This window comes from Pinus tabuliformis, chromosome X (assembly GCF_031772625.1).
Source record: "Pinus tabuliformis cultivar Carrire ecotype Pingquan chromosome X, CPIR1, whole genome shotgun sequence".
Classification (NCBI taxonomy): domain Eukaryota; kingdom Viridiplantae; phylum Streptophyta; class Pinopsida; order Pinales; family Pinaceae; genus Pinus; species Pinus tabuliformis.
This window is the reverse complement of record NC_142308.1, coordinates 1,330,304,806-1,330,376,894: the sequence shown is the minus strand read 5'-3', so window position 1 is coordinate 1,330,376,894 and position 72,089 is coordinate 1,330,304,806.

Here is a 72,089-nt window from a genome sequence, read left to right as displayed (position 1 = left end):
GCTTGGCCCTCATAATGTATAAATATTGAGGCTGTAGCCTTCGATGGGGACTTTTGAAACTTTGTTGTTTATCCTAGACTACGAGCTGATAGCTCTGTTTTGCTTTTTGTAAGCCATTTTTGGCATGTTATCAGACTTTTGACTATTATCTCTTAATGAATAAGCAGACAGATTTGAGGCAGCTCTGAGTTCTTAAAGGAGCTTAAGCTCTCAGGGTTGGGCCCAACCTGAGAGCCTAAGGCTTCCTTCGTTGTATTGTTACTTTCCTTTCAGCATTTCATTTCTTTTCCTTTACATGCACTTGGAACACAGTTTGCTGAGTTGGATTTCTTGATGTGATTAAGTAGGTTAGTTTTATGGATAAAGTGCTTTCAGTAGTTTAAATTAGAGTAAGGGGATTAGAATTCATCAGAGCTCCAAAAAGGTTGATTGCACACTCACTTCCACCTCTGTTTAGAGATTGGGAGTGCAGACCGTGCCAACCACCAAAAACACAGTTTTACATGTTCATGCAAGCTTTAACGTAATATTTCCGTTTGTAGGAGTGTCCATGCATTTAGATCTTGAGAAATAACTCTTTGTTTCAGCACCATGCACGATTTTCCCTTAAAAACGACATTGTTGTTCTATGGTTTTATAAAAACAGTTAGAATAGGTTGATGAATTCTCGGTTTTGTGCAACACACGGGTGATTTGTTTCATTTACACTGCGCAGCACCACTCTATCATTTCCTTATCCTTCTAAGTCATGCCTAAGCCATCTACTTATCTCCCAGTTAGATCATTTACCTCCCAACTCTTCTGTCATCCACGTTGTTTTATCTTTTCGGCCTTCCATTGCCTCTACCCTCCTCTAGATCAACCAGCTTTACACACCCCCTCTCCATCTCATCTCTCTGTCCATAAGCCATCACAAGCTCCCCTCCTACCTCTCTATCCACGCGTATAGCTCATTCACTCATCCATCACCCAAAAATCCTATTGCAGAACATCCTGTAGAAGTTAGCAGACTTCCTGTAGAAATCCTGAACTTCCTGTAGAATCCCCTGCAGACATCCTGTAGAAGCTTGCAAACACGGTTGCCAGGCATCTGAACTTTGTGAACTTCTGTGGAATGATGTTAGGGATCCCTTAGACCCTCTCTGAGCCTTCCTGACCTCTTCCAAGCATTTCCCTCCTTGATCTATCCCTGCACAGTCAAGACCCAGTAAGAAGCACAGTCATAATAACTCCAACAACTTGAGCAAAAATACAAAAACATGTTCTCTTCAGATGAAAGTGGTTTAGACACATGCATCTCATCTCAATAGAAGTAATGGCATCACTTTTAGAAGTTGCATTCCCACCATTGCATCATAAGGATTAAGCTGGTAGAGTTAGGGTTTACTAGGGTTTCCATGTTTTGTTGGCTTTCAGTTCATTCTTGCAAAGTAGGTTAATTTCCTTTGGGATAGCTTTCGTTCATCACTTAAAAAGCTTCTTCTGAGAACATATAGAAGTTGGCTTGAGCCCTAGTGGACTTGTGCCAGCTGACCAAGTGACAGCTGCGACAAGAGCTAGTACTTGTGCATACAGCACCGTCGCTTCCAAGTTTGTTACGAACTACCGGGTTGATAAAATTAAAGAAGGAAGCTCTAGGAGTTGTAGCATTATTGCTACAATACTGGAGCCCACCATCTTTTTGGCGCCGTTGCCGGGGAAGCGTCAGAGTATTAGTAATTGTTGCTTTTCTTCTATTTTCCTACTCTTGCCTTCTGCCAAGTAGTTTATTTCATTTCCATTCTGCAAAAGTAGCATAGACATTTCCTGCTTTCATAGATTAACATTTCAATTCCGCAATTTCATTTTTGCAAGCATAGATTAGCATTTCAATTCTGCAAGCGTAGACTAGCATTTCCATTCCTGCAATTTCATTTGAGCAAAGTAGATTAGTTCTTTCCTGCTTTCATTTCAATTCTGCATTTTCATTTCAGCAAGATAGTTAGTTGTAGATCAATCTGTTTCAGTTTTTACAGGTACCAGAGAAAAAAACAAAAGCAATCAAAAGTCTTTCCATTTCATGCCTCATAGGAATCGAGATAAAACAGGCAAATTCTTACCCAACACCCCCACCACATCACTGAGTCACCCTTCTCTCTTCTTTGGTGACAGTGATCCAGAAGAACCTATAGGTGAACCTCCTGAGATATACGAAGATCCTATAGCAGAAGAAGAATTAGAGACCATCCCATCTGAAGCTATGGCTGACAATAGAGGAGAAGATGAGAGAATAGAAGGTGCCTTCCCCATCCGAGAGACCAATGGAGACATGAAAATGAAGAACATTAGCCCCTCCGCTTTACCTCACTTCCATGGACTGACTACTGAAGATCCTGATACCTTCCTGTTTGAGTTTGCTGTCCTTTGTCGAACCTATGACTATACTGAAGATGAGCAGAAGCTGAAACTCTTCCCTTCAACTCTTAAGGATGCAGCATTACGCTGGTTCATGGGCTTACCTGGGAATAGTATCACCACTTGGGCTCAGATGCAGCAAGCTTTCAATACCAAGTACCGGGACTACTGTAGGTCCAAGGAAACCAAGGGAGAAATCTTTCGGATGACCATGGGAAATGATGAGTCCTTAGAGGATTATGAGGAAAGGTTCCAACTTAGCTATAAACGGGCCAGGTGCACACTTGACCCTGAATCCCTCAAGTTGGTCCTGCTCCGAGGAGTCCCTGAAGACCTCTTAGATACCCTCCACATGTTAGCTGGAGGAGATATTTACCAACTACCTTATGAGGACATAAAGACTGTGTTTAGAAACCACTCTAGGGCAGCCCGAAAACGAGGTAGAGGAAACCTCCTCTTAGCTGGTATTCCTTTCTCCAAACATGAGTTTGCAAATCAATTAGAGGATCTCAAAAGTGAGGTGAGACAGACCATTGCCATGCAACTTGATACATTCAGGATCCAGCAGAAGAAGGAAGAAGCTGAGAGGGCCTTGGCTATCTTCTGCCCTAGGTGTACAAGGAGACACCCTAAGAACGAATGCCCATTGCATTCGGTTGAAGTATGTTTCGTTTGTGAGGAGGACCATCCCACAAATCAATGTCCAACCTTACCTGGGCTTAAAGCCATGTATCAAGGGACAGAAGCCCCCACCGAACCTCTCTATTTCCTCAACCAAAGGAGGCCACAAGGACCTAGACCTTACTAGCAGGGGATGCAAGGGGCACCTCAAGCTTATTACAGCCCCAACCAATCTACTCCTATGCCTTCCTGGGGTCCCCCTGCTCATCCTTCCTGTTCTGTGCCTCCTCCATGGTCTTATCCACCTCAGTACCATACTCAACCCACTACTCATTCATATCACTCACATGCCCAGCCACAGCCTCAGTGGAATGTACCTCAGTCGGGGTGGAGGCCCCAGTACAACACTCCTCCTGCCATTTTGCCTCCACCACCAGTTCAACCTCAACCATTACCTCCTGCTCCTCCAAGGCAACCTCAAATGCCTGCTCAACCGAACCCGAACCCCAACAACAGACAGGCCTAGTAGGTATACATTGGGGAAACATCATGCCCTACCTATGCTGTGGAGATCCAGGAGATCAATCTGCGATCTGGGAAGACTCTTCCGGATCGCCAACCTCCTTCCCTAGAAGACGAGGAAGACAAACAGGAAAATGAACCAAAGGCTATTCCACCCTTTCCTGAGAGACTAACAGCCACCACACAACCCAACCCAGAGGAGGATGAGCTTCTGGGAGAGCTCAAGCAGTTGTGTGTGAAAATACCACTTCTCCAAGCCATCAAAGATGTACCGATATACAACAAACTGGTTAAGGAAAAGTGTTTCAGACCCCCAGGCAGGCGAAAGAGGGATGCTTCAACCATCAATGTCATAGGACAATTGTCTAACCTTATGTTGGGACAAGTCATCTGCCCAAAGTACCTAGATCCTGGGAGTCCTGTAGTAGATGTCCACATCAATGGCACCATCATACCTCACACCTTGATTGATCTGGGGGCTGCCATTAATGTGATGACCAGGGATACCATGCTCAAACTCAACCTTCAGGGTTCCTTGAGGAAGACCTCGACAGTCCTACAACTAGCAGATCGCTCCACCGTGACTCCCGAAGGGATTGTGGAGGATGTCTTGGTCTCTGTTGACTCTTGGGAATATCCTGCAGATTTCTTGGTGCTGCAACCAAAGGCAAGGCTCACTGGATATCCTCTTATTTTGGGAAGGCCTTGGTTAGCCACTGCAGATGCTGACATAAGTTGCCGTGCAGGAAACATGACCATCAAAAATGGTCCTATGTCCAAGCAGCTAGTCCTATACCCTCCTGCCCAACCCTCATTAGAGCATGACTTACCACTTTGTTTGGAGGAAGGAGAAGAGGATGAGGTGTACTCAGCACCTTTGTGCACCCTAGACACCATTAGGGGAGACCCCCCAACCGAGGATGATTTGATTGAGACCTTGATCCAGAATCCACCTCCCAGCGCACTGAACTTAGAGGAATTGGTGGAGGATGCCCAAGCCAGCACCTTAGTGGACCTTTGTGCAACCAACCCTGTCACTCCCAGAGTCAAGAATGTGGAGTTCGTCCCTGAGAGAACGTTAAAGATCAGCTCCTCCCTATCTCCTTCCCAGGAAAAGGAGCTGTGTAGTCTGTTGGCCAGTCATCTAGATGCTTTTGCTTGGAGCTATAAGGAGATGAAAGGAGTCCATCCTTCGGTCTGTACCCATCACATTTACATCAAGGAGGATTGTAAACTGGTTAGGCAACCCCAGAGGAGGATGAATCCAGCCCTTAAGGACATTGTCAAGGAAGAATTGCAAAAACTGTTGGATGCCGGATTCATTTACCCCATCTCAGATAGCGAATGGGTGTCCCCTCTGGTGTTGGTTCCCAAGAAAAATGGAAAGTGGAGAATCTGTGTGGACTACCAAGAACTGAACAAAGCTACCAAGAAAGACCATTTCCCTCTACCTTTCATAGATCAAGTGTTGGATGGACTGGCAGGAAAGAAGTTTTTCTCTTTCCTAGATGGGTTTAGCGGGTACAACCAAATCCAAATCAGCCCGGAAGACCAAGATAAGACCACCTTCACTTGTCCTTGGGGTACCTTTGCCTACCGAGTTCTTCCCTTTGGTCTGTGTAATGCTCCTGCTACCTTTCAGAGAGCCGTTTTGAGCATCTTTTCTGAGCTGGTCCATGATGCGGTAGAAATCTATATGGATGACTTCACTCCTTATGGGTCCAACTTCAAGGAAGCATTGTCCAATCTGGGAAAAGTCCTAACCAAATGCATTGAGATGAACCTGTCCCTTAGTCCTGAAAAATGTGAATTCTTGATGACTGAAGGGACCGTGCTAGGCCATACCATTTCTTGCCAAGGGTTACAAGTGGATCCTAACAAAATTGCTCTCATCAAGAAGGTTCCACCTCCCCAAAAGGTAAGGGATGTTCGGAGTTTCTTAGGATTAGCAGGGTATTACAGAAGATTCATTAAAGACTTCAGCAAGCTAGCCTCACCATTGTTTGGCTTGTTGGCAAAAGATGTGGAGTTTAAATGGACTGACGATTGTCAGAGGGCCTTGAATGAATTAAAGGACAAGTTGGTGTCTGCCCCAATCTTGAGAGGTCCAAACTGGGCCCTACCTTTCCACATCCACACTGATGCCTCGAACAAAGCCATAGGGGCAGCCTTAGGACAAGTTGAGCAAAAACTTCCGTATGCCATTTACTTTGTCAGCAAAAACTTGTCCAAAGCAGAACTGAATTACACTGTAACCGAGAAAGAATTCTTGGCTGTGGTCCATGCACTGAACAAGTTCCGACATTATATCACTGGCTATCAAACATTTGTACATACTGATCATGCTGCAATTAGATATTTAATGAATAAACCAGATGTGAATGCTCGTATTATTAGATGGTTACTTTTGTTACAGCAGTTTGATTTGACTATCGTTGACAAACCAGGTAAAGAAAATGTTGTTGCTGACTTTTTATCTAGATTGGATCTATCTACAAATGAGGATGGAACAGTGGATGACCAGATGCCTGATGAACATCTGTTTGCTATCTCAGTACTCTCTCCATGGTTTGCTGATATAGCAAACTACCTTGTTTCAGCACAGTTCCCTCCGCACCTATCTTCAAGAGAGAAGAGCAGAATCATCAGAAAAAGTGCCTCATTCACTTGGATCGGGGGCAACCTATTCAAGCTGGGCCCTGATCAGATCTTAAGGCGTTGTGTAAGGGAGGAGGAAGTCTTTGATATCCTCCTCACCTGTCATGATGGGCCTTGTGGAGGACATTTTGCAGCAAAGAGGACTGCCTTCAAAATCCTACAGGCAGGCTACTATTGGCCCACACTTCATCAAGATGTCAGAAGGTATATCAGCCAATGTGACCGATGCCAAAGAATGGGGAAACCGACTCAAAGGGATGAGATGCCTCTCCAACCTCAAGTGACTCTTGAGCCATTTGAGAAGTGGGGTATGGACTTTGTGGGTCCAATCAACCCTCCTTCGAGGCAAAGGTCTTACATCATTGTGTGCACTGACTACCTGACAAAGTGGGCAGAAACTAAGGCAATCAAAGCAGCAACAGAAGAAAAGGTGGCTGAGTTCTTAAGAGAAAACATCTTCTACAAATTTGGCTACCCAAGAGAGCTAGTCACCAATCAAGGAAGCCAGTTCACATCCAACTTAATTGAAGACCTACTAGCTCATCACAAAATCAAGCATAGGACTTCCACCCCCTATCATCCACAGGAAAATGGGCAAGTGGAAGTCACCAACAGAGCATTGGAAGGGATTTTGACTAAGGTGGTGAGCAGCAGTAGGAAAGATTGGGCAGATCGCCTGGTTGAGGCCACATGGGCTTACAACACCACCTGGAAGACCACAACCGGCTTCACACCTTATGAGATGGTCTATGGGAAGAAAGCTTTGCTGTCCATTGAATTTGAATACAACACTTTGAGGATGGCAGCTCAGCTGGACCTAGATCTTAGCCATGCACAACAAGAAAGGTTATTGCAGCTGAATGGACTGGATGAGCACCGAATGCAGGCCCTCCTTCACTCAGAAGTGGTTCAACTTCAGAGAAAGGTGTGGCATGACCAACACCTCAATGACAAGCAATTCCAGCCAGGAGATTGGGCACTGTTGTATGACTCCAGGAACAAAGATTTCAAGGGGAAGCTGAGAACCAGATGGTTGGGACCATATGCAGTGGAAAAATGTCATGACAATGGATCTGTTCTTATTCGGACCATTGATGAGGAGTCCATCCCCATGCTTGTCAATGGGCATCGACTGAAGATCTACAGGAAACCTCTCTCAAGACAGGAGTTCATCAAAACTGTGGAGAAATCAGTATTGGTCATAGAGAAGGGTTCTGCCTCTGCTTTGGGCATACCCTGAAAGATCTAAAAAAAAAAAAAAAAAAAAAAAAAAAAAAAAAAGGAAAAAAAAAGAAATAAAGATCCTTGGGTGAAAACCTTTCTGAGGCTCCCAAGGCAGGTGGTAGGGGTGAAAACCTCATTGAGGCGCCCCTATTGTCTTTCAAAAAAAAAAAGGGGATTTGAAAAAGATCCTTAAGTGAAAACCTCTCTGAGGCACTTAAGGCAGATGGCAAGGGTGAAAACCTCATTGAGGCGCCCCTGCTATCTTTCAAAAAAAAAAAAGAGAAAAGAGGAAAAAAACAATAAGCAAAAAAGACAGGGACAACAAGTTTATAATGTGGAAATGCATGCAGGTTGCAGGTGTTCTATGAAGGAGAGGAGGCCTCTCAACTCAAAGTCAAGGATCCTTATCATGCTGCTAGGAGACCTCACCAGCACCTCCTCCAAGAATACTCATCTTCTCCAAGGTATGGGCACGATTTCATCACAGCTTAATCTTCTATAGGAAGTTACAGACTTTCTACAGGAAGTTACAGACTTTCTACAGGAAGTTCTGTATTTCTACAGGAAACTTCCTGTAGAAGTTCGGGACGGCCCAGAATTCATTATGTGAGGAGATCTAACGACCAAGGTCCGGTATGGACGCATGCAAGCTACCATCTTCTCCCTCACACACTGTTGTCACCTCCTTCTACCACCCCTGTCGACATGCAATAAAGATACCTGCACAATCAAAGCAGATCATTGAGTTATCAAGAGAAAGCAATTTTTAAATGAAAAAAACGCTGAGATGCCATGCCATACCCATCCCAGCTATCCAAGAGCCCTGTGAGCGTGATCGTGAGGCCACTGTCTTCGTCGTGCAGCATGCACCCGAGGAGGAAAAACTGCTACAGGACATCCTGCAGGAGTCCCGTAGCAGTTAAGCCAACTAGAGTGTACACCATTCCATCGCCTGCAACATGCAAGGATAACGCAGGCACATGCAGCCGAATCATAAAATTCATCGTCAGCGGCCTGTGAAAAGGAACCTCCGGGCCTGTGCAATCAAGCAGCAGCAAACAAATCTACTCATCATCGTCCAAAAGCCCGAAGCATCATGTCGCGGCCGCACAGGTAAGTGCCTCGCCCTTTCTTCCGTCGAATTGCATGAATTTTACTTTGAAATGTTTGCAAGTGTGAAGTGAATGGGTTGAGCGGTCGTATGGCCATTCGACTGGCCACGTCGACCAGTCAGTGGTCTAGTCGGATGTGTGAACGGTGGTCGTGGCAAAAGGAACGGGCAGTGCACACGTGAGAGCCATCCAGTCGGGGAGAAACGAGTTTTAACAGAAATGACGGCGGCGGATCTTCGGGGAATGATGCGGCAGTAAGGGAACTTGCAGAAGAATGATGGAGTGACGTCGTCCAATGGTCCGGCAGGGACAGCTCATCCCCGCGCCACGGATTCCGCCGGATTCAAATCTAATCGGCTAGATTGCCACCCCACGCATTTATCATTCATCGTTTGAAAGTTGAGTGAGCATCCGGATCCCTCTGAAGCTCGAGACTCCAAGTCTTCGGCCGTTCGAACGCCTGTTAAGCAGCACAGAGAGCGCAGACCCACTGCAGTATCCTCCAGAATTCGTGCGCTGCTTCTACAATAAAGCTGCTTCTACAGGAAATTGGGTTCCTCACGTCAAAAGGTGGCGGATTAAAAAGGTAAGCCTGAACCTTCCATGCAATTGGTTTCGAGGGTGGCAGAGTCGACGTTCTACAGTCTGGTCGTAAAAAAAAAAATTTGCAAGTATTGTCTGCCATTGCATGAATTGTCGTCCTACAGGATGTGAGTTATAATTAAGCCGTGATTAAGGTCATCGGGAGATAAGTTTTCGTGAATTGTATGCGTGGTAGAGGTGTAATTCTACGCTCTGTCCCAGTAGGCCAATTTTCTTCTGCGCCCGCCACCTCCAGCTAACGCAACAGTTTTTCACCATGCCGGGTGGGTTCATCAGAAGGGAACCAACCGACTCAACAAAGCTAAGAGAAAATCCTGAGGTGGTGGAGCTGTTCACGCAAGCGCAATGGATGTCGTTCTGCGACAAATTGCAGGGCTATGACGATGAGGTGGTAGAGGAGTTCTTGCAAGCTCTGAAGCCGAAATCCAAAACATTGGCCACTGTCAACTTCAGGGGTTTGAGTCTCAGACTCACTCCACAATTTATCAGCCGAGTTACTGAGCTCCCAATGGGATTACCATGGGATAAAGAAGAGAGGAAATTGGGCCAGAAGGCTAAGAAAGAATTCTTTCCACCAGAGGAGGAATTCTCAGAAGATAAAAACGGGGTTCGTAGAACCAGCTTACTGCCACTGTGGAGTGAAGTTAGCCTTCAGATTATGAAGTACATCACCTACGAAGGTCGGTTTAGCATTGTATATGGGTACCATTTTCGGTTACTCACGGAATTAAGGCATCAGATGGACCTACCTGTAGAAAACAAACTAAGTATCCCCTACTTTCTACTACAGTCTATGATTGAATGTGCCACCAAGTTGAAAGAAGGCACACGAGACCAGGTAGCCCACCATGGACTCATTAAACTCCTCGTGGAGGATGCGCTCCACACATACAAGGTTCCTCTCTCATGGGAAGCCTTCAGAAATTTGACCAAGGATGGTGATATAAAGATGCTGACCGAAGAGCTCGGTTCATCTAGCAGTGAGGAGAAGGAGTCAGTGCCCACAGGGAAGAAAGAAAAAGGCCAGAAGACCACGACCACGGAGCAGAAGAAAGAGCAAAAGAAGAAACAAGAGAAAAAGGGTGCCAAAGCGAAGGATGACACACCCATGTTGACGGCCAGAGAGAAAAGATTACAAAGCAGAGTGGACAAGGCTGAGCAGGTCCACATCAGCAAAGGCACCTCGACAGCAGCCGCAACCAAGTCAAAAAGTAAAACACATGCAGCAAAACAAACTAAAGCGGTGCCACCTGTTTCTACAGGAAAACCGAAACCGGCTTCTACAGGAAGCCCGAAATCAGCTGGAAAAGGGTCTTCTACAGGAAGCCCTGAGAAAGCGAAACCCAAGGAGAAGAAAGCTGACATTCTTGCAAGGGAGGCAGCAGCTGTGCTGGCCACCCTCAGTACACCTCCTAAGCCAAAGGAGAAGAGAAAGAGGGAGACCCCTCTATATTTTAAAGCTAGAAGAAGTGTGAGAATAAAGACGGGCAAGCCACAGCCTCCGTCCAGCAACCCAATCATTATCGAAGATGCCCCTACTTCGCCCAAGGAGAGGTCCCCCTCAAAGATATCAGTCACCTATGAGAGGGGGAGCCCGAAGAAAACTACTTGGAAGGATAGGTTGGACCAATTGGCCTCGAAAGCCCGGCTACAGGATGCTGAGGATGCTCTACAGGAAACCTTAGCCCGACTTAAGGAAACAGAGAGAATGGAAGGAGAAGCACCCTCATCACCACCGAGGGAGGGCGAAGTAGAGCCACCAAAAGAAGTAGAGAAAGAGCATATTCCAGAGCCTAGCCCTCAGCCAAGTCTGAGTTCATATTACAACTTCTTAGAGGCTGGCAAAATTATACCTCAAAAATTCACTGTGCCACTGTTTTTTGCATTGGAGGAAGAGAGAGTACGTACACACACGTGGATGAAAATAGCCAAGTCAAAGGGTGTGGCGGACATAGGTCCCTTGCAGGAGCAGCTCAAGGAGGCCAGAAGTGAATTGGCCATGGCTAAACACGTGGCAAATTGCCAACGAGTGTTCCTACAGGAAGAAAACGAAAAGCTTAGATTGCAGCTACAGGAGCTGAGGACAGGAACAGGTACATCCTCCGGGGACACCACAGCAGAACAGCAAGGCAAAAAGGAACTGCACACTAGTCTTGGGGAGCCAACCTTGCATCTACAGAAAGCAGAACAACAAGCACAAATTGAGGTGCAAGCTCTCAGACAATAGCTGCAGCAGAAAGAGGCACAATTGGCCTGCATGGCCAGTTGGGCCATGGATGCTATACAATGCAGACAGCCGACCAAATCCTATGGCCTGTACCTGAAAGACCAATGGCTGCAATTTCAAATCAATACCTTGGCGCAAAGGGGTATCTCTCAGCTCCAAGACCCACAGCAATTCACTGAACTATGCAGTACCAGCTCATCAGAGGATAAGGCCAAATTAGCGGAGTTCTACCTCCATAATTTGGCCCTGCCTAATGTAATTTCATGGGATCCCAATACGGCCTTGGGAGATATGCAATTAATGGCATTGGCCTCATGGTTGAACCATGAGGACAAAAGAGCAGTAGAAGCCAAAGCGGTCATGAACCGAGAGCTGAATGAGCCATTGCTAATTAGACCAGAACTAGGGGATCCAGTTGCACTAATCTCAGCACACCAACACTTGTCCACTGACCCTCAAGCTTCATTGAGATATATGGATCAGCAGGCCCAAGCCATAGCACATTTTGAGGACATGGAGAGACTGTTAGGAGACAACGCTGTCCAAGCTTGCACCCGCAGATGGAATACATTGGCCCACAGTCTGAAAATCAGAGAGTATCATACCCCAACTCGGATGAGGGAAGCTCTAGTACGGGTGGCCCTCTATAAGAAATCCATGCAAAACCTCCAGGCCAGCTGGATTGGCCTCAAGCTAAGCCCACCACTGCTGCTAGGATTGATGGAAGCTAGCACAGAGAAAGATGATAATGAATAGTGGGAAGAGGTGAACAGAAAGGCTGGGTTCCATATCAGCAAGGAGGACACTACTACAGAGGCTTGGGATGTAAGGGTGGCAGTAAAGGCAATGAAGGATGAGGAGCTGGACTAGTTGCTCAAGGATGAGCAAATATTTTAGCTGGGGGGTGATGATGAGCCCCAAATTTGGTAACATTTTGGGCTCATTTGGCCTACTTACCCTTGCTCAACCCTTCATTTTTTATCACTTATGCATCATTTCTTAGTATATTCATGTTATTTGTAGGAAGGAGGGCAGTCACTATTCCTAGGTGGCTAATACATGTTTATTTCAGGTTTTTTTGACATTAAATGGAGCAAAACCACGCAGATGGAGGCAAGGAGACAGCCAAGGTGGCATTGCAGTTTTGTAGGAAGGTTGTCCACAGCCTTGAATGGCCTTCCTCGTGATCTCCACCCCAACTCCGAGCTCCAACAGCTATCACCATCGAGCTAGAAGGCAGCCAACGGATTCTAAGGGAACAGCAGTTTACTTTTAGTTGGTCAGCCAAGCCCCACTAATTTAGGAGGCCAGCTTAGCCCTCATAATGTATAAATATTGAGGCTGTAGCCTTTGATGGGGACTTTTGAAACTTTGTTGTTTATCCTAGACTACAAGCTGATAGCTCTGTTTTGCTTTTTGTAAGCCATTTTTGGCATGTTATCAGACTTTTGACTATTATCTCTTAATGAATAAGTAGGCAGATTTGAGGCAGCTCTGAGTTCTTAAAGGAGCTTAAGCTCTCAGGGTTGGGCCCAACCTGAGAGCCTAAGGCTTCCTTCGTTGTATTGTTACTTTCCTTTCAGCATTTCATTTCTTTTCCTTTACATGCACTTGGAACACAGTTTGCTGAGTTGGATTTCTTGATGTGATTAAGTAGGTTAGTTTTATGTATAAAGTGCTTTCAGTAGTTTAAATTAGAGTAAGGGGATTAGAATTCATCAGAGCTCCAAAAAGGTTGATTGCACACTCACTTCCACCTCTGTTTAGAGATTGGGAGTGCAGACCATGCCAACCACCAAAAACACAGTTTTACATGTTCATGCAAGCTTTAACGTAATATTTCCATTTGTAGGAGTGTCCATGCATTTAGATCTTGAGCAATAACTCTTTGTTTCAGCACCATGCACGATTTTCCCTTAAAAACGACATTGTTGTTCTATGGTTTTATAAAAACAGTTAGAATAGGTTGATGAATTCTCGGTTTTGTGCAAGACACGGGTGATTTGTTTCATTTACACTGCGCAGCACCACTCTATCATTTCCTTATCCTTCTAAGCCATGCCTAAGCCATCTACTTATCTCCCAGTTAGATCATTTACCTCCCAACTCTTCTGTCATCCACGTTGTTTTATCTTTTCAGCCTTCCATTGCCTCTACCCTCCTCTAGATCAACCAGCTTTACACACCCCCTCTCCATCTCATCTCTCTGTCCATAAGCCATCACAAGCTCCCCTCCTACCTCTCTATCCACCCATACAGCTCATTCACTCATCCATCACCCAAAAATCCTATTGCAGAACATCCTGTAGAAGTTAGCAGACTTCTTGTAGAAATCCTGAACTTCCTGTAGAATCCCCTGCAGACATCCTGTAGAAGCTTGCAAACACGGTTGCCAGGCATCTGAACTTTGTGAACTTCTGTGGAGTGATGTTAGGGATCCCTTAGACCCTCTCTGAGCCTTCCTAACCTCTTCCAAGAATTTCCCTCCTTGATCTATCCCTACACAGTCAAGACCCAGTAAGAAGCACAGTCATAATAACTGCAACAACTTGAGCAAAAATACAAAAACATGTTCTCTTCAGATGAAAGTGGTTTAGACACATGCATCTCATCTCAATAGAAGTAATGGAATCACTTTTAGAAGTTGCATTCCCACCATTGCATCATAAGGATTAAGCTGGTAGAGTTAGGGTTTACTAGGGTTTCCATGTTTTGTTGGCTTTCAGTTCATTCTTGCAAAGTAGGTTAATTTCCTTTGGGATAGCTTTCGTTCATCACTTAAAAAGCTTCTTTTGAGAACATATAGAATTTGGCTTGAGCCCTAGTGGACTTGTGCCAGCTGACGAAGTGACAGCTGCGACAAGAGCTAGTACTTGTGCATACAGCACCGTCGCTTCCAAGTTTGTTACGAACTACCGGGTTGATAAAATTAAAGAAGGAAGCTCCAGGAGTTGTAGCATTATTGCTACAATACTGGAGCCCACCAGATGCAATCTCACCTCAAATGATGAATCAACAGTAGTACATCAACCAACCTACAGATCCATGATTGGCAGTCTGCTTTATCTAACAGGTACCCTACCAGACATCATGCATGCAGTGGGAATAATTGGAAGATTCCAGGCAAATCCAAATGAATCACACCTTCAGGCAGTCAAAAGGATTTTCAAATATCTTCAAGGAACACAGAATTTTGGTTTATGGTATCCTAGAGATACAAATCTTACACTTCATGCATATACAGATGCAGATTGGGCAGGAAGTGTTGTTGACAGAAAAAGCACTAGTGGCGGTGCATTCTATATGGGTTCTAGATTAGTGTCTTGGTTCAACAAGAAACGAAGTTCAATTGCATTATCTACAGTTGAAGCAGAATATGTGGTTGTTGCATCTTGTTGCACACAACTCCTTTGGATGATGCAAACATTGCAAGACATTCAGATCACATGTACTCCACCCATCTCCATTCTGTGTGATAATACAAGTGCCATAAGTATTTCAAAGAATCTAGTCATGCATTCCAATACCAAGCACATACCCATCAAATATTATTTTCTACATGAACAAGTGCTTGAACAAAAGGTCAAATTGGAGTATGTTCCCTCCAAAGAACGGGTTGCTGATATATTCACCAAACCACTGCCCAGAGAGACATTTGAATATCTCAGACGGAAGTTGGGAGTAGTTGACGCATCATCCTGCTGTTAAAACTTATTTGTTTAAGAGAAAAGTGGTTATACGCGAGTTTCATGAAGCGTAGCCACGTACATATGCTGATTTTTGTGGATACAATCGCGTATATGTTGGTTTGAAGAAAAGTAGTGGGCCAAACTCAAGATGAAAGGAGTCTGATATGGATTTGACAGTGATCATTTGGCACAGGTTCAGGGGGAGCATATTCTTCTAATAATGCATTTTTGGCATTATCTTAGAAGATCTTGGTACAAATTCATAGTTGTTTTGATTCAGGTGGAACAGGTTCAGGGGGAGATCATGGTTGTTAGTCTGGATGTTGATTGACAGATGTTGCTAATGATAGTTGTTGATGACTATCATGGTCTTGTTTCAGACATTTGGTCTCTATTATATATGTCATGTATATCTTTTAATGTCAAGGTCATGAAACGACCTATTTTGTTACCCCACTATGCATGGGATGGATGATGTAATGTTCTTGTTTTGACATGTATAAATAATTGGTATATCCCCACTTGGTTGGGTGGATGAGTCGAACTTGGTATATCCCCACTTGGTTGGGAGATGGATGTGTGTATGAGTCATTGGTGATAGGAAGGTCATTTATGATGTATGTATAGAGTCATGTTCTTCTTTTAGAATATCTTTTTGCAGACCTTACTTATATTGAGGGGGATCATGGACTCGAGCATGAGATTTCAGCATGTACTCAGGGGGAGCATAACCCTTTACCCTTGATGACAAAGGGGGAGAGTGACTTGGGGTTACCATCAAGTCCAAAGGGGGAGATTGTTGACATTATGACACAGATTTGGCACTATGACATAGGTGTTGTCCTTGATGGCAACTCACTTAGATGACAGATCGCAGTTTAGACTCACAGAATGAAGAAAGAGAGGTATACATGGGTTCCCCATTGACCAAGCCATGTGTACACGCGGGTTCACAGACCAAAAGGAGCGTATAACTTACACACGCACTTTCACGAAAGGAAAGGCATGTACATGTTGGAAAACTAAGTTTTGGTCCGTGGTATTTGGTCCATGTTATTTTGATCCATGGTATTGGTCCAAGGTATCTTGTCCGAAGTGTTGACCCCAGGTATTTGGTCCAAGGTATTGGTTCTAAGTGGTTTTGGTCCATCTTATTGAGTAAGGCCTAAGACTATAAAAGGAGGAGAAGATCATTAGGCAAAGGCACTCAAGTATTGAATATCTAATGAAGAGCAAGATCTAGTATACTGGTTATTGGGTTATGGTGCATAGTAGGATCTGAACCAAGGATGAACCTTAGTGCTTGATGAAGGATAAGATCTAATGATGGGTCAAGATCTTAAGGCTTGAAGTGAAGTATCTTTATGTGGTTTTGATCATTTATCTAAATAACTGGCACATGTTGTAGTTTGTAAATATGACGATCTGGGTATAGTTGAAGTCTGAAATTGTTGTAAAGTTTAAATCATCATTTACAGATCTGTACGCAGGTTCACTTTAGAAAAGGCATGTATACACACTAGTTCTGCATATCAAAACAACATATACATCTTAAATTTGATTTGCAGATCTGTACGCAAGTTTGCCTTTAGAAAAGTGTGTATGCACGCAGGTTCGACACAATGAAGTAGCGTATACCTCATAAAATATGCTTTAGCTGCTTCTGTTTGCTGTTGCAGTGTACTATATTCTGGTTACAACATTCTGAGATATTAGATTAAAGGGTTGTCAAAGTGATTGGTTGATTTAGTTGTGGTTGGTGCAAAGGAGATTGGTTGATTTGATGATTGAATGATGCTATTGATGGATCCAGTCTGAAAATTTATGAAACATGGTCCCTGGAAGAAAAGAGAAGGTTGTAGCCTTTTGTAGGCTGGCACCTATGTACTAGTAAACATATCAGCTAGTACAAGAGCTAGGGGGTTGTAGCTCCCTTTCAGGAGAAGCTGGAGAACGAGAGAAGGTTGTAACCTTCTGCAGGTAGAAGCTTGCGTACTGGTATAAGACTGCACCAGTACAAAAATTGTAAAAAGAAGTTTCTAATTTAAGAGAAGATAGAGATGATTGTAGCAGGTGGTTTTCACCCACATTGGGTTTCCACCTTATATCTTGTGTTCATGTGTGTGACTGTCTGTTATATTTTTACTGCACCTGGTTACTATTTGTATGGTTATAATGCATTGATTAAAGATCAACATATGATGAATTAACTGAATCATAAGTTTGCAGGATATATGCTAGTTGCCTTAAACACAGTTGTGTATACACGCGAGTTCCATTAACTGAAGTAGTGTACATGAATCTGATTATGGAAATAAAAAATTATTGACTTGCTAATACTGATTCACCCCCCCTCTCAGTATTATTTCCAACAGCTAGTTTATATCTTTAGGAAATGGATCATGGTTGCAAAAGTATACAAACTTAAGTTAATTTGCAGAAATTTTAATAGGTAAAAGAGGGAAAAAATGCAACATAAAACACATGCAAATTGATAATGGAGTTCAACCATCTTAGACTACATCTTCGGGTCTAGCTTCTAGTGGTGACTGCTTTGTTATATGCTCAAATGCTCAATATATAAACATACAAGTTTCAATATGCAAAAATAACACTGTTAATGTGTCCATAATGCTCAAAATCCCCATCTAAGCTCTTCTTGAGCTAAAAAAGTCTTAAAATTGAGCAAAATACCTCCCTTTTACCAAACTAGTCTGTAACTACAACACACTAGCTCTCGACCCTGCAAACTTGGAAGCAAATTGGCATATGGCCTATTGGTGGGTGCATTCAATTGGGAACCCAGAGGTCCCAAGTTCGATCCGGTGGAGCCGGTTGTTTGGGCGAATTGTTGTTTTAATACATTAAATAACAATTTGGTGGGGGGGGTCATTGGCCTCATGTTTCCATGAAAACTAGTGTCTATTCAGATCTGCTAGTCCCACTAAGATAGGTAGCTATCTTAGAAACAAACAATTCAAAGTAACTTGTGTTTTCCTTTATGTATGATAGATAAGAGAGAAGCAGAGAGCACCAACCTTAATCTTTCACTTGGCTCCTTGCTTGTTTCCTCTCTCATTTGATAGAACCTGACGCTCCTTTCTCACTTGTCCCACTTCAAAGAACACCTGTAGAGGCAAAGCAATAGAACACCATCAAAGCATAGAGATCTATGATATCATAAACAATGTAGAATCAGAAGTACATTAACCATACAATTGCATACACCAATACAAGATTCACAAGTATATGGAGGAAAACTCAAATAAATTTATTGATAGTAAAAGTAGAAGAGAGGATTACAACCCAACTGTCTGATCCAGCATCATCCTCCCAACATGAAAGCCCTCTTCACCTCATGAAAATCAAGATCACCCAACAATGAAATGTCTTCAAAGAGAAACCAACAACACTTCCTTACACATTACAAAATTCTAGCCTTTTGATCTCTAGGATGAGGGATCCATATATAGATATTTGCAGGGGGGTGAGTCAGCTTCTGGGTTTTTTTATTATTGTCATTTCTCTGATAGTTCTTGGTTCCACTTGGAGATTTCATGATCTCTTACTCATCCTTGGGTGAATTCAAAGAGGCAAGTATCATATGAGCAGTTTATAAAAGATTCTTTGAGTTTCCACCTAGCAAATTGCCTCTGCCATTTGTCTGCTCTCGCTCATCGCACACTACAGAAGGGCTTTGTAATATGCATCGCACCCCTCGTGTGTAATAGGTGAGATGCATCGCACCCTTAGCATGGAGCAGTCTGTATGGTCCAGTTTTAACCAGTTTTGAGTAGTTCTTCAGGGAGAACTTCTGGGAAATGATGTAATCAGTTGACCATGATCCTTTAAGGTATGAAAAACACTTTTAGGGGTTTAAGAGCCCTTGGCTTATCGACATATGTGATTGGGGTTGCAGTGCCCAAATATGTCTATAACACCCTGCCCTTTTATGTCGTCGATTGTATGGCCACATGTGGCCATGGGTCATGGGCTATGGGCCATGCGCCTGCCCATAGCATCCGTTATTGTTGTCTCTAGTCATGTACCATCATGTAACCACGAGTCAAGGCCTCAACTGATGTCCTTGCTTCCATTAGGTGTTGGTCCCAATCACCAAACTGATGCACATTAAATATATGTGTTGCCTTATGTATAAAAATCAAAAACATGTAGCCTAATTGGTTGGGTAGTTGTTTTGTGTAACGGAGGTTGTGAGGTTAATTTAACCAAAGGCTTGTTCAGTCAACTTAAGTTTTTTTGTCACCATCCATAGTGCCACATGGCACCCTGATATTGAACCATGTATCACTCTTTGATTGGCCCACCTCTGAAACCTTCAACGCAATAATAATGTGCCACATGTCCTCACACAACTGGCTCATTTTTCAACTTTGGATTTGCTCCCTCTTGACAAGTCATGCTATCCAGTCATTGAATGATGTCAGCACCACATCAGCATCTGTACCTACATAGTCAACCTACAACTTTTACTTTTTCCTTGTTTTACAAAAACTTCAGAGTGCGATAACTTTCTCATATGGTGTCCAATTGAGGAAATTCAAGCATCATTGGAATAATAATGACGAGCTCTATGATTTGGAACTAGTTTTAGAGATTGTGAGCACTTTCATTTCTTAGAATTTTTTTGATCCCCTAGATCAATGATGTTCAAAATTAGGTAGATCCCATTCATTTTTTTTATTATTGTGGAATACCATTTCTCACTCCTTGAGTATGTTATTCCACTTGGAGGAGTGGGTGTTTTATTGGGAACTCAATAGTTCAATACATTAAGAATCATCCACATAATCTTTGAGGATTATTTTACAAAGTTAAAGGAGAAGGAATCAAGTCAATGAGTTTATGCTTCTCCTCATATCAATAGTGCCCATAAAATGGAAAAGTTGCTCAAAAAAGGGCTAGGTGGGATAGTCACTTATGTATTCCACATTAAAATGTAAGAAGAGTTAAATGATTAAGGAAATATCATAATGGAACTTCATTATATTCAAGATCAACATAATTAGGTTTTTTTAAGCTATCCTGTAAAGAATATTTCCATCTTGTAAAGGTTTATGCTATTGAGTTAGATACTCTAGGAAGCATACCTCCCAATAATCAATCATACAAATATCCATATTGGACAAATATTGCGAGAATGAACATCTTCTCCAAAATAATTAAGATGAGAGCCATAAGGATAATAGGACCTCCTCATCAATACTAATCATCATGGTAAGGAAAAAGAATGACTCCTACTAGCTATGAAAATACTAAAGGGAACTTAATAAATCACCATCAAGGATATGTTCCCAATGAGTTTTGTTTTGAACAAACATCAATCTCAAGTTATGAATGGGGGCTTAGTTAATTGGTAAAGTAGGGGCATTTTTATTAGCCCCAATAATGTTCAAATTTACCCAACAACATGTTTGTCCCTCATGAGTTAGTGTGCTCATTCAAGTTGTTCATTTATTATAGTTGGGACTAGGAGAAATTCTTATGTGACTTTGGGGTAATAGATATCCTTGAACATAGCTTCTTAAACAATTTACTCTAAATTGATTATTATAATATAACTTAAATTCACTGAAAATTGTCCACAAAATAGGGATCAAATACATGCTTATTGCATTATTATATAGAGAAGTTGCTCATAAGAAAAAAGAAGATCAATCTCAAGTTATGATATGATATTCATTTTATGATTAATTAAGAGGGTTTTCATAAGGAAATCTTCATAACCCATGACGGTCATTATGAAATATTAGTCACACCCTTTAGGATAACAAATGCCCCTTCCATGATCTACAACACCATGAATAAACTCTTTTAGCCATTGATTTAGATTGCATTGAGAATCAAATGAAAGACATCAATAAAATGGAATAGAAACACAAAGGTATAATAAATACTAACTTCCATCAATGGAACAATGGTGAAAACCACCATACAAGTACAAGGGCTAGAATCACTATAGCTACCTCTAAGGAGGTAAGTGTGCATTCTAAGCTAAACAAAATTGAGCTATACAAAGGAAGGGGAGCTTTGTCGAGACGATACATTTTAGCTTGTTGATTTATTTTATTCTTCTTTAACTCAGTAGAAAGATAATTTATTAACGTGTCTTGGTTCATTTCTTCTAGCATCAAAATTTAAAAAAATGCGTGAGAAGACAAATGAAAATGCATTAAACGATTAGGACCAAAAAACTATGAAAACTATCGATGTTAGGTCATTTATGAGATGAGGCCAAGCTACCACCTAGAACACCCATTATCAAGGCATTTTTGTTGGTATTCTCTAAAAATATACTAATCTACAATTAACACTAGGAGGAAGAAAATAACATGTATAGTAGGTGGTTTAAATATTTGAAGGTAACAAATTGCATTTCAAAAAATTCAAATATGCATTTGATAAGGAAGAGGTTGAGCACCTTAGTGACATCATAACCAAATGAATTTAAGAGAATCTCATTGGAAATTTGAGACATCATTAAATGGTCCACCCTTAGATACATCAAAGGTCTCCTAGGCTTAGTAGGTAAAATAATTAATACAAAAGGTTTGTAAAAAATTAAGCACATATTCGCAGCTTCCTTACACACTCTTAATGGAAAATGCATTATTATGGTAAGAAGAGGAAACCCAAACACTTCTCATCTTGAAATAATCCATGATGAACACATTAGTCCTAGCCACATTGCATTTCAATACGGTGTTCCAAGTAGAATATATATCATTCCTCCAAGTAAGGAATAAAAGTAAGTGCTCATGCAACAAGGAAGGTTTGAAGCCTTTTAAATATGAAAATTGAATGGGAGATGGCCAACTTTTGTTGAAATATGGCAACAAGAATATTCCAATTTAATTTTTCCTTGAATTAAATTGTGAATTAAAATCGAATTTAGTCTTAACAGCTACTTGGAATTAATTAATTAATTTATTTTAAATTAATTGGTTGGAGAAATTCAAGTTAGAAGTCTTTCTGAAGTCACGCAAGAGCTATCCCTTAAATTAAGGAGATAAGATTCAGTTGTAATTAGTTAACTTAGTTTATTGAGTTAAGTCCAGTTAAATTAGTTCCAAACTGTTTGAGGAACTAATAGTGAGTTAACAGTCAGTTGATGCATTAATGCACTCAACTAGTGCTACTCCAGTTAACTGAAGATTCCCTCATCAGAAACTCATGCATGTCTATTCTGAGAAAGACATAGTTGAGATAAATGTTCAAGGATAGTGCACTATCAGTTGCATGTGTTTTCTCATGGAGAAAACTCATGCATGCAGTCAAGGATTCATCCTTGAGGATTGCACAGTTTTGAAGGCTTGGTTTTCCACTTGGTATTAGGCTAATCATCCACAAGGAAAAACACAAGGAAATAGGAGCTTGGAGGGCAACGAGGAAGGCTGGAAAGAAGCCAAGTTTCCTTGTGAGCATCTATGAGGATTGTATTGGGAGTTGGCTAGCTGTGAGAACTAAGGCTTTGTATAATTCCTATGTATTTCCACCATGTATGATAATACAATAGTGTGGGGTTTTATTTGAGACTTTCCCCAAAGTATTTTCATGTGTATTGTGCCATTGATTCTTCTTCTTCCAGTTATATTGTTCAACTCGATATTTAAGCTTCCACAAATTCATAGTAGAAATAGGTTATAATATTATGCTATGATTTATATTGCATTATCGGGTTAACCTATCACAAATTTTCTACATGGTATCAGAGCTATGAACAGTATACTGAGAAGAGAATTCGAAGTTTGAAGTTCGGGGTTGCAGGTGCAAATCGAATTCATATCATACTTCAAGGTTTGCCAATGGCATTCTATGGCTTGAGACTCGAGTATTCCTTGGAAGGTAGCTCGAATTACATAGCATGGAAATATAGAATGGAGGCTTTATTGGAAGACAATGGCTTGAAGGAATTCATTGATCAAGAAATCCCAAAGCCAGCTTCAACTAATGCACAAGAGTTGGCTGAGTGGAGAAGTGTGTGGCGAAGGTGAGACAGATCATCCTTGAGGGAGTTCGAGACCATATTGTCTCGAGTCTCCATGGGAAGGATACTCCATTTTTAATGTGGAAGAAATTGAAGGACCTCTACCAGAATAGTAGTGACTAGTGGAAATTGGCACTCAAGGATAAGCTTCGAAGAATCAAGATGGAGAAGGGCGATACTATTTCCACATATCTGAACAAGCTCACCACTTGAAAAGATGAGCTTGGTAGTGTGGGAAGAACTATTGCCGATGATGATATGGTGAGCCTCGCTCTCCTTAGCCTTCCAAAGAGTTGGAATAGCTACCAAGAATCTGTGAATGGAAGGGAGAAACTGCCAGATTGGGAACGACTGTGGTCGGATCTTATGCAGGAGGAGATCAGGAGGAGCACATGAGATGGTTCTTCATCCAAGAATGATGATGAAGAAAATCTAACCTTAGCAAGTAAGGCAATGAAAGGGAAGAGGAAGGCTTCCCATTTCAAATCGAATTCTTCTCATGGAGGGAAGAAGGGTGACATGTCTAAAGTAAGATGCTTTAATTGTCACAAGATGGGACATTATGCGACTAATTTCCCATCGAAGAAGTCCAAGAAGGGATCCTCGGAAGGATCGGAAGGCAAGGCATTAGCCTCTCAGTTCGAAATGGACTTTACCCTCATTGCATGCATGGTGTCATCGATGATGGGTTGTGTTTGGTATCTTGACAGTGGAGCCTCATTCCACATGACTGGTGATAAAAATTTATTCAGTGCCTTGGAGGAGAAAGACCTCAAGATGCACATAGAGATGGGTGACGGTAGAAGGTATAGTGTTTCAAGAGTTGGCACGGTTGCTTTTCAGAGGGAGCATGGAGCTCCTCTCACCTTGACATATGTGATGTATGTGCTTGGACTAAATAAGAACTTGGTATTAGTCATGATGTTGGAGGACAAAGGCTATGATGTTGTCTTCATTAAAAGAAAGGCATTCCTTAGACACATAGCCATGCGTCAGACCAAGAGGATATGGATTCGAGTGAAGAATCTCTATAAACTAGAGGTAGATGATTGTGTAGCATTGAGTATGAAAGCAGAATTGGTGCAAAGCCAAGACATTGGCGAGTTTTGGCATAGGCAGTTGGTCCATTTGCGTCATGGAGCTTTGAAGATAATGTAGCAGATATCTACAAGAATTCCCAAAGGTAAACTTAAGCAAGTTGACACATGCAAAGGTTGTACCTTTGGAAAGTACACCAAGTCTTCCTTTCACGATCGAGACAGTCGAGCAGAGGCTATCTTAGAGCAAGTTCATACTGATTTGTGTGGACCATTCTCAGCAACATCCATATGTTATTTTCATTATGACTATTCTTGTAAATGCTGGATTTATTTCATGCAGAAGAAGGACCAAACTTTCACAAAGTTTTGTGAGTTCAAAGATTTGGTCGAGAAAGATTCAGGGAAGAAGATCAAGGCCTTGAGAAGTGACAATGGTGGAGAATATGTCTCTCAAGAATTTAAGGACTTCTGTGCAGCGGAAGGAATTAAACGATAGTTGACGACACCTAATAACCCACAACAGAATGGGGTGGCCAAGAGGAAGAACATAACTATTGTAGGGGCAACACAGGCAATGCTGCATGACCAAGGCCTACCACTTCACTTGTGGGCTGAGGCATGCAACATAACGGTCTATTTACAGAATAGAAGCTCGCATTGCATACGTGGGATGAAGACACCAGAGGAAGCTTTCTCCCATAAGAGACCAGATGTGGGTCACTTCAGGATCTTTGGCTTAGCGATATATTGCCATGTGACAAAGGATGCATGGAAGAAGCTTGAGCCGACAATAGAGTTGGGGATATTTGTGGGGTACGCTGATACACCTCACAACTATCGAGTGTAGTTGCCTACTAGTTGGAGGACAATGGTTCGTAGAGATCTCAAATTGGATGAGCAGAAGGCCATGCGAGTTTCCCTTAAGAGGGAGCTCCAACTACGTGCTATGGAGGAATTTTTGGTTCATAAGGAGGAGGAGCCTTAAACTGATGCAAAGCAGCTACATGCAAAGGGTCTAGGAGTGGAGACATCCACTCAAGCAGAGTCTTTTAGAGATGGACAGAAGCACACAAGAGAAGCTGAAAGATTGTTGAAGGATGCAAGAGAGAATGTGGGAGCACCATCTTCTCAACGCAGACAGAGGAGGTCACCTGATAGGTACACTGGATACATGGCACTTGCTGGGGAATGTGTTGAGACCGAGCCATATTCCTTTGAGGAAGCAATGCAACAACCGATTTGGGTTGATGCTATGGTGGAGGAATATGACTCCATAGTTTGTAACAATGTTTGGAACGTCGTTCCAAGACCGGAGAACAAGTCAATTGTGAGTTCCCATTGGCTTTACAACGTAAAGCAAGCTTCTTATGGTAGTGTGGAGAAGCATAAAGAAATATTTGTTTCTCATGGCTTTTCACAGGTCGAGAGGATCATGTTGCTGCAATATATTTTGACAGAGGAGCAAGATGCTGACATTTTGACAAAGGCATTGTCAAAGTGTAAATTCAAGTTCCATAGAGACAAGATCGGGGTGGCAGATAATCCCTTTCTTGTTGAGAGGGAGTGTTGAAATATGGAAACAAGAATATTCCAATTTAATTTGTCCTTGAATTAAATTGTGAATTAAAATCGAATTTAGTCTTAATAGCTACTTGGAAATAATTAATTAATTTATTTTAAATTCATTAGTGGGAGAAATTCAAGTTAGAAGTCTTTTTGAAGTCGAGCAGGAGTTATCCCTTAAATTAGGGAGATAAGATTGAGTTATATTTGAGTTGTAATTAGTTAACTCAGTTTACTGAGTTAATTCCAGTTAAATTAGTTCCAAACTATTTGAGGAACTAAGTGAGTTAACAATCAGTCGATGCATTAATGCACTCAACTAGTGCTACTTCAGTTAACTGAACATTCCCTCATCAAAAACTCATGCATGTCTATTCTGAGAAAGACCCAGTTGAGATAAATGTTAAAGGATAGTGTACTATCAGTTGCATGTGTTTTCTCAAGGGAGAAAACTCATGCATGTAGTCAAGAATTCATCCTTGAGGATTGCACAGTTTTGAAGGCTTGGTTTTCCACTTGGTAATAGGCTAATCATCCACAAGGAACAACGCAAGGAAATAGGAGCTTGGAGGGAAGAGAGGAAGGCTAGAGAGAAGCCAATATTTCCTGTGAGCATCTGTGAGGATTATACTGAGAGCTGGCTAGCTATGAGAGCTAAGGCTTTGTATAATTCCTATGTATTTCCACCATGTGTGATAATACAATAGTGTGGCATTTTATTTGAGACTTTCCCCAAAGTATTTTCATGTGTATTGTGCCATTGATTCTTCTTCGTCTAGTTATATTTTTCAGCTCGATCTTTAAGCTTCTACAAATTGATAGTAGAAGTAGGTTATAGTATTCTGCTCTGATTTATATTGCATTATCAGGTTAACCTATCACAGATTTTCCACATTAATACATTAGTCCTAGCCACATTACATTTCAATAAGGTGTTCCAAGCAGAATATATATCATTCCTCCAAGTAAGGAATTAAAGTAAGTTCTCATGCAATAAGGAAGGTTTGAAGCCTTTTAAATATGAAGATTGAATTGGAGATGGTCAAATTTTCCACTCATGAAAATAAGATGTTGGCCATTGACATGCATTCAAAAATTGAGACTAGTATAGGCTACTCAAAAGGCACTTCAATTTTAAGATAAACCTTAATAGCGGAAAGTACATTTTGAAGCATAAGCATTTCCTCATGAGAAGGGAAATAGAGGTGGGTGAGAAAGATATATGGCTATGGATTTTTTAAAGGGAAAATGAAACATTATCATGATCTATCCAATAATCATATAAGGGTATAATTTTACGCTCCATCACCTCTCTAGTGGTTTCATGGATAGAGGAAGTGAGGAAACAATGGAATGAAAATCCAATCACCTTATAGAAGACACATCAAATACAAACACATAAGGGAACTTTTATTACTTCTCGTAGATTTAAAACATCATATGTTACAAAGTAATGTTTTTTCTTATACCTCGATCCAAAGTTAATTTTCTTATCATCATAGAATTCCTTGATGCCTAATCAATTTGACATTTAGGATTCATTGAAACACATCACATGAACATCAATTCCTACTTTTAGGAATTTCATAAAAATGAAGTCTGAAGCATTGTTCCAAAATGTCAATTTTACTATGAAAAAGACTAGGATTACTTCAACCATTACCCATTTTTGGCATAAAGGGAGGTTGCGAATTAAATACATTTGATAATAGGACTTCCCAATTTGAAGTAAAGATGAAACATTGGTAGTAATGCTTAGAATCACAAAAATATTCCCATTTCTATGGCATCTGTTCCAACTCCAAACCTAGATATATAGAAATAATATTCATGAAGGCAATACAATAACTCCATTAATTCCCAAAAGTGATTGTGATTGATTGTTGGCACTCATTTTAAAGCTTGAAGATAGTGCATTTCTCATGGAAAGTCACTTCTAGTTTGTCCAAGAGGAAAAGTGCATAAGGGCCTCTTCCACTAGCATGCTCCATTCCTTATACTCGATAGGTGTCAATAGCACTATCTTTCATTAGCTGTAGTGCCATGTAATTATTCATGTCATGTCTTATGAATTTACAAAATTTTAATAATGGCATGTTCATAGCCATTTGAATTTTGCAATATGGGAAAAATGAGGTGCCTTATATCCCCATCACTTGCAAATTCACACTAATTAGGATTGAACTTGGTGGGAAACAAAATTATTGTTCTTGTGCTAGTGTAGTTTCTCATCAATAAGCGTTCATTTTTAAGGTATCCCTCTATCCAACATAGAGTGCAACAAAATTTTATGTGCATTTCCTTTCCATTGGATAGATCCTAAAAGTTTTCCAAGAGCTCAATGTGTTAGCTTTGGATTTTCACCATTTCTAGTGAAATATCACCCTCTTGAGGCGTAACTTCCAATTGTATAGCAATATCCAATGCCTCTTATTGAGTGTTGATTTTATACTATATGATGGGTGTAAATATGTGGGGCAACAAACTGGTAACGAACCATTCCATATCTTGGACCTTTTGCAACCTAAAGCCCAACTTTCCCAACAGATTTTTAAACCTCTTGTCAAAGTCCCTGTTACTTTCTCCCATGTATTTCTATTTTCTTTATTTAAGTTTTGTTGCACATTACTATTCTAATTAGGGGTTATAGAATTATTTAATTAAATCTCTCCTTATCTCGTTGCTTGGTTTTGAGGGGTAATGGATTTATAGTTCATGTACCATTGAAGTGCATGGTATCTAAATATGGTTTCCAATTCCACAACCTTCCCTCATTGTTCATTATCTTGTTCATTGTCCATATTGCCTCACATGTAAAATAGTGTTGTTTTGCATCAACCTTCCTAGTCTCATGGAATATAGGCATCTTAAACACAAGGTCACTTGTATTCCTCACATTAAGAATTTCAAATTTCTTTCCATTGAATTTCTTATTCTTAGTACTTGTCGTTTTATTCTCCATTGAATTATAGCTCTTATTTCTGACTCAATTAAAATCCTTCCTTTGTTTGATGGGGGGCGGGAGAGGGGGAAGGGGGGGTTGTTGAAAGAGGGGATTGTACCAACTTACCTTTGCAACTTTTTTTTTTCTATATCTTGAAGACTCCTCTAACCTCCATTGCCGAAACAAACCTATTGTTGCTAAAGCACCTTTGTTCTCATTGTAATCATCATCAATGTTGGTTTGAGTATATCTAGCAACTAAAAAATAATTTTCATCATCATCTATGCCTTTATCATTTCTTCTCATCCATCAGGATCCGACATTCTCTTCATCTCTTCTATTGTCACCTTCTTTCACATAAGCTATGGATGTTGTCTCCTATGAATGGTCCTTCTACAATGCCTCTCTTTCATCTATATGGAATTCTTGCATGGTTTCTTTTTCTATTGCACACACCTCTTGTGCAACTTCTCTAATAGAATATTATTCCTATGTCTCCCTCCTTTCTTTCTTGCTTACGCAATTGCTATTTTCTCCCTTTTTCTTAGTACTATAAAATTAGACCTCTCAAACTATATATAGTAAATTTCTATTTTCATACATGTTTACTCTTGCTTTCTTCTAAGTCACTCAATCATTTTTTTTCTTCTCAAATCCTCTCCCTCTTACTCTCCACACATTGTTGTAGAGGACTTATGTTAATCCTTTCTCTACGCACAACATTTTAATCCATAATAATATTTCTTCTAACAACATATCTCTCAACCCAACTTAAAATGTATATTCTACAACAATAAAAGAAGTGTTATATACTATATAAAACTCCACAATGTCTTGAATATTGTAAACCAAAATCAACTACTTAAGTCTACTTTTTATGTGAAAGTAATCACACATTCAAAAAAAATATTATATACTATAGAAAACTTCACAATGTGTCTTTCCTGGAATCTTGTAAACCAAAATCAACTACTTAAGTCCACTTTTTATCAAAAAGTGATCACACATTCATTTCTTCTGGCCTCTCTTTCCATAAGAAATTCAACCAAAAAAATAAAATATTATATTTGTTAAAATATGAACACATATATTTCTTATTATACAACAGATGAAATCAACTTCCTTTTCAATCATTGAATCTTGTATACCCACTCATGATGACTTCAATGACTATAAATATAAACACTTAAGGTCATCACTTATAATGATTTTCTATATTTAATAACACAATTATATAGAATCATAGGCTACACCTCCATTACATTTATGGAGTTGTATAAAATAGACAAAACCTCCATTTTCTAAAACAAGATTCTGTTTCTCATAGACTTTTGCACTCACGAGTAAACATAATGATTAAAAAACCACCAATAATGGACTTCAAGGTCAAACCTTCAAAACACACGCAAACACAAAAAAAAATAAAAATTATAGCCATAATAATAGTCGATTATTCAACCTAACTACCACTTAAACATATTGAACGTTACTAAGAAAACATTAAACAATGATACATAATGACAGGGGACACCCCTATTTGGGGAATATTCTTTTGCTTCATAGATTGCTAAAATCTTACTTGGGTTTCGTTCATAAATGAGCAAGTATTAACTTAACCTGCAATATACAATAGTATATTAATATATTATTTTGAGGACAAATTGAAGTATATTATTTTAATGACAAATTGAAGTAGTGATTTTATATCAAGGAGTGTTTTAATAGAATACTTGATTACGGTCTATCTAAGACTTTAAAAACATTTTTGTAAGATATTTTTAATTAATGGGTAAGTTTTATATTTTGTTATGTTTTTTTTTTTTTAAATCAAATGTTATTTTAATGAACAAAGTTGTATTAACAAATCATATTAAATAATTTTGTTGGATTAAAATATTTGAGGTTTTTTTTTTCAAAATTTTTTTGGGTTAATATTGAAGTATGGTTTTTTTAATGAGATCTTTAATATTTATGAGTGGATATTTCAGTTATCATTGAGTGGCATTAAAATTGAAAGAGTGGACAATCCACTCATTTTTAGAGATATTAAAACTAAAAAAATGAATACAAAGAGAATGTTGTGATAAAAACTATAATGAAAAAAATTTAATTAATAAATGTTAAAGAAATTATTAAATAAATAATGATATATATATAGAGAGAGAAAGAATAATCCAATTTTTATTTTCAATATCAAACAAATATATTGAATCAATATAAGTTTAAGAATGATAAATAAGATTTTAAAATAAGAGAATGTTTAAGAATTTTTTTTAAGATTATGATCTTGGTTAAAAAGATAAAGACAAAAAAGAAAGGGAGATGAAAGGAATAGTGTGGGATAAATAGTAAGGAAAGTGGTTTATCGAATAAGTTAATGGATAGTGGGTTTCTAAAATTGGCCAAACTTATTGGGGTGTTTCTCAATTTCAAGAGCCTTATGAATGATATAAAAAGAGTAACAAGGATTGAAGACTAAATTTTAAGAATGTGCAAGCCATGTGCAACTAAATTTTAAGAATGTACAAACCATGTGCTCTTTAAGATGAATTGATTAAATTATCTATTTGTCCATTATGAGATTTTCATAGCAAGAAATTTGCTAAATCTCTTGCTTCACATAAAATTAAATTTATCTTTAACGAATCTAATTAGATATTTCAAGGTTCAAAAGAGTTGATATTCCTTTTAAATAAGATTTTAAGGATATCAATAGTAAGATGATGAATATAAATAAGAGAAATAACAACTATGAGGGATGGTGGAAGAAACTTTTTTGAGTATAGAATTATCGAAAGAGCAAAATTCTTGATTGATTTGCATGATGGCCTAACTATTTGAGGCAAGATTTTTGTTTTTAAAGGAGATGGGATGAAGGAGGTTGTGAGGATTTAGATTTCATTTTATATTCGTTAATTTAAAGAATTAGTCAATTTAAATAGTACTATTTATAAGATTATTAATGGTGTTATTTACAAATGTTGAGAAATGTTTTTTAATTTGTTAACATTATATTTTGATGGAGTGGTTCAATATAATAGATAAAATATTTTTGTTATTTAATTAATTTAATATATATATATATATATATATATATATATATATATATATATATATATATATATTTGAAGTTAGGAATTTTGTATTACATCAAATGAGAATTATATAGATAAAAAAATCCTGTTACAGGTTTATTCGAAGAGAAACCAAACTTGTAACATAAGTTGAAATTTTTGGGGGTGTTAAGGCCTTGTATAATTAGAGCATTTTATAAATAGAAACCTATAAAAATAGGTTGGTTGTGCCAAACCTTAACATACATCAACATGAGAAGACAATAAGAAGACAATAAGACTATTAGTGTGGCAAGAAAAGAACTAGTGAGTCATAACAACTATTGGAAAAAATCTCTAGGCATCCACATTGGCTGGTCACTACCCTCATCCGAGGATAAAGAGACGTTGGGTAATCTCCTAGCTAGAATGGTCATCTTGTGGCCAACACTGCCAATTTTTCCTTCATCTCTACCAATTTGATAGAATTCTCTTACTGAGTCCTCATGTACCTCCCTATACCACTTGCAATATTCAAATGATGCTTAACCTTGTACCGACTTCAGGGCATGATATATGAAGTGAAGGGAGAGCATGCAATGTGCCAAGTATAGTGGGAGTCATAGCCCCCTTTCATATGAGTTGGCATCATATGTAGTATACCTAGGGGGGATAATATGGGGTACAAAGGGAGGTACCCAAGGGAATAATGTAATAATGGGATGAGCCATAGTAATAAATAAGGTGGTTAACCCATATCATGTAAGGGACTACAAGTAGTTAACAATAATGTAATAAGCCCATGGTATTAGATAGATGGTATTGAGGGAACCATGGTAATGACCCATGGTATTGTATGTATGAGACCTATATAAAGGCTAAAGACTCCCCATTGAGAGATGTCAAGGAATATTGTATAAACAAGCATATGGCTTGTGGATTGTTCTCCTTCCTTAAGGAGTGAATGTATGGTGTTTCCCTACCTTAAGGGTTTGATCAATAAAGTGAAGCATTTCTATCTATTTCTATCTTATTATTTCTGGGTATATTTGTATTCTCATATATTTTCAGGTCAGATCTATAACAAGTAGTATCAAAGCACTTTCTTGGAAAAAAGTGGAGATTTTTTTTTTTTAGTTTTTTGTAGGCACTTTCTGAGGCGGCGAGTTTGCATATCAGATATGTATGTTTTGGGGTAAAATCTGCAAAATGTAATTGCAGATCTAGATTCTTTGTGAAAAATACCCAATTTCAAAAAAAAAATCGACCAAATCGGAGTTCGAATGAAGGAGATATCGCTGATCTAAAAATCAGTGGTGTTGTTCACAAATAATCCAGATCTGCAATTAGATTCTGTAGATTTTGCACCAGAATGTACAGATCTGTTCCACAAACTTGTTGCCCCAAAAAATGTCTGCAACAACACTGATTTTTAAATCAGCGAGATCTCCTTCTTCCGGACTCCGATTCGACTGATTTGTTTTTTCAAATGGAGTATTTTTTCACAAATAATCCAGATCTGCAATTAGATTTTATAGATTTTGCCCCAAATCATATAGATCTGATCTGCAAATTCGCCACCTCGAAAAATGTCTGCAACACCACTGATTTTTAGATTAGCGATATCTCCTTCATCTGGACTGCGATTTGGCCGATTTTTTTTTTGAACTTGAGTATTTTTCACAAAGAATCCAAATCTGCGATTAGATTTTGCCCCCAAAACATACAGATCTGATATGCAAACTCGCCGCCCCAGAAAGTGCTTACAAAAAACTAAAAAAAAAAAATTCTCCACTTTTGCCCAAGCAAGTGCTCTGATACCACTTGTTATAGACCTGACCTGAAAATATATGAGAATACAAATATATCCAGAAATAATAAGATAGAAATAGATAGAAATGCTTCACTTTATTGATCAAACCCTTAAGGTAGGGAAACACCATACATTCACTCCTTAAGGAAGGAGAACAATCCACAAGCCATATGCTTGTTTATACAATATTCCTTGACATCTCTCAATGGAGACTCTCTAGCCTCTATATAGGCCTCATACATACAATACCATGGGTCGTTACCATGGTTCCCTCAAGACCATCTATCTAATACCATGAGCTTATTACATTATTGTTAACTACTTGTGGTCCCTTACATGATATGGGTTAACCACCTTATTTATTACTATGGCCCATTCCATTATTACATTATTCCCTTGGGTACCTCCCTTTGTACCCCATATTATCCCCCTAGGTATACTACATCATATCAAGGTAGAAGAAAGCATCCGCTCCTGAGCACCCTTCTTGTAGGTTATATACTAATAAGTTGATTTAATATAATAAACAAAATATTTTCTTAATAATAAATAATGATGAAGAAGAAGAATATTATTAATGTCCACTAAAACTTATACGATTTACTAAACCTATAAAGATAAGAGATTTTTAAAAATTCTTTAATATTATTAAAATATGTTTTTATATTTTTTTTTCAGCATTAAAAAAATATTATTTATAATCATTTTTCCTCTTTTATTTAAATATATAATTATATTATGATATGATATTTATGTTAGCTCTTATTTAAATATATGATTATATATTTAATTATATTACGATATGATATTTATGTTATCTATTAAATAATATATGGCTATATGTTTAATTATAGTATAATATGATATTTATGTTATTTATTTTTTAAGAAGGCAAAAATTTATAATATTTATGTTAACAAAAATATTTTTGAATTTAGGATTTTGTGATCCATATTATAAAAAGTAAGATAACTTTGCGTAAAAAACACAACATTACAGTTTTGTCAGCGAGTTTCAAACCATCAAGTGGTTCATCGTCATGACAAGATGAAGAACAAGATCTTCGCATCAAGTTAAATAGATGAAGATAAAAAAAATTAGCGGTTAGATTTCGAGTTGTCTTTAGTGAGACTTTTTGGAAGATTTTCCGGTCTAATTTCTTTAAAATTTAGCAGGAATTTATTGAAATCATAAGCTTGATGGGTAACCCCTTCACAATCAAAGTGCCCTAGGTGTTTTTCAAGGTGCTGAATCCATATATACAGTCCAAAAACCAATTTAAATAACACAAATCAATATTTCACCTCAAAATTTTCTGCCGGATTCTAGCACTAGAAAGTCCAAAAAATTGCACTAAAGACAACTTTGTTAGATTTTAATAAACAAAAATATTATTAATAAATAATATTTTCATATAAAGAAATAATTGTTAGTATTGAATTAAGGAAAATAATTAATCAAAAGGAAAAGTTTAATGAAATAAATATCTAAAAATAAAAATAAAAATAATATTTAGGTGAAACCTAAATAATCAAAACAATAAAAAAATTAATAAAATCAATATAATAATATAATAAAATAAAAATAATATTTGGGTTAAACTTAAATAATCAAAACAATTAATTCAAAAAACTTAAAAATAAATAAAAATAATAAATGATCAAACTTAAATAAAAGTATTTGTGTTTTGATTATTTAGGTTGGACCCAAATATTTTTATTTAAGTTTGACCATTTATTATTTTTATTTACTTTTAAATTTTTAGAATTAATTATTTTGACTATTTAATTTTGACTCAAATATTATTTTTATTTTATTATTTTATTATTATTTAGGTTTGAGTTAAATATTATTTTTAGTTTTATTTTTAGATATGTATTTCATTAAAAATTTCCTTTTGATTAATTATTTTCCTTAATTAAATATTAACAATTATTTCTTTATATTAAAATATTATTTATTTAGTCAAATCTAACCGTTTTCTTTATATAAAAATATTATTTATTAATAATATTGTTTAGTTAGACAAATCTAACCATTATATTATAATGGCTAATTTTTTTTTCTCTTCATCTATTTAACTTGATGCCAACTGGATGGTTCGACAAAACTCTGATGATTTGATTTTTACCGAAAGTTTTCCTACTTTTCATAATATATATATATATATATATATATATAGATATATATATGATATTTTCGGTGAATATTGTATTGCCTCACAAAATCATATTAACTGGATATATTAGTTAGTCAAACATATTAAACATTTTTTTTAGTAGGTGGTCTCAATCCACCCAGCGGAAAACAAATATTTTTGACCACCTACCTATGGAATAATTTGTCCAAAATTCTAATAATATTAATAGTTGTAACATAGTTAAAGTATCTACTGCCAAAATAAAAAAACAAGAAACTACAAACATACATTTCAAAAATTAAGAGTCTAATGAGGTGATGGGTCTTTGGAACTAGAGCCTAGAGGAGTTGAGGGAATAGGAACACATTGGATGTGGCACTAAATACAATCTACACTAGTGTCCATTATTTCTAGGCACACCCGCTAGTTTCTCTGGACACGTTTGATGTCTTTTAGGCTTGCAAAGATATTATATATTTCTTATTATTTTTCCATTAGAACCTTTCCCAATACAATGATATAGCATTGAAATATTGCTTCCTCCTTCCTCTGGTATGACTAAGGTCAGGAACCCATTGCCTAACTTCTTTCATTATCTTAGAGTTTAAGAAATCTTGCATATCTCTAGCTACCAGGGTTTCCAATTGGTGAATTTCACTTCAAGTTCTGGGGAGATGACCAAATGAAAAGTCTCAATAGCCTCTTGGGCCTATTTTTAGGCTTAGTTTCAACCTTGGGGGCCCTAGCTCCCCCCATGTCGACTTCTCATCCTTTGGCCTTTCATATTGTCCAACAACCTTATACTCCTGTTTTCTACACAAGTTTAAACAATAACAAAAGTTTGACTACATAAGTAAAATAAAGCCAAGGCCTTCATCAAGATAGAGATGAGGGAATATAGGAGGAATAGGGCCTAACTTAAGAATGGGAAAATCCAACAACGTTTGATAAGGCAATGCTGGTATATATCGGGATCAGTGAATTGAGAAGAAAAAACACCACAACACAGGGACACCACCCCACTTACAAAACTACGAGGAGGATACAATATTAAAGCCACACCACTAAGCCATACAAGATTACATCCATACCAACACTAAAAGTTAAGAAAAATACAAGTGCATAAATTATGAGAATATCAAGAGAGGTTCAAAGTTACCGAGGTCATGATCGCCTCTATACACCAAGGGTAAATAGTTGGAGAGTACCCTTACGCAGAAATTATTTTAAGAGCACCCAAGAAACCATAGTATTTGTTGGGATACTTTTCAATTCTCCATGCATTCCTCCAAATCTTTGTGCCCCTTAGTACCAACACTAAATTCTCTCCCAAACAACATAATCACAGAACCACTCTTAAATCAGTTCTCCCCAAAATCGCTCCTGGGGATGATAAACAATTTTTACCCCAGTTGGTTTCTAACTAATTACTCATAGCCTCCTCAATATTCTCTCAAGCATAAGGCCATATCGCTTTAGTCAGAACCCCGAGTTGCTTCCCATCAACTCTGCATGGCAACTGAACTTGTTGACCCCTTACTCCTCAATACACCGCAACCCATGACATATGAATTAACAAGTTTCCCATCAACTCTGCATGGCAACTGAACTCGTTGACCCCTTACTCCTCTATACACCACAACCCATGACATATGAATTAACAATTACTCGCATGCTTGTGCATGCATGGGGATGACAACCTCCATTTAATATGGTCATCATCATAGGGTGGTAGCATGACCCCTAAACCCTTTATACTCCTTGATTAGCACCCCCATCACGGAAAAAAGCGTTTAATTTTAATATAATTTATTAATTTATAAAAAAATTAAACATAATTAAATTTTCTATTTCAATTATGAGTGTGTGTGTATATATATATGTCTTAGTTAAATTATTGAAGAATATATGAAGATGTAATCTTCGATGGTACTTATAATATTAAAAATAATATTGCATTTAAATTTAAAGAAAAATCGTGGTGCCACAAAGAATAAAAAAATAAAAGAAAGATAAAATATTATAAGGAGGTGGTCAACCCTAATCTAGAAGATCAAAAATATCTTTTAGTTTTGAATAAAGGAAAGAAGAAAATCATTGCTAAAAATATAAACCAACTTCTACATGTTGCATGGTGAAACTAGACATTGGACGACTCTCAAAACCCTGTGGGATGCAAGAAATTATCATTTTTTGAGAGTAAGATAGTTGAAGATGAAAGACAAATTTTATTAAAATTCCTTGTGTACATCCAAATTAAAACTAAATTTTAAAATACATGTTACGATATCAACTTTCCTAACTGTTGAGAATTTTTTCAATGATGTCAAAGCCACAGAGTATTCCATAAGATGGATCCTTATGGCAATTAAAACTAAATTTCAAAATACATGTTACAATATCAACCTTCCTAACTGTTGAGAATTTTTTCAATGATGTCAAAGCCACAGAGTATTCCATAAGAAAACTTGAGGACACAATTTGAGAAAAATTGAAGAGAAGTGGAGCAAATTTTTTTTAGAAAAATTGGAGGAGACTTGGTCAAGAAAACTTGAAGAGATTATGGAGATGTCTTTGTAGCCTCACTTGAAGTAGACCTTGGACCAATATTGAATTCTTCTTAAAGAAAATTTTGAAGTAAACCTAAGGTAGCATTGGAGCAGATATTAGAGACCAATTGGACAAAACTTTGGAGAATCTCTTGGAGTGGAATTGAAGCCACATTGAAGCAATGTTTTAGTAAAGTTCTTTTTCAAGTTTTTGAAATAGTTAGAGGTTGGAGCCTTGTTGAAGTATTGTATAGGTTGGAGCCTGCTTTTGTAATAGAGGATTGGATTCGTCATTCAAGGTTGGAGCCTTGTGAGAGTTGACGTTTTTGTAGTGGTTGGAGCCAAAATTTGAGGATTGGTGCCCTCCTTGAGACCAAGTTGGAGCCTGGATTTATATTTGATGATTTGAGTCCTCATTCAAGGTTGGAGCCTTGAAGAATAAGAAGATTTTTTTGTATTGATTAGAGCATAAATTTTGTAAAAGAGGATTGGAGTCCTCACTATTGTGTTCAGTAATAAAATTATTTTTGTTTTGGTATACCTTATTTTTCCTATTGTGAAATATTTTAATTGGATTAATATAATAATTGAATGATTCATCCCCCCCAAATATTTCCAACAATTGGTATCAAAGTTAGTTCCTTTAGTCTTAGCCTAACAACTAGAAGGAAGATCACCTAGAAAAAATGTCAAGGTCAGGAAGGAAAGCCTCCAAACACTCTGAAGGTATCTACTGCTTAGTCATGAAACTAAATTCAATCAGGTTGGAAAAGCTCCCTTGTTTGATGAAACAAAATATGTATTATGGAACTCAAGAATGTGGTTCTTTTTTATGGCTCTTGGTTGTTAAGTATGGGAATCTATTATTACTAGAAGCACAACTATAGAGGATTCAAATGAATTCAAAACAAAAGTGACGAAAGAAATCTTGAGTAGTTTATTAGATTTTGTAAAAATCAAGGTGGGTCAATGTTCTTCAGCTAAAATTCTTTGGGAAAAACTACAAAAACATTACGGAGAATATGGTTTTGTTTCTATTGATCCAGAACCAAAGTATGCGGAACAAGAAGACAAATATGATCAAGAATCAAAGGAAATAAATGAAGGAACTAAAACATGAAAAACTAAAAAGATAGAGAAGACTCTAAAGTAGAGGTTGAAGTAGATCATAAAGAAAATATTTTGTCTACTCTAGAAGTAATAAATAGATTTAGAAGAGAAAATGACGAGATTAAGAAGCAGATGCAAAATGTTGAAGAAAAGAATCTTGACCTTGATAGTACAAAGGATGAAGTTGCCTTTCTAAGATTCTAGTTAGAGGAAATACTTGAGGAATTTAACAATCTTGAGGAAAAGTTTGTTAACAAGAAAGGATATATGAAGAAGAATTCATCTCCTTGACAACTCATGTAGAAGAAGATAACAGAATATAAGAAGTAATGAAGATTCAGTTAATAATAAAAAAATGTGAGAAGCTTGAAGAAGAGATTATCTCATTGAGAAATGAGGTTGACAAGCCATGCACGAGTCTAAAGAGTTATCAATCATTCGATGTCATTCTCATCTATCAGAGATAACCATTTGAAAAATGAGGACTTGGTTATACAAGAGAATCTCCATGCAAAAGAGATATAAGCTCCAAATCTCCAAAGGCTAAATTAGACGAAAAATATGAAAGCGATGTCATTATTCTGCAAAGGTCAAATCATAATGAAAGCCAAAATAATGTTGCAAGTTCTACCTTTCCAAAACATTGTGCTGATAATATCAAGGAATATTCTCTTTATGAAAGTAACAATAAGAATCATCCAAGGAATGAACCTCCTCCAAGGCAAAGAAATTTTAGGAAACCATCAAGGGAAGTCTTCTTATCTAGATATCAAACCATATTCTTTGGACATTGTTTTTCATGTACTAATTTTGGGCACAAGGAAAGAGATTGTAGAGCTTATAATAGGAATGATTGTACAAGCAATATAAGCTCTTATTAGTGTTCCAAAAATCAATATGCAAGCTATAAAAGTAGAGGACATATTGGCTACAAAAAAAATTTATGTTTCATCTGATCCATTATTCAAGTAAAATATAGAATGGTATAAATGTCACAATATTGGACATATAAAACATAATTGCAGAAGCCGAATGATATGTTCTCCTAGTCCATTCCAATAAGAAACTCTTCCTACTATGAAAAATGAAAAATCACCAAAATTTCGAGAAGAAAATGAGTAAATCCAAAAAATAGAAAATCATGAATTAGTTCTGCAAGTTCAAGATCCAAGTCTAAATTAAGGAAGTTCGTATATACTATGTAGCCTTGCCATGATGAAATAATTCTAGATGGATGGATGGAAAGGAAGTGACTCAATATTTAATGTTTCTATGATTGTCTTAAAAAGTGCAACACATAACATTGAAGAAGTATGGATTAACAAGTCTAGAGGAATGTTCTATAAAAAGGATTGTTCGGAGCTAGGCAAATTGGCATTATGACTATTGATGCTATTATAACATATATAGGTACAATTCTTGTAGCCAATGTTACAATTGTGAATCCATAAATAGTTGTAGTTTGGTAAGTTACTTCTATCCTTGAAAGCAACTCTTAGGAAATAGTTAAGATGAGAAAAGGAATTGGTGTTCCACCCTCTTTGAACCCTCCATTATGTGTATTATTTTCACCCATGAATTCATATTTGTCTAGTTGGAAAGACTAAATTTGAATAGAAGGGAAAAATATACAATCAAAGTGTGATAAAGAGATAATATTTACTTCAATGTTCTTGAGTGCCCAATTTATATACATACATGAGTATATAGCTAGCAACTCAATTAACTACAACTACTATATTGGCCTCAAGAATTTATGTAGTTTCATTTGATCCATTTAGTAGAGGATCAGTCTTATATGTTGCAATAGTTGAAGGACAATATATATCTCCTCACAATCCTGATGAGAAACCATCTCTAAGTGGTTGGAGGGTGCAACCGTGGGAAAATTCATGTTAGCAGGTTGCACTGCAACCCCTTTATGGAAACATAATACAAGTTTAGGTGGATAATCACCAATGATGACAATCCAGAACACCAAGTATCATAGATTATTGATTAAGAAATTTATTCATTCATGCAAGGCTCAAAATTAAGCAGTACTTTGCAAGAGAGATAAGGAACATCATAGTCTGTAAAAGACCAGAAATGATTGAAAAGCACAAGAAATTGGAAGCAACTGATGAAGGAAAGGGTATTCAAAACTAGAAAAATTATAAATAGTTACACTTGATTTCTTAGACCAACCACTCTACATTGTTTCATCTTCAAGGGAGGCTATGGAGGAGCTAGCACTTCATCTTTTGCATAAATGTGGACTCTTATTTTATTCTCTTGTAGGAAAAATCCTTTGTACACAGAGCTTATAAATATTTAGAATGAATTTGTTGATGTCCTATGAGATGAGAGCCAATTTGATTTAATAAGTTCTCATGGAAGGAAGAAACAACAATGCATACAAGTTCTATAAATGTCAGTGCTTCAGGAATACTCAATAGTTTCTTATTTGAAAAGATGAACTATGAAAAATAGGTTTTAGATGCATGTGGATCATGGATTGGAGTTATTGCACTGACAAGAGCGGTAAAAACCATCATATGGGGAGTAGCTAGAAAGTCATATGGATAAAAATAAGTTAAGGGGAGAATCCATTTTCCATTAGTATCAAAAGGGGAGAGAAAGAGAGAAATCACGAAGACAAGGGGAGCATTATCGACAAGATGAATTATGATAGATGTGTTTCCATCAATGACAAAGGGGAAAATTATTGAGAAAATTGTCATTAATGTCAAAGCCACATAGTTTGCCATAACATGGATATTTATGTATATGATATTGAATAAGAACGTTTTTGTTCATTATGAGTATGGAAGAAAATATACTCTTAACTTTTGCCAATATGTCTCCAAGGTAGCTCCCAAGGCTTGTGTGTATCTACATGTACTATCAATCCCAAAATGAAACAAACAATAATAAAAAGGAATTCAGAATGTAATTAATGTTAATTTTTGGAAACTCATTGATAAATTCCAACCATGGGACTAGATTTCTCTTTTCGAGAGGACCAATTTTGACTATTTAACTACTCAATTTGGACAAGGGAAAGTGTATTTTTGAACAAAATCCCACATGTGCACAAAATGATGGGTCAACCCTAACAAAAAAATAGACACCCTTGGAAGCCTATAAATACAAGTGACCTCAAGCTCAATTGGATATCACCAAGAATATCCTTCTCTTATTCTTTGATTAGTTCACACAGTTTGAAGGCCGAGTCATGGAGATTAGTTTGTATGTTCAAAATTACAGGGTCTGAAGCTCGCACATGCGTTTAGGGTTTTGGTTTTCAACTATAGGCTTGCCACAAGAATATTTTCGTTACAACCGTAGGAACATAAGCTCATCTATGTGGTTGGAAGCTCTCATCTATGTGGTTGGAAGCTCATCAGGGTTTTTGTTATTAGTATAGTGGGTTCATCTCTTAGATGTTGTTTTTCAAGATAGGTTTATGGTTAAATATATGGACCAATATACTCTCTTTTTGCTGAAACATTCAATGTCAATCTAATAAGAAGAATAATTTGAAAGGGTTTTCCTCCTTGTGGGGTTTTTCCCTAGTCTCCAACCAATATTGGTGCCTCTATGTATGAATGATTTTCTTCTATTGTTCCTTTATGTTTCATTGCATTGATGATGATATTTTTATTTCTATATAGTTGCATATGTTGTTGAATAATGTTATGATGTTGTGGGATGAATTCCATATGTAAATAATGAAATACAATTATCCAAAGCAAAGAACAATATAGCCCTAAGAAAAATTAACATCGTATCAGAGCTAGGATGAATAAAAGTAATTGAGACCACACCTAAGAAGACACCTTTTATGGAAGCAAAATAATATGCAGGAGACCTAAAAGAATGATAGGGTTTGAAGGAAACCCTAGGAAATTTGGTTTTTTTGGTTTGATGGATATCATGAGGTGAGGGTTTGAAGAAACCCTGGGGTATGATAAAGGCTCGAGTTTTGAATTCTTAGCATGATCAATAAGATGTTGATTTAGCACTTGTGACATATTTAGTGTAACCCTTAATGGGCTAGTCTCAATTAAGTCTGGTTGCTGATGAAAATATTGAAGGCAAGGATGGTTCAAGAGGAAGATAATCACCGCTCGTTAAAGATAAGTACCTTTTAGATTTACGTTATTTATTTTTGAAACTATTCTTGTTTTGACTTATTTTTTATTATTATTACTTATAGTTCTTACATGAATATTTGAGTATATGTATACTTCTAACCTCTAGATGAGAAGTGAAAAACATATCCTTCTTGAGGATCATCTAATGTGTAGGAAAAGAGAGCTAGTGCAGGAAGAGAAGAACTAGTGGAAATATGACAAAGTGTTATAATATTGAAAGGTACATGAATACTACAAGGTATGCATAGTGCATTGTTATAGCTGCAATATTGGATGACAAGGTAAGCCTTGAGGTATGACAAGAATATCACCCTCATGCATGCATATGAAAGTAAGTTTGATTTCTAGTACATGTGATATATTGGTGCTCTTACATTTTAGACATGGTGGATTTCTTGATCTCATAAAGAAAGCTAGATACATTGATTTTGATATATGGTATCATGATATTGTTGTTAATTCTTTTGATAAGCATGATGAAACTGTGACAATAAAATTGATTCTCGTATTGGTCTTGGTAATGTTTTTTTAAGCTAGTAAATCTAACATGTGGTAGAATTGGATGCATTGACTTGATTATTATCCTTGAAGTATGAAGATTCACTTATATGACACTAACCCTTGATGAATGTTTGATGACATGATGATGACTTGTTATGAGATGTGTTTGAGAACCTGATATAGTTTTTGATCTAACAGTTTTGTTGTTGCATGACAACATTATGATAGACAGGTTGATGTCATGAATAATGATGATTGAAGAGGCTTCCCATTTAGAGGGGGAGAATCTTGATTATATCCCAATAGCTATCATTAGTTGAAAATAAAACACTTGACTGTTGAAGGAAGGAGTTTGGACATGAATTACCATCTTATGTTGTTGAAGAAGTTTTGGCAAGTTCTGACTTATGTAGAGAAGATTTCTCCTAGTCAAAGCCATAACTATTGGGAGAAAGGATTAAAGGTGCGATTATAAGCCTCCCAACTACACGAAAGAATTCCTATGGGTGTAGTTGAGCCTATACGATAAAAAAAATAAAATCTTATGCCTGAGATTAGGAGCACACAAGGAGTATGACAGACCTATATATATAGAGCAGATGAGGGAGATTTTTATGAGTAGAAAGCATTGTATGGTTTGAAGCAAGCTCCTTGAGACTGGAATCCTATATAGTCAGTTACCTGGTGAAGCCTAGAGGCCATTCCGTTCTGAACCTCTAAGTTGATCCAAGGTATTTCTTTGATTTTGATTTTGGTTTTATATGTTGACGATCTATTCTTGACAGGTAGTGAGCCCTTAATGATCGAGCATAAGAGGGAGATGACCACTATGAAGGATCTTCCAGAGATATGAGTCCACATGGATACAATGATGATTGGGCTAGAAATAGAAAGAACACATGTAGGTGTTGCTTTATATCTACAATGACATCATGGATGAGTAGGAAATATAATTCCAGAGCTTTAAGCATGACCAAGGTTGAGTACAATGTTGCTAGCCTCACTAGCTATGGGGCAGTTTTGTTAAGGAAGATCTTTGGAGATATATTTGAGCAAGTTCTAGATATGAAAGTGATATATTGAGATAACAAGAGTGGAATTCGATTGGCAGAGAATCCCATATGTAGTTTGGAGAAAGATATCTTCATAGATTGAGATGGTGTTTTTATATGAGACAAGCTTAGGCTTGTGGTTGCTGCCTCCATGAGAGGGAGGATGAATAAGACATCCTTTTGTGAAATATATTTTTTCTAACATAACATTTGATGTGTTGTTCTACGTGAAAAAGAAAATTGAGGATTTATTCTCTTGGTGATGTTTGAGGCAACTCTTTAGTGAGATGGTCAATTTTGTATCAAATGTGAGCACTTTGATATGTTTCTCATCTATGGAGAGAAACATGGATTCATAGATGTGACCATCTTGAGTAAAGGTCTAAGATGATTGAGGACACTATGCTATTTCTTCCCCCTTATCTAAGCTCATAGGGTGAGGAATTGAGATGTAGGGCTGCTAAGGTTGAGGGATCTTTGGATAATATGATATCACCCCTATCTATCACCCATAGGGCGGAAGATGTTGCTCCCCTATCTTGGTCTTTGCAGAGTATACCCCAATTCACCTTTATTTTTCCCACCCAACTAGCCAATGGGTGATGAGTGCTTGAGTTAGGCATGATCCTTACTACTTATGGTAAGTGGCATCTTGCTCAAGCTAGAGAGGCAGGTATTCTACCATTGACTCTTTAGGTCCATCTTGGGAAGATCAACAGATAATAGGATAGGTGTGATCCTTACCATTTATGGTAAGTGGTATCCCTCCTATTATCACCAGGAAGTGGGATAAGCTCAATCCTTACCTCATAATGTAAGTGACATCCCTCTTATTATCTGTGGTTTCCCAAATCATAGCATTAAGTCCCCACTAGCAGAATTTCTTGGGTTGTAACATTGGCTCTGTTGGAAATAATACTGAGAGGGGGGGTGAATCAGTATTATCAGAACTATAAAACTTTTTCAATGCTCAGAAACATATACGCTACTTTTGTTAAGTGAACCAGCGTGTACACGCAACTGTGTCTAAGGAAAACAACGTATAACCAGAAATCTTATAATTCAGTCAGTTTATCTTCAGTTAAGTGCATAAGGACATTATTCACCATATTAAGAGTAAACAGATGCAGTAAAACAGATCACACAAAAACCACACACATGAACACCATGATATAAGGTGGAAACCCAATGTGGGTGAAAACCACCTGCTGCAAGTCGTCTCTATCTTTCTTTAATATGAAACTTCAGTTTACAATCATTTTGTACTGGTGCAGCCTTATACCAGTACGCAAGCTACAACCTGCAGAAGTCTACAACCTTCTCTCGTTCTCCAAACTTCCTTGGAAGGGAGCTCCAACCCCCTTTGCTCTTGTACTAGCCAAGATACTAGTACGTAGGTGCTGGCCTACAATCTTCTTTCTTTCAGGTACCACCTTTCATACATTTTCAGACTGGATATTCCTGAAGCACAACGTTACAAAACTGAAGACCACAATTCATTCAACTTTCACAACAAATCATTGAAGCACAAAACATCCAATAGCATCATCAATCACTGAACCACTGAAACCCTGTCAAACACCAGTTACCAGAACACAGAGCAGACTACAGAACTCTGCAATAACAGTCAGACCCAACTGTAACTCAAAAAATCAAGCTCCAAAATATATACGCTACTTCAATGAGAGCAACCCGCGTATACACGCGCTTTTACCGAAGCCAACCTGCGTACAGATCTAAAAATAAATTCTCTCAACTTGCAGCTGTACCAGACATCAGTTAGACCCAGAACATAGCATTGCGTCAGTATGCAGATCTAGAAATACGCATAATCAACCATATCATAATAGTGCATTTCAAATCATTAGATCCCGATCTATCCTTAGATCTAGTCTTCCATCAACCGAAGTGATCTCTCCTTAGCTTAGATCAAGCAACCCAGAACCTGCATACCAGATCTCTTTCTTTTTCAGATATTCAAGCCTTTTCAAAGATGATTTGCCTAATGATCTTCTCCTCCTTATATAGCCTTAGGCCTTACTCAATACCAAGGGCCAAACCATAGAAATCCAATACCATCAACTTAGAAACTAGGGATCAACACGTCTGTCGAGATACTCTGGTCCAAATACATAGGCTCAAGTACCGAGGACTAACTACCATGGACCAAAGGGAAGCTTCCCGACATATACGCCCTTTTCTGTTCATATATCTGCGTGCATACGCGCCTCCGTATATATATAACCTGCGTATACGCGACTTAGTATGCATATAGACTGCGTGTATACGCAACTTGGACTTGATTAACCGGCGTATATGATATTTCTCTTTATTCTGTAGTCTGAACGGAGATCTGTCATCAAAGAGAGTTGCCATCAAGGACAACACCTGTATCAAAGCGCCACACCTGTGCCAAAATGCCAACAATCTCCCCCTTTGGACTTGATGGCAACCCCAAGATCCTTAGAATCATTCTCCCCCTTTGTCATCAAGGGCAAAGGGCTGTGCTCCCCCTAAGTACATGCTGATACCTCTGCTTGGCCAGATCTGCAAAAGATGTTCTTCAACAAGAACCAAGACTTATACACCATAAGGAACCTTCCTATCACCAAAAGACTCAATACATACATCCATACTCCCTACCAAGAGGGGACACATCAGAAACAACCAATTATATTACATCATTCATCCCAGGCATAGTGGGGAAACCAACATAGGCCGTTACATGACCTTGACACCATAAAAGAGATATCACAAAAGAGATACATGACATAGAGGCAACAGATCTAGACCAAGACTTATGAAAGTCACCAGCAGCATCTGATAAACATCTTTTAGATCAGCAACCAAGATTTCTTTCTGAGCTCCTTCTCCTGAAACCAACAACCAAAACATCTAAATGCCAACAATGCTTTATGAGACTTTTAAGCTGCTCCCCCTGAACCTGTGCCTGCTGCACCTCCTGAAACTGTGTCTGAAAGATTCTAACATACCCATCTCAGACCTTTTCAAACCAGAGTTTGCCCTTGCTGCTCAGAACTCCATATACGTGATTTATCCTGCACAAACCAACGTATGGACGCGGATATACTCTCTGCAACAAGCGTACACCATACACGCGACTTTCCTAGAATAAATCGGCGTATATACGCGTATATCCCTTACGTAACTTGCGTATACCAATTTTTCTGTAGAACAGACAAGCTTCAACAACAGGATGAAGCATCAACTACTCCCAGCTTTTGTCTGAGATATTCAAAAGTTTCCCTGGGCAGTGGTTTTGTGAGAATATCAGCAACTTGTTCCTTAGAAGGAACATACTCCAACTTGACCTTCTGCTCAAGCACTTGTTCCCGGAGAAAATGGTACTTGATTGGTATGTGCTTGGTCTTTGAGTGCATGACTGGATTCTTTGAAATGCTGATTGCACTTGTATTATCACATAAGATAGAGACTGGTGGAGTGCAAGTGATTTGAAAGTCTTGCAAGGTCTGCATCATCCAAAGAAGTTGTGTGCAACAAGATGCCGCAGCCACATATTCTGCTTCAGCTGTAGATAAGGCAATCGAACTCTGTTTCTTGCTGAACCAAGATACTAATCTGGAACCCATGAAGAAAGCACCACCACTTGTGCTTTTCCTATCATCCACACTTCCAGCCCAATCTGCATCTGTGTAAGCATGAAGAGTGAGATCTGTATTTCTAGGATACCATAAGCCATAGTTTTGGGTCCCTTGAAGATACTTGAAGATTCTTTTGACTGCCTGAAGATGAGTTTCCTTTGGGTTGGCTTGAAATCTTCCAACAATTCCTACTACATGTGTAATATCTGGTCGGGTACCTGTCAAATAGAGCAAACTCCCAATCATGGATCTATAAGTGGGTTGGTGAACTGTTGTTGATTCATCATTTGCACTGAGGCTGCATCCTGTAACCATGGGTGTACATACTGGCTTTGACTCTTCCATGCCATACTTCTTCAAGATCTGCTTGAGGTATTTGGTTTGAGACAAGAAGATACCTCCTTCATTTTGTTGAATTTGCAATCCAAGAAAATATGTCAATTCTCCAAGTAGTGACATTTCGAATTCTTTCTGCATAACCGAGGCAAAGTTTTGACTCATAGTCTCTTCATTGCTGCCAAAGATAATATCATCTACATAAACAACAAGAATTAGCAATTTGTTATTTTCAACTTTTATATAGAGATTGCTATCTGCTGATCCTTTTGAAAAGCCTTGTTGGTGAAGATATTTGTCCAACCGATAGTACCAAGCCCTTGGAGCTTGTTTGAGTCCATAGAGAGCCTTTTTCAATCTGCATACAAGGTTTGGATCATTCCCAAGAATGAAACCATTTGGCTGCTCAATATATACTTCTTCTTCTAAGTCTCCATTCAGAAAGGCTGATTTCACATCCATTTGAAATACCTTGAAGTTTTGAAAGCTTGAGAGAGCAAGGAACATTCGGATAGCCTCAAGTCTTGCCACAGGAGCAAAGGTCTCTTCAAAATCTATTCCTTCTTGCTGTGCATACCCTTTACAAACAAGTCTGGCCTTGTTCCTAATTACTTCTCCATTTTCATTCAATTTATTCTTGAAACCCATTTTGTTCCTATTACATTTTTATCTTTTGGTCTAGGAACTAATTCCCAAGTGTTGTTCTTTTCGATCTGCTCAAGTTCTTCATCCATTGCTTTGACCCAACATTCATCTTTGCATGCCTCTTTCACATTTTGTGGTTCAGTGGAGGAGAGTAATGCCAAATAGCTTGAAGCTTCTGCAAGTGTCCTTCTTGTTTGTACCCCTGCTTCTTTCTGGCCCACAATCTGAGATTCCAGATGATTCTTTTGAACATATCTGGATGGAGTCTTCTCTTCTATTCTTGTCTGCTCCTCTGGTTCTTCTTGAGGTTCTTCTTCTTCTTGAGGTTCTTCTTCTTCATCATTCCGTCTTTGAGGGTAGCCTTCATCTTCTTCAATGTCTTCATGATGAACTTGCCTAGGAATATATCCCTTCTCATCAACCACTACATCAATGCTGTCAACAATTTTGCCAAGTCTTTTATTGTAGCACTTGTATGCTTTGCTATGTGGAGAATAACCAAGAAGAATGCCCTCATCTGCTCTTGGTTCAAGTTTGCCAAGTTGCTCATCAGTATTTTTAATATAACATTTGCTCCCAAAGATTTTGAAGTGCTTCACCGAAGGAGTCTCACCACTCCAGAGCTCATGAGGTGTTTGAGTGCTGTTTACTCGGACATTTGTTTTGTTAAGAATAATAACCGCAGCATGTGCAGCTTCACCCCAGAAGGTTGCGGGAGTACCTGATTCATCAAGCATAGCACGAGCCATTTGTTGGATTGTTCTGTTCATTCTTTCCACAACCCCATTTTGCTGAGGAGTTCTAGCTGTAGAGAATTCTCTTCTTATCCCATGTTCTTCACAGAAATCGAAAAATTCGTTTGAGGTAAACTCCCCACCTCTGTCAGATCTGAGGCACTTAATTTTGTGTCCTGATTCATTTTCAACCAAGGCTTTGAAGGATTTGAATTTTTGAATGCTTCATCTTTGTGCTTCATGAGCCCTAACCAAACAAATCTGGAGAAATCATCAATGAATAATATCAGATATTCTTCTCCTCGAGGTGTCCTCTTCCTAAATGGACCACATACATCTGTATGGACTAGCTCGAGAGGCATGCTAGCTGATCCTTCCTTCTCTGGAAAGTTAGTTCTGGTTTGCTTTCCAAATTGACAAGATTTGCATATGGTATTGTCTGGAATTTTGATATCTGGAAGACCACGAACTGCCTGATATTTGCATGCTTTCCTTATTTGTGAAAAGCTTAGATGCCCCAACCTCCGATGCCATAGCCAATGTTCATCATCCTTGCTTAAGTAGCATTGTTGTCTTTCCTCAAAGATATATAGATTATTTGGAGTCCTTCTTCCTTTGATCACTGTTTTACCTGTATCAAGATCGCGAACACAACATCCATTTGATCTAAATATTACCTCAGTTCCTTGATCGCACATCTGACTGACACTGAGAAGATTATGCTTCAATCCATCAACATATAAAACATTTCCTGCTTTGACCTCCTCTTTCAACGGAGCAACACCTTTTCCTTTTATGGCTGCAGAGATATCGTTCCCGAAAGAAACTTTCTTCCCCTTTTCTAATGCGGTATATGACTCAAGCTTTTCTTTGTCCCCTGTCATATGCTTCGAACATCCACTGTCGATGTACCATAGACTTTCTTGACCTTCTGCATAAAAGGCTATCCCACATCTTTCTGGTTGTGATTCTTTTATTCTCCATGTTCTAACATTTGAGGTTTGTTCCTTCTGAGTTGTCTTCCGGAACCTGCTCCTGCATTCAGAGTCTTCATGACCAAAGTTATTACAAATAGAGCATTCAACTTCATTTTCAAGAACCGAAAAGTTGTTATAAGTCCTTTTCATGGTTTCAGTCATTCTCCCTTGCTTTTGAGCTTCTCTAGTCATGATCGTTTTGTAGGCAACACATTGAGCTGCTTTGTGACCGAAGTTATGGCAAGAAAAGCATTGGCCATTAAAGAAACTTCTGCGATAATCAGATCTATCATCCAACCGATTGTAGCTTCTATTCATTCTTGGAGCAAATTGGGAAGATTTTACCTGTGGCTGATTGTAGCTTCTGTTTAAGGCAGTTTGTCCCCGAATTTCTTGATGGTCTTTATTTGTTCTTGAGGTAAACTGTCTCTGATTCACCTGATGACTTTTATTTGGCCTTTGCTCGCTTCTCCTTGCTACATCAAGATAACTTTTAGAGGTAGAGGCTTGAGATGTTTCTCCATTATATCCAAGACCTGTCTTGATCAGAGGAGATCGCTGCACATTGATAATCTCATCCAAGGTTTCAGATCCTTTAACAAACTTAAGATTAATTGCTTTGGTTTTCTCAATCTCCTTTCTAAGACAAACAATCTCACATTCCAATTTTTCAAGATGTTTTTCCTTTTCAGCTAGTTGACATTGTAGAGAATCAATAATAGCACTCTTCTCTTCTAAACAAACTTTGAGATCTTTCATTTCGTCATAAAAGCCTTCTACATCTATAGCATCCATGTAGTCATCATCTTCAAAAGCCATTAAAAGTTTATATCTATTACCTTGTTCATCTTCATCACTATTTGAAAATCCATCACTATCTTCATGAGTGTAGTAGCTTTTCTTCTTTTCATATTGTTTCTTGTTCCATTTAACAGGTTCCTTTCCCTTGTCATTCTTATCTTTGTGAGGACATTTGGCAGCATAATGACCTACTCTTCCACAAGCAAAGCATTTAAAAGGTAACTTACCTCTGAACCTTCCAGAACCCCTTTGAAGATTTCTGACGAAATTTGATTCCTCTTCTTCATCTTCTGGCAGGTGACTTGCTTCATAATAATCTTCTTTGCCTGAAGCCTTGAAGGGAGCTTCTCTTCTGTCTGATGGACCTCCCTTTCTCATTTCATAAGCGGTTAGAATTCCGTGAAGCTGAGACATAGTAAGAATTTGCAAATTTTCCTTTTCTTCTATGGCAGATACTTTAGATTCAAACTTGGGGGACAAAGATCTTAGAATCTTTTCAACCACAATAGCCTCTTTTATTTCTTCACCCAAGTTTTGCATGCAATTGACAATCTCATCTACCCTAAGGAAGTAGTTAGCCACACTTTCATCATTATACATTTTGAGAGTCTCATACTTAATCCTGAGAGTTTGAAGTTTAGCACGCTTTACCTGATCGTCTCCTTCATAGCTCGTGACCATTTTGTCCCATATTTCTTTTGCAGATTTATAGTGCATTACCTTCATGAATTCTGATTGAGAGATACATCCCAATAGAGTATTGACTGCTTTCGCATTTGTTTCATATTTCTTTTTCTCGGCTGGATCTGTAGGAGTAGCTGAAGGAAAAGTGTAGCCTGTTTCTACGATGTTCCAAACTTCTGTACCAAGAGATTGAAGATATGCAGTAACTCTTACCTTCCAATAATTGAAGTTTGTCCCATCAAAAACCGGTGGCCTGATTGATGCTTCTTTCTCGTAGTTGCTCATGATGATCGATCTACCTTCAAGCGGTCAAGCTTCTCTGAAGGACCTGCTCTGATACCAATTGTTGGAAATAATACTGAGAGGGGGGGTGAATCAGTATTATCAGAACTATAAAACTTTTTCAATGCTCAGAAACATATACGCTACTTTTGTTAAGTGAACCAGCGTGTACACGCAACTGTGTCTAAGGAAAACAGCGTATAACCAGAAATCTTATAATTCAGTCAGTTTATCTTCAGTTAAGTGCATAAGGACATTATTCACCATATTAAGAGTAAACAGATGCAGTAGAATAGATCACACAAAAACCACACACATGAACACCATGATATAAGGTGGAAACCTAATGTGGGTGAAAACCACCTGCTGCAAGTCGTCTCTATCTTTCTTTAATATGAAACTTCAATTTACAATCATTTTGTACTGGTGCAGCCTTATACCAGTACGCAGGCTACAACCTGCAGAAGGCTACAACCTTCTCTCGTTCTCCAAACTTCCTTGGAAGGGAGCTCCAACCCCCTTTGCTCTTGTACTAGCCAAGATACTAGTACGTAGGTGCTGGCCTACAATCTTCTTTCTTTCAGGTACCACCTTTCATACATTTTCAGACTGGATATTCCTGAAGCACAACGTTACAAAACTGAAGACCACAATTCATTCAACTTTCACAACAAATCATTGAAGCACAAAACATCCAATAGCATCATCAATCACTGAACCACTGAAACCCTGTCAAACACCAGTTACCAGAACACAGAGCAGACTACAGAACTCTGCAATAACAGTCAGACCCAACTGTAACTCAAAAAATCAAGCTCCAAAATATATACGCTACTTCAATGAGAGAAACCCACGTATACACACGCTTTTACCGAAGCCAACCTGCGTACAGATCTAAAAATAAATTCTCTCAACTTGCAGCTGTACCAGACATCAGTTAGACCCAGAACATAGCATTACGTCAGTATGCAGATCTAGAAATACGCATAATCAACCATATCATAATAGTGCATTTCAAATCATTAGATCCCGATCTATCCTTAGATCTAGTCTTCCATCAACCGAAGTGATCTCTCCTTAGCTTAGATCAAGCAACCCAGAACCTGCATACCAGATCTCTTTCTTTTTCAGATATTCAAGCCTTTTCAAAGATGATTTGCCTAATGATCTTCTCCTCCTTATATAGCCTTAGGCCTTGCTCAATACCAAGGGCCAAACCATAGAAATCCAATACCATCAACTTAGAAACTAGGGATCAACACGTCTGTCGAGATACTTTGGTCCAAATACATAGGCTCAAGTACCGAGGACTAACTACCATGGACCAAAGGGAAGCTTCCCGACATATACGCCCTTTTCTGTTCATATATCTGCGTGCATACGTGCCTCCGTATATATATAACCCGCGTATACGTGACTTAGTATGCATATAGACTGCGTGTATACGCAACTTGGACTTGATTAACCGGTGTATATGAGATTTCTCTTTATTCTGTAGTCTGAACGGAGATCTGTCATCAAAGAGAGTTGCCATCAAGGACAACACCTGTATCAAAGCGCCACACCTGTGCCAAAATGCCAACAGGCTCCCCACTGTCAAAGTTTTCTGGGTCATAGCATTGGATCCCCATTGGCAGAGATTCCCAAGTACTAACATTGGCTTCCTGCTGGCAATAATTCCAGGTGGTATAAGTGGCTCCCAAATGGATAGAGGGTGGTAGATTGATCTCCCCTCTGATGTTAAATTATTATTCTTTTAGAATCGAGAGTGTTCAACACATGACTGTAGAAAAGATGAGTAGTCATGAGCAGGTACGAGAAAAGATGAGTAAAGATGAGCTGAGATATGTAGTGATGACATTTGATGACATGATATTTGGATAGGATATGATTTGATGACATCATACATGCGATGATTACATGATGTAGTTGGAATTTCTCCCTAGATGAGAGGGATTGTTAATTTTTGGCAGCTTAATGGAAAATTCCAACCATGGGACTAGTTTCCCCTTTTTGAGAGGACCAATTTTGACTATTGAAGCACTCAATTTGGACAAGAGAAAGTGTATTTTTGAAGAAAATCCCACATGCGCACAAAAGGATAGGTCATCCCTAACAACAAATGGACACCCTTGGAAGCCTATAAATACAAGTGACCTCAAGTTTGTTAATATATCACCAAGCATCTTATTCTTATCTTCTTCATTGATTAGTTCACACAGGTCTGAGGTTGGGTTATAGAGATTGGTTCATACATGTCTGAAATTGTAGGTTCCGAAGCTTGCACATGTGTTTAGGGTTTTTGTTTCCAATTGCAGGCTTGACACAACCAAAGTTACAACCACAAGGACACAGGCTGATCCGTGTGGTTGGAAGCTCTCAACTGCACACATGTCTCTTCCTCCATCCAGTTGGGATCTAGGGTTTTAGTTTGATAGTTGACCACAATTGACCGTAGGATTCTGAATCAGGGTTTTGGTTATTAATATTGTTGGGTTCATATCTTGGATGTTTTTTAATTGATTTTTCAAGATAGATTTGTAGTTGAAGATATGGATCATTGTACTCTCTCTTTGCTGAAACATTGAATGACAATGTAATAAGAAGAAAAATTTGAAAGGGTTTTCCCCCTTGTGGGGTTTTTCCCTTATCTTCAACCAACTTTGGTGTCTCTATGTGTGAATTATTTTCTTCTATTGTGCCATTATGTTTTGCTACATTGATGATGATATTGATCTTTCTATATAGTTTCATATGTTGTTGAATAATGTTATGATGTCGTGGGGTGAATTATATATGTAAATAATGAAATGTAATTATCTAAAGAAAATAACAATACAACCTTAAAAAAACTAACACTTAAGAATGAGTACATAACTATTCTACATTCACTTTTTTGTTTTTATAATTTTTTTCAAAGGTAAAGGTTAAATATGGTTCACATATTACATCCAATATGGAAGGAAAGTACATGATGATGACATTATATCTATAGAAACTTCCAATTAAACATAGATCGACCCTTAAAACAAATAAATGTTGAATCTTACGCACCAGTCAGTGTTGAGCCTTATATTTGGTATAAATTCCTTGCCTTACTTATTAGTTTTCATATTATTTTCTGCCTTTTATTAGGATATTCTGACAAATAGGAAATATTTATGTATAACTTGGTCAAGTGTAGAGTTAGGTAAAGTGTGTTTCTTTACTATGTACATTTGTAACTTACAATCTGATGGTCATGATATGTTCTAGACATGAAGTGATCCGACGGTTCATTCTCTCCTCAGTATTATCGACACTTGTTTCGTGGCTTAACACCCGATTGGTCCATGATCTCTATTTAAAGAGCATGGAGGGTCATTTGTAGTGTGACCACTCATGAGAGAAGCTTATGTAAATCGCCTGAAGTGATCAAGTTGGCTCAGGACGTGGACTATTTCCCTCGTTGAGGGTTTGAACCACGTCAAGGATACTGGTGTATTGATCTATGATATGTTTGTGAGTGGTTTTCTTTGGTCTTCTATCTGAGGAACTTACTTTGTAAATTCTTACATGGTATCAGAGCTATTTGAGGGTCGCATCTGTTGGTGATCCAAATCCAAAGCCAGTACAACTACATCCGATTGTCATTTCCTAGCTCTACTGTTTTTGACTGGTTTCGAGCTAAGAGGACTGCTCTATTGTGTTAGGAGCATCTGTTCCAGTGAGGAACCCATTTCGTTTCATGTGAAAAGGTTTCTGGTAGCCCTAACTACGTCATTTTTAGGATCTGGAGGTATATAATTTTTTTTGTAGTTCTAGTTATTCATCTCTATGTTTATTTTGGTTTATTTAGCTCTCTGTTTTTTATTACCGGATCTATGCCTTTCATTTCTAAGTATTCTCTTTTCCTTGTGACTCTGTGTGATCTGGGAAAATTAGAAACAGAAAGGAAGGATTTTTCTCATGCGTATGCTCTTTTCCACCATGCCTTAGTGTAATCTCGGAAAATCAGAAACATTGAGGAAAATATTTAGTTTCCAATGAAAGCTAACTTCAAGCCATAAGGTTTGGTTTTTTTTCCATGTCCGTGATGGGTTGTGTAGTTTTTTGTTTTGTAGGCAAAAAGAGATTTTTCAAGTAAGCACGCACCCAAAGCTTCAGTGTTGAAAAAAAACAAAAAAAACCCTTCCTCTTCTCCAAAAATTACTAACCTTTTAAACTAGCTCACTTGGTCCAAAGTTACTTTATGAGAATAGAGGTATTGAGTTCAAGCCTTTCTTTTTGTTGAGTTACCTTTTCAAAAATCACATGTAACTTATGTTTTAAAGTTAATTTATGTAAAAATGTTCTCACCCATTATAAAAAGTGGGTCACCTATAATTTTAAAGTCTCTTTACCTTTTATTTAAGTTACAATTTAGTGAGTAGCTCATAAAGTACCAATGTAAAAGTGAGTTTCACTTATTTATAAAAGTGGGTCACATAAGATCTTTTTAAAGTGAGCTAATTAGATTAAGTTTGGAAAGTTTTTTTTTTTTTTTAATATAACATTATCATTCACTTTCGCACATTCACGCACTTTGTCAGCATCTTCAACAACGTTTCTTCAAAAAGCCATAACTTCTCCATCCAGAAGCCGTTTTCAGAGCCGTTTTCTTGAATCGGCCTAATTTTTCGAGATCCTTCCATTGGAACACTTAGTTTCAGCATCTACAACTTCAGTTTCTATTAAAATGGAAAGTCCATGACAAGTTATTCTTGACAACACCAACTACTTCCAATGGTGGTCATACATTGTGGATTTACTTAGAAGTAAATGTCTTTACGGAATAGCCTCAGGCCAAGAAACTAAACCTAAAGATGAAGATAATGTAGCCAAATGGGAAAATAGGTAAGATCAAGAACATGGGTTGATAGGGATGTCTATTTCTCTCAACCTTAAATTCCATATTGCAGAACTTGATACCTATAATGAAGCAATGAAACAACTCACTAAATGTTTTGGAATTAAAAATGAAATTAGATTCTATCAACTCGAAAATGAGATGCTTATGTTGGACCCCAATAAATTTTCTTCCATTGAAGATTTTTTGTCCAAGTTCAGGACCCTTAAACTCTTCTTGGAAGGTGTTAAGGCTAAGAAATAAGATGGTAGCCTTATCTATTCCATTCTTACTAAGTTTAGACCAGCCTACTCTGTGTTTGTTTCCACATTCCATTTTACTAGAGAAGCATTTATTTCTCAAGGACAAGAGTACAAGTCCCCCTCTTTTGATGCCTTTTGTGATTCTTTAATAAGATAACAATAAAAAATCTTACATACTGGTCTTCTTAATCTTGGAAACTCTTCTAAGAAAGCCTTAGTCACCCAAAAACAACCAAATTCAATGAATCCTAAGAAGTAGTATCCTAAAAATAATGGTCTTGATCCAAACAAGGGTCATAAGAAATTTCAGTCTCAAAATGAAAAATCAATTCAACAAAATGATAAGGCAAGTAAAAACAAAGGGAATAAGAATGATAGACATTGCAACTTTTGTAATCGAGATGACCACTTAGAATCCAAATGCTTTAAGAAGATGGAAGCCTTGGAAGCAACAATGGAGAAGCATAACATCCATTTGGAGCATTCTTCAACTTCAACTTCATCTTCAAGAATAACACTTTCTACATGTGGTTGTCAAGCATCTTGGTCTGGTTATGCATTAAATGTATCTTCTTCTTCTCATTATCATGAGTGGCTCATTGATTCTAGAGCTTCTTATCACATGGCCAAAAACAAAGCGATGTTTTCTTATTTAAATCGTTGTAACACCAGAAATATATGTTGCTGATGATATATCTCTTGGTGTTGTAGGGACTAGAACTATTCATCTAGACAATGGTCAATTTGATGATGTATTATGTGTTCCAACCTTATCCTACAACCTTCTATATGTATATCAGATAACTCATTCAGGTGAAGGTAAAATTGTTGAATTCTCACATCATGATTTTGTAATTAAGGACCTAAGGGATCCTAGACAGATTTTAGCTATTGGCATTCTTGATGATTCTACAAGGTTGTATAAGTTTAACAACTTTGGGTCATCAACTCTTCCCTTAGTATTTGTTGCTCATAATGATGAAGTGAGCAAACTTTGGCATGAGTGATTTGGTCACTTAAACTATCGCTCCCTTCAAAATCTATGTAAAGAAAATATGGTGACAGGTCTTTCTATGGTATCTTGCAAAGATGGTGTTTGTTATGTATGTGTACTCAGAAAACATCATCGGGATAGTTTTGAAAAACGTGCCTCTTAACATGTCTCAGCCCCTTTACAATTTGTGCATAGTGATTTATGTGGTCCACTTCCAATTGTTTCATTCGCTGGCTACAAGTATTTCTTAACTTTCATTGATGATTTGTCCATATGCACTTGGGTATACTTATTAAAACTCAAGAGTGAAGTATTTAACATGTTCTTGGCCTTTAAGGCCTTTTTTGAGAAATAATCTGGACATCAAATTCTTAAGCTAAGATTTGATAATGGTGGAGAATATGTTAACAACAAATTCAACAACTTTTGCACTGAGCATGGAATTCAAATGCAATAATGTTCCATATACTCCACAACAAAATGGTGTAGCTGAAAGGAAGAATCACACCTTAAAAGTAATGGCTAATTGTATGCTTCAATCAAAAGGACTTAGTCTTAAGTTTTGTGCAGAAGTAATTAACTGTGCAAATTACATAGTAAATTGCACTCCTACTAAGGTTTTAAAGAATACCACTCCAGAATAAGCATGGAGCTTAATTAAACCATATGTGAGCCACTTTTGTTTTTTTGGAAGTGAAGCATGGGCCCATATTCCAAATGAGAAACATAAATCTTTAGAACCTAAGAGTGAAAAATGTAGTTTTGTTGGATATTCTGAAGATATCAAAGGATATATATTTATTCCACTTAAGTCTAAAAATGTTACCATTAGAAGAGATGTAAAGTTTGTTGAAAATATATCGGCCTACGAGCCTTGTTCGATGGATGTGCCACCTCTCTCTATCCCTTCTACTTCTGAAAATATTTCTTCTTTAGATGATGACAACCCTTCCCCACCTTCTCAAGCTTCTCCTTCAACTCCTCAGCTTCCAAAATGGGTCTGTGCTACACAGGATGTAGCAAGTGCTCTTGCAAGTGATCCTACAGATCAACGACATACACATTCTCAGCTCGATAGATCCTCTTCTTTACTGGCTCAAGCTTTAGCAAATTATGATCCTGACACCTTTGAAGAAGCTTCATGCCATCCATATTGGGACGCAACTATGAATGAATAATATCGTTCATTATTGGCAAATGATACATGGGATCTTGTTCCTCTTCGAAAGGGACAAAAACTTGTTAGATGCAAATGGGTTTATAGAACCAAGTATGGACCAGATGGAAAAGTTGATAAACATAAAGCTCGTCATGCTGCTAAGGGTTTTTCACAAGTTGAAGGATTTGACTAAACTGAAACCTTCTCCCCTATTGCCAAAATGAACTCTATCCACCTTGTTCTTTCCCTTGCTTCCTCTTTCAAATGGGAATTCCATCAGATGGACATTAAATCTGCCTTTTTGCATGGGGAATTGCATGAAGAAATCCATATGGAACAACCTCCTCGCTTTATAAAAACTAATTCAATCCTTGTAAGTCAGCTTAAGAAATCCCTTTATGGTCTCAAGCAAGCCCCTTAGGCTTGGTTTGCCAAAATGGATAACTTTTTTTTAGATACTGGCTTTTCTAGGTGTCATTCTGACAATATTATCTACACCAAGAGAGTGGGTAAGTCTCTTATCATTATTGTTCTTTATGTTGATGATCTTATCCTTACTGGTAGTGATTCCAACCTGATAAACCATGTGAAGTCTAGCCTTAAAAAGTAGATTGAAATGACAAACTTAGGACACTTGCATTATTTTCTTGGCCTTCAAGTCTTGCAATCCAAGGAAGGTATTTCCCTTTCCTAGTCCAAGTATGCTTGTGGCATTCTACGCCACTTTTGCATGGAAGACTGTAATCCACCCCCTTCTCCCTTTCAGTCTGGAGCCAAACTTTCAGTTACTTGTACTTCCCCTGAAGTTGATGCTGCCTTATACTATTAGCTTATAGGAAAATTTTTGTGTTTGACCCATACCCATCCTGACCTTTCATTTGACGTTGGCCTTATTTCTTGGTTTATGCAAAACCCACATGAAAGTCATTGGAAAGTAGCTAAAATAATACTTCATTATGTTCGAAGTACAGTTCAATTTTGGATTCATTACAGTGTAGAAGAATCTCCTCTATTGGTTTGTTTCACTGATTCCGATTGGGCTGGTGACCCTGATGATCGGAAGTCTACTGCAGGTTATGTATTCACTCTTGTTTCTGGACCTATTACATGGGCTTGCAAGAAATAAAGTGCCATTTCTCTTTCTTTAGTAGAATCAGAGTATCGTGGTGCCATAGAAGCTAGTAAGGAAGCCTTGTGGCTTTGCCAGATCATGTCAGAGTTTGGCTTTCAGCAGCAGCATTCAACTACACTTTGGTGTGATAATCAAAGTGCTATTCAACTATGCAAAGATCCAGTCCAACATCAGCACAAAAAACACATTGAACTACACATGCACTTCATCAGAAAGCTCATTCATGACCATGTTCTTGAAGTGAAATATTGTTCAATCGATGATCAAGTTGCAGACATCTTTACAAAGGCTCTCACAAAGGTGAAGTTTACTAAACTTCGATTTATGGTTGGAGTTCAGGAAGTTGTCACTAAGGGGGGATAGGCTCTAATTCCTCCTTCCTTCTCCTATTGTGTCATATTTGTACATCCTTCAATCCTATCCCAAGTTTTTCTTAAGGGGAGATGTTAGGATATTCCAATACATAGGAAATAGTTAAGTATAACTTGGTCTAGTGTAGAGTTAGGTAAAGTGTGTTTCTTTGCTATGTACATTTGTAACTTACAATCCGACGGTCATGATATGTTCTAAACATGAAGTGATCTGATGGTTCATTCTCTCCTCCGTAATACCGACACTTGATCTGTGGCTTAACACCCGATTGGTCCATGATCTCTATTTAAAGAGCATGGAGGGTCATTTGTAGTGTGACCGTTCATGAGAGAAGCTTATGTAAAATTTCTTTATTTTATAAATAAATTGCCTGAAGTGGATATGTTGGCTCAGGCTATGGACTGTTTCCTTCTTTGAGGGTTTTAACCATGTCAAGAATACTAGTGTATCGATCTGTGATCTATTTTTGAGTGGTATCCTTTGGTGTTCTATCTGAGGAACTTACCCTGTAAATTTGTACACCTTTTTTGTAAATAGGCTATGATAACCTATGTAGTATGGATTCTAGTAGTGTTTTATATGCATATATTATTTTATTATTTTTATGAACGAATTTGACCATTAAAATTTTATTTACTTACAAATGGATCTATTTTGGACAAGAACCTATTGATGTGTTGGCATTTGATGTTGCTTCCTATAATGATCATAGGAGATTGGATAGCCTCAGGATGTTATACTCTTTTTGGAGAAAATTAGTTAAAGACGAGATTTTGACCTGATCCTTTGGATACATTAAGATCTTTGTAGATTAAATGAGCATCTCAAGAATCTTTAGATTCTCAGGATCACTCATTATCAGAAATAGATTCTCTGTCCTTATCATTTATCAACATGATGTAAAAAATTGCATTAAGCCTTGAAAGGGGTTGTTCAAGTTGTAATATTGTTTCTAAATAAGCTCAGACTTGCGAAGACATTGATTGTAATTTGTTCTTTGTAATTGAATGGAAACATTTATTACTCAAAGTTAATCTATTGTGCTGATTATTTTCATAAGGCAGTTCGATTCTAGTGATTTGGGCCCGATCCTCAAAGAAACGTTGTCTTCACTTGTATCACTAAATTAGTGTTTGATTCTCCTATTTCATCTATTTCTCTTTGCACAATTGTTCTTAACTTCTTATTGCTTGTTTATTAAATCAAATGCTTGGTTTTGAATAAGATTTATCAAGATCGTTACAGAATAGATTTTTTGTACTTAATCTGTTCAAAGTATTATCATTTCTTTCCATTTCCTATATATTATCATAGATCATTATCTTGCTTAATTTATTTTCATGTTACAATTCTATAGTACTATTTTTCTATTTTCTATTTGTTGTTCCCTAAGAAAAAAAACTTGATGTCCAGTAGGTTTTTTTTGCTATTTCCTTAAGAAGAATTTAGAAGTTAATGTTTTGAATGGTTTTCTATAATTAGAAATTGAATTTTGAGGTGATTTCTTGGATATTGTAGATTTTCTTTTCAATACGATAGAAGTAGCTAGTAATACCATCATTTCTCTTGCATAAAATGTGTCGATAACCTTGAAATAAAGAAACGAAACCTCAAGTTGATAAATTAATATGTAGTAGTTATTTGGTCCTTTTAAGAATAATTAATTGGCCTAACATTTTGGTACCATTGCTAGGGAGGTTGTCAAAGAGAGTTCTAGTTGTATCCCTCAGGGATGGGTATTAAAGACAAAATGTAAGAACCTGCACATGCACCCAAGTGAAAATCTTTTGCTAGTGTCTACCCTCAACTGATATGTTTAGGTTGTTTAGTGTGTATGAATAGAAAGAATCCTAGGACTAGGAACCATATAGAGATAGATCAGAAATCCACCCCGAAAATCACCAAAACCCAAGGTCAAGTTGGACTTGGAAGAACAATATTTATAGATGAAATCATTCAAAAATCATAATCTCAAGCGTCGGTAGGTCCCCAAGCAGTATCTAGGAAGGGTTCTACTATTATTTCCCCTAGAGTAGCAAGGTCATTTGCTGCAGCTAACACTGAGATTCGTGATAAAACTTTAGGATCTGAGTAGAGCTTTCAAGACATGTCTGTTAGGCATCTCAATCCTTTTGATAAAAGTGAGGGGTGCTCTTGTAATTTAAGGGAATGGAGAGGCGAGACAAGTGAATCATACCCTCAACCTTCTAAGCAGGAATATCCTGTGACACCAATTATGAGACGAGAAATTAAAGTTTCTGATCTGAGCAGTGTTGTGAGACCTAGTCAAGGTCAAGAACCCTATCAGCATATTACTCTTTTTTAGATAGTACTCATGACTATGGGATCCCTAAAGGTTTCTAGAAGATCTTTGACAAAATGGAAAATGCAGTAAGATGAACACAAACCTCGATCATAGAATATCCTATTGTTTATCTCTAGGCTAATGCATCGATGAAGGGATGGGATGGCCTATGAAGACCTTGATGTATGTTTGTGTGATTTTGATGTCTTAAGTCAAAGATATGATTATACTGCTGACCCCCAAAAATTAAAGTTGTTTCCTTCTACCTTAAAGGGAGCAACATTACGATGGTTCATGGGATTGGGGGGTGGTACTATAACTTCATGGGATAAAATGAAAGAGGCTTTCCTTACTAAATACTAGGATTATTTCCAATCCAGGGATCTAAGGGAAGAAATATTTAATATGGCGTCAAAAGAAGATGAAACCTTGGAAGAATATCTTGAAATATTTCAATATAATTTACAAAGATCACCATATACTACTCTACCCAAGGATGTGTTGAAAACTAATTTGATTAGAGGTATGAAAGATGAATGGATAGAAATTCTTAATTTAATGGGGCAAGGTGACATTTCTAAAGAATAATATGATGACATTGTAAAAATGTGTATCAGGTTTTCATGAGGGAGTACACAAACCAAGCCTAGGAATCGAAATCCTCTCAGCAGATCCAATAGAATTGCAAGAGGAGGAGTTACACAAGAAGATATTGGTAATCTCTTAGAAGATTTTAAAATTGATACCTTTAGTACACTAACAACAAAGTTGGATGTTTTACAGGTAAAATAGAAGACGGATGAAGTGGAACAAACATTAGTTATTTTTTGTCCTCATTGTTGAAAGAAGCACAATCACAAGAATGTCTCTTGGATACAATCAAGATATGTGCTTTTTGTACCAAAGATAACTCAACCAATCACTGTTCTTCACTTCCTCGATTGAAAATTGTATTTAATAAGCCTAAGAAGAACCAAAACCATCATATTATGTGGCACAATGACGATAATGGAAGAATCACCTATCAGGTATGCTTCATGACCCTTCTATGTTTTTTCTGGACAATTAGTTCAATAACAGTTTCTTGGATTAAATTGGCAGAGCCAGCAACATTCTCATAATACCTAGAAGCCCCATCCATACAGTTTTTCACCCTAGACAAATCAATCATTCCCTTGTCCTTCTTGGACGAATCAACAATATCCCACAACTTCATGGAATAATAAACCAAATAATTCATACCCTCCATAATGGGAAAATCAACTTACTCAAGGGCAAATGTGGTCCCAGAATTGGAAATGCCCCACTATATTGATTAATCAATCAATTGGAGTGATGCCTCAGTCACAAAATCAACCACCATTACAACCTCCACTTCAACTACCTCTAAATGCTCCAACTCTGCTATGACCTGAGTTACTTGCACGTCCAAACCCAAATCCAAATAATAGACCTGTGCAATTTTTTGAAATTATGGAATGTTTGGATTCCCCCCCTTCCTCTTTGGAATGTAGTGAACTATGTATGAGATCTGGGAGAACCATATTTCTAGAAGATCACTCAAAAAATCAAGAGAAACTAGAAAATGAAAAACCTGCTAAGGAGCAGTCTTCGACATAACATTCGCATCCTATCGTAATCATTATTGAAGCATAATCATCTAGTAAACCAACTAAAAACTAGGAACCCATTGAGATTACAGATATTGCTCCTCCATTCCCTAAGACATTAGCCACAATAAAATCACTTGTCTACCCTAAATTTGATCTCTTAGGGGAATTATAAAATTTATGTATCAAAATCCCTCTCCTACAAGCTATTATAGAAATACCTATTTATGCTAAAAACATTAAATAATTATGTGTTAAGAAGCCTAGTAGGAAGCCAAAATACCCTCCTACAGTTTGTGTTTTAGGGAAAATGTTTGATCTCATCATGGGAAAAAAATACATGTTGGCTTAGTGGGTCCTGACCCAGGTTTAGAGTTAAGTTTTCCAAACAAATCCCTACACTACTAGCCATTTCGACATCAATACGCGGAGTGCGGACTGAAGTCTCACCCGAAGTAGTATGGGGGGATGCTTAGAACCAAGTTTCCACACCCAGAGATGACTGTGATGTCATTTTATACCCTAACCCTACGTTCACATAGATCGATAAGCCCTCGAGGCTTATCGATATAGCTTCCTTTCATCAACCTCTAGACCTTCACGAAAGTTTATGACTATCTTTCATGGACCTTAGATAGGTGAATCAACCACTTACACGCTTCTGTAATTACCCTTAGCTATGTAATTACCCAGATCGACCTAATTATTTGATAACTTTAACATGCATTAAGATATTCTTCGCGTAAGCATACATTAGTACTTGTGTTCATATAACAACATAAACGATGTAGAATCATGCATCAATACACTATTAAATCATAAACGCATAATTCATCATAACATAAATGCATTCATTCATAGCAGATGTAAATGGACAAAACACAGATATTTCCAGAACAATCTCTTTATTGATACTTCAGATTTGCTTACAGACTCAAGACTACCCTGTACACTTAGTTGCATGGATCCATGCACTGAGCTGCAGACTCTATTCTAGGCCTCTACGCACACAGCTGTAGAGCCTCTCTTCTACTCTAAGATTCTTCACTCTTCCCTTCTTAATGACCCATTACATTAATTTATCTCTTTATTGAACTGCCTTAGACTCTCTAAAACTCTCCTTTTTATACAATCCCATGGTCTGCTGACCATGGGCAGGTCTACTAAAGCTGACACAACTTACATAAAAGAAGGGAAAATCCCTTTATGACACTTACTATCTACGTGCTCCGTGACCACAACTTGCAGAGACTTTACACTTTACATAACAAAAACCCGGGCTTTTGTACCAAAATTGACCACGGGGACCCTGTCCCAGTAGGCCCCCAACAAAAATATCATGACTCGCCCCCGAGTCACTCTTCTGGTATGGAGATCTTACTATAGATACCTTCTAGCTCAACCTCTGCCACTACTACCTCAGCCACACTCTGTGTGGATTCCTGCTTGATCTTCTCCACTAGCTGCTCGGTCATTGGTCCTATGCTATCTTCCTTTACCTTCTGTTGTGTCCTCTGTAGGCTCATCAGCTTTTCCTGAATGGTGGCAGAGATAACATAGGCCTCATCCAGACAAGGCCAATCCGGCCTTGAGGACTGCCTCTTTCCTTTGCACTACCTCCACCTATTCGAGCAACTGCTTCACCTCATGCAGCTTGGCCAATCGCTGTGATATAGTGATAGTGCGCGTCGTCGCTCTTGCTTTGTCATATTACTGCTGCAATTCCCAGGCCTCTGTTTTCAACCACTATAAGTTAGGATCCTCCTACAGAATTGTAATGACCTCCATAGACTACTCAAAGAGCATGGTGCAATCCACCACTGTGGCATCTACTATTGTGATTGCATCCTTTGCAGCTGCCTCGCACTGTTCTCTGACCTCTGGTGGAGTTGAAGGCTGTGACTTCAAATCAAGCTCTATGATTTTAAGGTTTAGTTCAAACTGAACCTTTGCCATCTCTATCCTTACATCATGCACACCTGTAGCCAAATTCTTAATCTTGGCCTCCAGTAGTGCTTCTTCTGGGATATGTAGTTTTGGAATGGTTATGCATGCTTTGGCTATCACTGCTGCAGTTTGCTCATTCTTCTCCTAAACCTTCTTCCATGCTTCTAGCACGACTATCTTCTCAATAAATATCTATTCATTGTTGACTTTCTACTCGATGATCATGCTCAGTGCGTGCTGCTCTCAGGCCTTAAGCTCTACAATCACACTTGCTTGTAGCGTTTGAAGGAATTCACCGAGGAGAGCGGCCAAGTTCAGACCAATATTCTTAGAGTGCTGACAGTAGTCTTGTTAGCATCTGCCTCTGTGCTCGGAGCTCCATCAAGCAGCATGACAGCTCAGAGATCCAAGGATCAAACCAACTCTGATACTTGAGTGGTCCCCGACACCAAACAAGTTGATGTCACGCTTCTCTGACCTGCACTTGCCTGCAGTCTAGTTGTTTGGATCTGCAACTTGCGCAGACCCATCTGTATAGCGACCAATGCTTACTTCTGCTGTTGCTCAAACTACTACAGCAGTTCCATTGTTGTTTCCCTTACCTTGTCTCCAATATTGTGCAAGTCACCATTCATCAAGGTGATTAGATCGAGCACTGATTTGGAGGCTTTTGTCTTCTTTCACTGTCCCTCCTTTTCTTGTTCTCTATGTCACTTTACACGGAAAGGAGTGCTCTCCAGATCTCCACCGCCTTGTTTTGACTATTTGTCTTCCTCCATTTGGGGTGAAGGATATTTCTAACTTCTGTTAGAGCCATGCTCTTCCTACTCTGCTTGCTCCTTGGTGGCGTGATCGGCTTCTACTTGGACCTTCTCCTTAGTCTCCTTCTTCCTCTTTTCTTCCAACTACTGCACCTTTAGTCGGGCTACTTCCTTTTTCTACTTCTCTGTAGACTTTCTAGTCCTGGTGCCAAAATCTGATGGAGTGTGCCAATCTACTGGCCATTGCTTGAGGACCTCTACAATGGCATCATCCATAGCCAAGTAGGGAAGATCATACCACTTTTGGTCTGTATCCTTCAGTGCCCGGATGTAAACATGATGGAAATCTGCCTTGAACTCCACATACCCAAATAACTGCTCAAAGATGGTTGGTAACAACCATGGCTTTTGGTTGATGGCCATATGAATGCTCATCTCCATCAATACCCAAAAAAATTTACTTTCTTGAACCTGTGCAACGTCCTTTGTGGCCCATAGTGAAGACAACTTTGTTGTTTCTAGTAAATCTTTCTCAATTAGAGGAAACTAGCTATCCTCTGGCAACTCCCATGCGACCAGCACAATTGATAGTAATAGTCAGGAATAATGGAAAGCCTTGCTTTGGTCTTGTGCCTCTTGTCAGTTTGTGAGGAATGCGCTACACAGGTATCACACCCAGTTAAACTGTACGCCCTTTCCACACTGAGCCACTAATGAAACTACTGGTGCCGACACCTCGTCTGCATGGCACTTTTTCATCACTTTTCCAGCCAAAATTTGGGTGGCCACCTTCACCGTGGGGTCAGTAATACTAGAAATGGAATACCCATGCACTTTCTTGACAAGTTTGAACTTGTCCTTTATCTTATCGGCGGGGTCGTGCTCACCCATCTTTCCTTCAAATTCCTTTGCAGGATTCAGTCCTGAATGAGGTAACAATGTGATCCTATGGACCAACATATTAGTGATCGGTATCGACTCACTCAACCACAAGCACTCGTCATGCACAAGGCACACTAACTACCTAATGAATGTCAAATTTATGGGGGTGCAGTGGTAGTGAGGCACCCATAGGAGGTTCAACAGCGCTGCCTTGTTTACCCCATGAATCCATTCCGCTGGCTCTAGTGCGGTGACACCAAAATCCTTGTAGAACACTCGCTTCATGAATGTATCAGTAGCCAGGTTGGGGAACTGCTCAATGTCCCCCAAATCACAATCTTCAAGCTTCAAATGTGGGATGTGCGCCAAGCGTGGACCTTCAAAATTTATGTTTTCTTGCAGCAAGGGTGTGTTCAGGAGGAACTGCCCCTCATCTGGGTCCTTCAGGACCTTCACCTTGCCTTGGTGTAGAGGGATGTACTCTGGTAGCTTCGAAATAGGGTCTACCTCCTCAATATCTATGTCTTTTGTGCCCTCTTTGGCCTCTAGGTCTACCACTTTGTGTTTCTCCTGTGAAGTTGGCTTTTCTTTCCACTATGCCTATGTAGTTGCATGTTTCCATGATGAATCGTGCATCAACAACATCTTCTTATGTTTATCCTTCTTTGGCTTGGGAACCTCTCTCACCGACGTAGGCTTCCGCCTAGGTGACCTTGGTGCCTTAGGCACCGAGATGGGAACCTCCATACTCACAACCTCATGAGCAGTTCCCTCAGAGGTGACAACACCCCCAGTACTAGCGGTCTCGACTAGTGCAAACATGAAGCTGTTAATGAGATTCTGATCGGACTCAGATACAGGGCTTGCACACAAATTCTCAAAGAGCTCACGCAACAGACAGCACAACTCAAAAATTCTTAGAATGCAAAGTGTTTCTTGCTGGACAACCATCTGTAATTTATAGGCAAGTTCGAATTCAAATTCGACTGTTCCCCCCAGAATCTATCCATCAATATGAGATTGGCAGCAAATTTACAAATATTTCCCACTTGATTTTAGCCTTAAATGCCAACTTCCTGCTCCTCTTAACCATCTTCTTCCAGTCAAATCATGAATAGTGATAGTAACGGTCACTTTCTGGCTATGCTGCACGGTTTCCCCCTATAGCGTAGCTCCTTTCGTGCTTTTGCTAATATCGTGACACTTTCCTGTTACGTGTAGACCCCTCATTGCATAGCTCTACAACTTGGACAGTGTAGTTTATAGTCTCGTGCCTCCTTGTAGCTGACTGGAGCACTAAGACTGTGTTACCATCATATAGTCATCTGGCCGGATCCCCAGTGTATGGATTCAATCAGCTGCCATTCACCTTTCCTGGAAATGGATCTGCATTCAATTTCACGACCTGAACTGCTCCACCATCAGTAATCTATTTGAGCACATATGGCCCCAGCCAAATGCATCTAAACTTTTCCTGGAAATTTATCAAACTTGTTGTCATATAATAAAACTAAATCGTTAACCTTGAGGGTGTGCAGTTTGATGTGCCAATTGTGCCATGCCTTTTCGTGATCCTTCTGAACTCGTTGATGGAATCTAACCAAGAATCTATCTTCCTCCAGCTCTGTCAGCTGCGTGAGTTGCGCTTCTTGGGCTCCGTGGTCTGCCATTCTTGTGAATTCTGCTACGCGTAGACTAGGCACAATGTATTACATCATCATCACAACTTCTACGCCATAAAACAACCTAAAAGGTGTCTGTCTAGTCAGCTTCTTACAAGTGGTTCTACAAGCCCATAGCACTGCTGGTACGCACATGTCCCAATCATTCCTTTGCGCATTGCAAACCTTTGTAAGCGAATTCTCTAATATTTTATTAAATGCTTCCACCATGCCATTGGCATGAGGATGATATGGTGTGCTCTTTTGATGATAAACTTGGAATTATTTCATCAATGCGCTGATTATTTCATTAAGGAAGTGTGTGTCGCGACCACTCACTAAAATCTTTGGGCAACCAAATCTGGTCAGCACATATTCAAATAGGAACTTTGATGATATTTCCACTGTACAATCCTTCATAGGTTGTGCTTATGCCCATCTAGTCAAATACTCAATCGTGGTGATGATATACCATGAACCCATCTTCTTTCCTGAAGGCTAAATTGGTCCTACAAAATCAATTTCCCATTTTGAAAATGTCTATAATGATACCTATGGATTCAAAGGTAGCTCATCCCTCCGCAATGGCTTACCGGTTCTCTGAAATGCATCGCACGCCCTACAATATGCTTTCGAATCCTTATGAAATGTTGGCCACCACAACCCAGTGCATAAAATATTCTACGTCATTGCTTTTCTTGCATAATGGCCTCTTGCACCCCCTCCAAGATACTGCTTCTTTCAAAATCAGGCACATAGCGTCACAGTATTTCATTTGATCCCATATTATACAAGTGACCTTCAATAATAGAGAAGACTGCTGCACACACCACTAATTCCTTCTTCTATTGACTAGTGCACCCCTCTGGAGTCTATTAGGTTCCTATACCAATAGGTTTCATTTTTCATGATTGACAGTGGAAGTGCCAAATATGTTCATCTTTTCATGCTGCAAAGGTTCCATATTTTGTAAACAAATAGGGAAAATTAAAAAATGTAAAGAGGGTATGCCCTAAAAGAATAATCAAAGGGCAAAAAGAATAAATTAGTCAAAAAAGTAATAGAAATGAACCCCAAAGAAAGACCAGGAAA